The 68,868-nt window shown below is 46.5% G+C and overlaps 5 protein-coding genes across 18 annotated transcripts in view; 3 read left to right on the forward strand and 2 right to left on the reverse strand.

Moving 5' to 3' along the window:
- Positions 1-18,378: 18,378 nt before the first annotated feature.
- On the reverse strand, positions 18,379-41,496 carry PELP1 (proline, glutamate and leucine rich protein 1). Its single transcript, XM_081028961.1, has 17 exons — positions 41,228-41,496; positions 33,339-33,403; positions 32,866-32,971; positions 29,877-30,026; positions 29,576-29,647; positions 23,822-23,881; positions 23,359-23,509; positions 23,032-23,161; positions 22,798-22,885; positions 22,257-22,345; positions 22,060-22,176; positions 21,779-21,926; positions 21,469-21,628; positions 20,714-20,769; positions 20,374-20,580; positions 18,713-20,239; positions 18,379-18,528 (listed from the first exon to the last, which is right to left on the reverse strand). The coding sequence occupies exons 1-17, from the start codon at positions 41,474-41,476 to the stop codon at positions 18,436-18,438; spliced, it is 3,468 nt and encodes a 1,155-aa protein (XP_080885087.1). The 5' UTR covers positions 41,477-41,496; the 3' UTR covers positions 18,379-18,435.
- A 3,257-nt stretch (positions 41,497-44,753) lies between these two features.
- Positions 44,754-53,469, forward strand: ARRB2 (arrestin beta 2). 8 transcript variants are annotated; one of them, XM_081028791.1, is made up of 16 exons: positions 44,754-44,916; positions 47,796-47,826; positions 48,456-48,516; positions 48,628-48,672; positions 48,894-49,090; positions 49,376-49,435; positions 49,847-49,914; positions 50,034-50,169; positions 50,385-50,469; positions 50,735-50,807; positions 51,238-51,375; positions 52,240-52,323; positions 52,419-52,498; positions 52,612-52,666; positions 52,917-53,050; positions 53,228-53,465. In XM_081028791.1, the coding sequence occupies exons 1-15, from the start codon at positions 44,894-44,896 to the stop codon at positions 53,008-53,010; spliced, it is 1,230 nt and encodes a 409-aa protein (XP_080884917.1). In that variant the 5' UTR covers positions 44,754-44,893; the 3' UTR covers positions 53,011-53,050; positions 53,228-53,465. The 8 variants fall into 8 exon arrangements, with proteins under 8 accessions (XP_080884917.1, XP_080884921.1, XP_080884920.1 ...); XM_081028795.1 differs by lacking the exon at positions 48,894-49,090 and having other exon boundaries at positions 44,770-44,916; XM_081028793.1 differs by lacking the exon at positions 47,796-47,826 and having other exon boundaries at positions 44,811-44,916.
- A 7,736-nt stretch (positions 53,470-61,205) lies between these two features.
- On the forward strand, positions 61,206-65,855 carry MED11 (mediator complex subunit 11). Its single transcript, XM_081028970.1, has 4 exons — positions 61,206-61,330; positions 61,529-61,659; positions 62,283-62,425; positions 63,834-65,855. Exons 1-3 carry the CDS (start codon positions 61,243-61,245, stop codon positions 62,418-62,420), a joined length of 357 nt encoding a protein of 118 aa, XP_080885096.1. The 5' UTR covers positions 61,206-61,242; the 3' UTR covers positions 62,421-62,425; positions 63,834-65,855.
- CXCL16 (C-X-C motif chemokine ligand 16) lies at positions 62,756-67,931 on the reverse strand. 3 transcript variants are annotated; one of them, XM_081028969.1, is made up of 6 exons: positions 67,846-67,931; positions 67,051-67,218; positions 66,517-66,655; positions 66,139-66,221; positions 63,791-64,213; positions 62,756-63,368 (listed from the first exon to the last, which is right to left on the reverse strand). In XM_081028969.1, the coding sequence occupies exons 2-6, from the start codon at positions 67,118-67,120 to the stop codon at positions 63,301-63,303; spliced, it is 783 nt and encodes a 260-aa protein (XP_080885095.1). In that variant the 5' UTR covers positions 67,121-67,218; positions 67,846-67,931; the 3' UTR covers positions 62,756-63,300. The 3 variants fall into 3 exon arrangements, with proteins under 3 accessions (XP_080885095.1, XP_080885093.1, XP_080885094.1); XM_081028967.1 differs by lacking the exon at positions 67,846-67,931 and adding an exon at positions 67,588-67,764; XM_081028968.1 differs by lacking the exon at positions 67,846-67,931 and adding an exon at positions 67,568-67,672.
- Positions 67,932-68,245: 314 nt separating this feature from the next.
- The window catches only part of ZMYND15 (zinc finger MYND-type containing 15), a 5,333-nt gene continuing 4,710 nt past the window's right edge, over positions 68,246-68,868 (forward strand). For all 5 annotated transcript variants that reach the window (XM_081028962.1, XM_081028964.1, XM_081028965.1 and 2 more), the window contains exon 1: positions 68,246-68,868. This exon is cut by the window's right edge and continues 66 nt beyond it. In XM_081028962.1, coding sequence (XP_080885088.1) covers positions 68,367-68,868 — 502 coding nt within the window. In that variant the 5' untranslated portion in view covers positions 68,246-68,366.

The raw sequence follows: 68,868 nt of genomic DNA on the forward strand, positions 1-68,868 counted from the left end.
GAATGGCAGTAATGGAATCTCTTTTTGTTACCAGAGAACAGGGGTTCTTGGTCAACGTCTCAGGAAGGAATTCCAGGCCATATCAAATTAAACCACGCAAACAAAGCCAAGCAAACTGAGCAAACAGAGGATTTATTAAAAGAAAGAAAGGGAATATACTCCCAAAATGCAGGAGTGCACAAGCCCAGAAGGAGAGCAACTGCCCCGAAGAACAAACAAATTTAGGATTATATTTGAATAAGGGCACAAAATATCGAGGGGTGGTGTTTCAAGTGTTCCCAGGTGGGTCTTTGCTGATCACTCCTTTCTTTCAGTCCGGAGGAGGGATTCCCTTGTAGGAGAAGGGATTCCTTTGTAGGAACTGTCAGGGTGACACCTGGGGTGGAGATTTCTTCCTGCCTACAATGCTAATAGTATTACAATCTATTACAATTAGTTATAGCTGCACCTTTTCTTAAGAATGATCTCATCTCTTCCTTTGTTTCCTGCACTTCCTTCTTCCTTTCCTCTCCCTTCTCTTCTGCCTATGGTAACATTTCTAAGTCTTTCAAGTACTTAATCCATTTTATGAGTTGTCAAATACATTGTAGAATTGTTCATATTATTCCCTTTTTATCTTTTTTAATTTGAGTAGAATCTAGTGATGTCTCCATTTTCATTTCTGATATTGGTAAATTATCACTTGTCTCTTTTTTTCCTCGGTCATGACTAGAAGTTTATTGATTTTATTGATCTTTTCAAAGAACCAGCTCTTGGTTTCATTGATCTTCTCTCTCTCTCTTTTTTTTTCTGTTTATTTCACTGACTTCTGCTCATATCTTTACTATTTCCTTCCTTCTGCAAACTGTGGGTTTAGTCTGCTTTCATTTTTCATTTTCTAAAGGCAAAGCTTAGATTTTGATTTGAGAGCTTTTACCTTTTCTACTACATTTAGTGCTACAACTTTCCTTCAAGCAGTAATAACCCTGAGCCAGTTTGCAGCAACTTATGACTGTCAATTGTGACTCTTCCCAACCTGCTGTTCAATGATGTCATCTCAATACCTTGAAATCAGCTGGCGTGGGATTATTTATACCACAGAAATCAGAAAATACTATAAATTAGGACTATTCCCCCCATACACATCAGAAAGCCTGTTGTTAAACAATTACTAGCAACCAATGCCTCTAAGCACTGCTTTGGTTGTCTCCCACAAATTTTGATATGTTGTATTGTCATTCAGTGTAAAATATTTTCTTATTCCCATTGAGATATTTTTCTTTGACTTGCAAATTATTTAAAGGGTGTTGTTTACTTTCCAAATATTTGGGGGATTTTTCAGATATTTCTGTTGCTGATTTCTAGTTAAACTCCATTATGGTCAGAGATATACTTTGTATGATTTTCAATTATTTTAAATTTAAGTTTGTTTTATGGCTGAGAATGTAATCTGTCTTGGTGGATTTTCCACGTGTACTTGAAAAGTGCTATTCTAGTGCTGTTTTGGTGGAGTGTTCTATAGTGTCAGTTAGGTCAAGGTTGTTAATACTGTTGTTTAGGTCTACTACATTCTTGCTGATTTGTGACTGCATGTTCTGTTGATTCCTGAGAGAAGAGTTTCAAAGCATAATTGTGCATCTGTTTGTTTCTCCTTTTAGTTCTATATAAGAAAAAGCGGTGCTGAGATAAATCATAAATTCCTATCTGGGCAGGTCACTGTGGGTAGTCAGGCCCTACACCTATAACTTCTGTAACGAAAGGTTTTTAAACAAGCCCTGTCTATTGCTCTTGTGCATTTAGGTGAACACACCTTTGAAATGTCAGAAGTAATACCCCTAGAAGGTTTGACCACCCTCAAGAAAGCATATAATCTCAACTAACATATAATCCAATTCCCATCTTCACGTAATATTCCTTCATAAAATAACCTGCAAACTGTCATTCTCTGGAGCATTTGAGATCTTGCTTTCTGGAAATTGTTGTCAGTTTTGGCTCAAATAAATTCTTATAAAAATTCTTTACAGGTTTGGACATTTCTTATTTTGAAAGTTCTATCAGTTTTTTCATGTATTTTAAGTCTTTGTTCTTAGGTGCATATACATTTCACATTGTTATGAATTCTTGTTGGAATGATTTTTTTTTAATTCTGCATGTCTCTCTTTATTCCTGATAACATTGCTTGATGTGAAGTCTACTTTGTCTAATATTCATATAGCCACTCCATTTTTTCTACTGGTGTTTTTATTGTATATCTTTTTAAACTCTTTTTAACCTACTTGTATCATTATATTTAAAGTGGATTTTTATAAACAGAATACACATGGGCTTTTTAAAAATCCAATCTACTCATCTCTCTCTTTAATTGGTGCGTTCAACCCATTCACATTTGATATCATTATGGTTGGATTCAAGCCTACCATTTTATTATATGTCTTCTGTTGGTTCTCTCAGTTCTATATTCTTCTGTTCCCCCTTTTCCATCTTCTTTTTTGGGTCATTTGAATATTTTTTAGTATTGCATTTTAATTTACCTATTGGCCTTTAGGCTATGTCACAGGAAGTGATCTAGGGGTTATGACATACATAGTTGACTTTTCCCAGTCTATGTAGAGTTAATATTTTTACCACGTGAAGTAAAATGTAGAAGGCTTACAACCATATAAGTCCCTCCATCCCATTTTATGTTATACTTGTCTTACATACTGCATCTCTGTACATCTGCGGAACACCTCACCAGATAATGTACTAGGTTTTGCTTTAAACACTCAATGCATATTGTAAATAACTGAAGAGAAGAAAAACTGTTAAATATATACCCAGATATGTGCCATTTCTGTTGCTCTTCCTTTATTCCTGAAGTTACAAGTTTCCCTCTGGTATCATTTTCCTTCTGCTTAAAGAAACTTCCTTTCCTTATAAAGCAGATCTGATGGCAACAAATTCTCATAGTTTCCCTTCATGTAAGCATATCTTCATTTGCCATCATTCCTGAGGAATTTTTCCCCCCACTGGAAATAGAATTCTATGTTAACAGTTCTTTTCTTTAAAAACTTTAAAGATGGGCCGGCCCGGTGGCTCAGGTGGTTAGAGCTCCATGCTCCTAACTCCGAAGGCTGCCGGTTGGATTCCCACATGGGCCAGTGGGCTCTCAACCACAAGGTTGCCAGTTCGATTCCTCGAGTCCTGCAAGGGATGGTGGGCTGCGCCCCCTGCAACTAAAGATTGAACACGGCACCTTGAGCTGAGCTGCCTCCCGGATGGCTCAGTTGGTTGGAGCACAGGCTCTCAACCACAAGGCTGCCTGTTCGACTCCCGCAAGGGATGGAGGGCTGCGCCCCCTGCAACTAGCAACGGCAACTGGACCTGGAGCTGAGCTGCGCCCTCCACGACTAAGACTGAAAGGACAACAACTTGACTTGGAAAAAAAAAAAAGTCCTGGAAGTACACACTGGTTCCCCAATAAAGTCCTGTACCCCTTTCCCAATAAAAAAATCTTAAAAAAAAAGTTGTTAAAAAAAAAAAAAAAACTTTAAAGATGTCATTCAACTGGCTTCTGGCTTCTCTGCTTCTAATGAGAAATCTTCAGGCATTTGAACTGCGGCTCTCCTATATGAGTCCACATTTTCTGGCTACTTTGAAAAGGGTTTTCGGGATGGCCAGTAGCTCAGTTGGTTACAGCATGGTGCTGGTAACACCAAGGTTGCAGTTCGATCCCCGCATGGGCCACTGTGAGATGCACCATCCTTAAAAAAAAAAAAGGAGGGGGGTTTCTTTTCTTAATCTTTGATTGTCAATAATTTGATTGTCGTCTGCCCATGGTTTTATTGAGTTCATCTTGTTTGGACTTTGATGAGCTTTTTGAGTCTGTAAATTTATATCTTTCACTAAATTTGAAGAGTTTTCATCCATTATTCCTTCAAGTGGATTTTCTGCACCAATTTTATTTTCTCATTTTTCTGGGATTTCAATGACATGAATATTAGTCCTTTTGATATTGTCACACAGGTCACTGAGGCTCTGTTTTTTGGTTTTTAAATCTTTTTTTCATCAGATTGGAAAATGTCTGATTGTTCATTGATTCTTTCCTGTCACCTCTATTCCACTGTTGAACTAATCCAGTGAGATTTTATTTCAGATATTGTATTTTTAGTTCAAAGATTACCACTGAGTTCTTTTTTATAGTTTCTATTCTGTCAAGAATGTCTATTTCTCCACTCAGTTCCTTTATCAAGGAACATGGTTATATAGCTGCTTTAAAGTCATTGTCTGATAATTGCAGTATCTGTGTCATCTCTTAACTGTACCTGAACTTTATTTCTTTAGCATGCATTTTGCTTTAATCCAAGATAGCTTTGTTTAGCCTAATAGAACTGTTACTTGCATTCTTTCTACCAGATCTTTCTACCTGTACACATACTGTATGTCCACTCCCTTTAATCATTAAGCCCTTTAGTACATTAAGTTCTAGTCAGTGTCAAACTCACTTAAGAATAAAGCTTCAGGGCCGGCCTGGTGGCTCAGGCGGTTAGAGCTCCATGCTCCTAACTCCGAAGGCTGTCGGTTCGATTCCCACATGGGCCAGTGGACTCTCAACCACAACGTTGCCAGTTCAACTCCTCGAGTCCCGCAAGGGATGGTGGGCAACGCCCCCTGCAACTGATTGAAAACGGCACCTTGAGCTGAGCTCCCGCTGAGCTCCCAGATGGCTCAGTTGGTTGGAGCGTGTCCTCTCAACCACAAGGTTGCCAGCTTGACTCCCACAAGGGATAGTGGGCTGCGCCCCCTTCAACTAGCAACGGCAACTGGACCTGGAGCTGAGCTGTGCCCTCCACAACTAAGACTGAAAGGACAACAACTTGACTTGGAAAAAAGTCCCGGAAGTACACACTGTTCCCCTGTTCCCCTTCCCCAATAAAATCTTAAAAAAATAAAAAAATAATTGTAGTTTAAAAAAACAGGTTAATTGCAAAAAATCATTCTAAAAATAATAAAAAAATAATAATAAAGCTTCAGGTCTATCAATAATGACCAAGATATAATAACCAAACCTCAAGTTAGAATAAGGTTTTAGTCAAACAAAGATAGCAGCTTGGCCTTGGTTATGTTTCAGCTCCAGACTCATGAAAGCAGAATGGCCCCATGGACCACATTCCCTGTAAACCAGACCGAACAATGTCATGACTGATATCAAGATCTGATGCCATGATCAACTGCCCCCTTCCTTAGCCCCGACCAACTAGTAGAGGCCATGACCCCAACTCCCATAGCAACCATGATGAATGACTTTTCTCCTATATAACCTAGTGACTAGAATCTGATGGGGAGCCAGGTGTTTGACAGCACTAACTAGCTCACCTGCATCTCCAGGCTTGGCACCAATTCCTTAAATAAACTTTTACTTTCTTTGCTGCAATCTCCTGCTCGTGTCTTATTTGACTTGGATGTACACAGGCAAGCAGACCTTTTGAGTCTGTGGTAACAATTTCAGGGCTGGATTCAAGTTTTGGCTCCCCTCCCAATATGCATGCCATTATTAACTGGACAGACTCCTCGGGTAGTTAGTTACACTTTGTATTTTGTTTAGAGTTTTTAGTTGTAATCAATGGGAAAGATAGGCTGTATTGGGCTTCCCAGAAGTCATTGTTGAATTTTAATAATATATATGTCCAACAAATGAATGTTGAAAACATCATATTTAAGTGAAAGAAGCCAGACACAAAAAGCCACAGATTGTATAATTCCATTTATATGAAATGTCCAGAGTAGGTAAATCCATAGAAACAGAAAGATAGATTTATTGTTTCTAAGGTTTGAAGGGAAAGGAAGAATGAGGAGTAACTGGAAAGAAACCCATATACAGACATACTTCGTTTTATTGTGCTTTGCTTTATTGTGCTGCAAAGATGTGGGTTTTGTGGGTTTTTTTTTTTACAAATTGAAGGCAAGACACTTCACCAGCAAAAAATCACAACTCACTTTACTTCGATACTCACTTTATTGCCGTGATCCAGAAATGAACCCACAATATCGTCAAGATATGCCTGCATGGGGATTTTTTATGAGTGGCAAAATGTTCTGAAAATAATGGTAATGGTACCATACATCTGTGAATATGAGGTCTGACAATTAAGTTTGTGAATTTGCCTCCGTGCCCTTACATCGGCAGCACTGTACAAACAGCTCGGTAAGGTTTCATAACTTTGGTATATCAGTGTCTCACAGCTGTGTTTGTGTCTACGTGTGGCAGTGTCTTGTTGAGTGGCATGCATTATTGTTGTTGCAAGTTTTTGTGTGCTGTCGCAAGAATGTCTGAGCTTGCGTTAGAGCTGTGAACAAACATTAAATTTCCTGTTAAACTTGGCAAGTATGGAAGTGAAATCAGAGACATGTTAGTCCAATTTTCTGGGGATAATGCCATGAATAAAACAACAGTGTACAAATGTATTAAACATTTTTCCGAGAAGAGAGAATGCATCACTGATGAAGAAAGGTCAGGGCAGCCAGTAACGAGCAGAACTGATGAAAACATTGCAAAATTTGTCGAACTGTGTGTCAAAATCATTGACTGACAGTGAGAAGAATAGCAGGCCAAGTAAACATCAACAGAGAAACAGGAAAATCTTAACTGAAAATTGTGGCATGAGAAAGCTGTGTGCAAAAATGGTTCCAAAGGAGATCACCAATGAACAAATGCAAAGAAGAGTCGAAGTTTGCCAAGACCTTTTAGAGAGGCAAGACAATGTTTTCGGCCATGTTATCATTGGTGATGAAACATGGGTGTACCAATACGACCCTGAAACAAAGCGTCAAAGTACACAGTAGAAGTCAGCCAATTCTCCAGGAACAAAAATGTTCTGTCAGTCCAAATCAAGAGTCAAAATGATGTTGCTAATCTTTTTTTGATATCAGAGGGGTTATTATTATAAATTTGTACCAATTGGACAGTTAACCAAGTTTACTATTTGGAAGTGCTGAAAAGGCTGCGTGAAAAAGTTAGACAAAAATGACGTGACCTTTTCTCCAGCTATGCATGGCTCTTGCATCACGACAATACACAGTTCAAACGGCATTGTCTTTGAGGGAGTTTTCAGCCAGTAAACAAATAACTGTATTGGAACACCCTCCCTACTTACCTAAGCTGGTCCCCAATGACTTCTTTCTTTACCTGAAGATAAAGAAAATATTGAAAGGAAGATATTTTGATGACATTCAGGACGTAAAAGGTAATATGATGACAACTCTGATGGCCATTCCAGAAAGAGTTCCAAAATTGCTTTGAAGGGTGGACTAGGCGCTGGCATCGCTGCATAGCTTCCCAAGGGGAGTACTTCGAAGGTGACCGTAGTGATATTCAACAGTGAGGTATGTAGCACTTTTTCTAGGATGAGTTCAAAATCTTAATTGTCAGATCTTGTATACTAAAAAAAAAACAAAAAAAAAACAGAGTTAAAAGTGTGAATTTCATGATATGTGAATTTTATTTTAAGTTATTTTGAAAAAATATATATATACAACTGAGATTTTTATTACTTATTTTCAACAAATATGGTACAAGGTTGAAGGTCGAAAAATTAAGTTCACAAACACATCCTAGAAAAAGTGCTACACACCTCACTGCTGAATATCACTACGGTCACCTTCAAAGAACTCCCCTTGGGAAGCTATGGACTGACACAAGCACCTAGTCCACCCTTCAAAGCAATTTTGGAACTCCTTCTGGAATGGTCATCAGATCTGTAGTCATACTACAGTTGATGTCCTGAATGTCATCAAACTGTCTTCCTTTCAATATTTCCCTAATCTTCAGGTAAAGAAAGAAGTCATTGGGGACCAGATCAGGTGAGTAGAGAGGATGTTCCAATGCAGTTATTTGTTTACTGCCTAACCACTCCCTCAAACAAAGTGCCATGAGAGCTGGTGCATAGTCATGATGCAAGAGCCATGCATTGTTGGTAAAAAGTTCAGGTCATTTTTATCTAACTTTTTCACGCAGTCTTTCAGCACTTCCAAATAATAAACTTGGTTAACTGTCCAACTGGTACAAATTCATAAGGAATAATCCCTCTAATATGAAAACAAGCTTAGCAACATCATTGCAACAAGTTCGTGAAGTGAATTGTCTGACCTCGTCTGACTTTCTGAAAGTTGGTTTTGATAACTCCCAGTTGCACAGTTAGCCCCTGACATACCTAACTATACACGCGCATTTCAAGAGCAAGTCCACTGACAGTTCACAATAATTCTAACTCACTTTGGATACAGTTTGTGTCTCCAGCCCAAGTTAGATAGAGAGTACTCATTTTGAAGCTGTGCAAACATCTAAGACAATTTTTTAAAAATTTAATCTCGATCTCTAAAGTACACTTTCATTGTTAAAAATTCAAATGCAGGCCGGCCCGATGACGCAGGCGGTTAGAGCTCCATGCTCCTAACTCCGAGGGCTGCCGGTTGGATTCCCACATGGGCCAGTGGGCTTGCAAAGTTGCCGGTTCAATTCCTCGAGTCCCGCAAGGGATGGTGGGCAGCGCCCCTTGCAACTAACAAGGGCAACTGGACCTGGAGCTGAACTGTGCCCTCTACAACTAAGACTGTAAGGACAACAACTTGACTGGAGAAAAGTGCTGGAAGTACACACTGTTCCCCAATAAAAGTCCCGTTCCCTTTCTCCAATAAAAAAAAAAAATCTTTAAAAAAAATTTCAAACGCAAGAGGATCAGCTCAGATCCTGCTCTGTGCTTATGCAGATTTTCTTTTCCAAGTTATCTTTCTCTCCTGCTGTGAAGTTAACTGTAATTAATCAGACTCATTAAATATTTTGTCTTTAAATGGAATGGTTGAATATAGAGATTTCTGTCTTGCTAGAATGGATAAAATTCGTGTGTGTGTGTGTGTGTGTGCGCGCGTGCACGCATTATATATATAAAATCAGTTATATTCAGGGCATAATGCAAACTTGGAAGCAAGAATTATTTGTAATATTGGCTCAAACTATGTATGTTCTCAAAATGAAGTTACTGAAATTCTGGTCATCTGGAAGTAATAACAAGCTCAAACTTGGCTATAATGTATTATAAAAACAAAGTTCCCGAGAAACTTGGATTAGAGACTTACAAAGGGAAATACCTAGAATTCTTGTAAGTTTTGGAACCTGTGCAAACAGTTGTCAGCTAGAAAATTTTCTAGTGAAATTCCAAGTCATATGTTGTCACTTCAATAATGATACTTAATCACATCAACAATTTATAAGGAATTAGATATTTTTAGTTCAGTTCATTCACCTGGGACTTAATAGAGGGTGTGGATTTAAAAGCGAAGGATTAAGTAAGAAACTTGAATCACCCAAACCTATCTATCACATCATGAATGGGTGACTGGAATTTTGGAAACACCTCAGGTTTGATATAAGGTAAACTGAGCCATAAAACTCTGAGACAAGATAAAGAAAAGCTAATGTAAGCGTTGTAACTGAAGAGAGAGTGTGTTAACAGAAAGAGGAGGCTGAAGAACAACGGTACGTCAGGTCATACATTCATCAGAATATCTGACAAATGTCATTACCTGACACGCCTGTGAGGAGAGATGAGGCGAGGGCTTTTGTACCACAAGCATTTTAACACATTCACAACTTCAGGCATTTATATTGAGGGACTGGAAAGGAAAAGCACACCAGCTTAATTGACGGGACTGTCTCTGCCACTTATTTATGGTGGTGCCTTTGGGTTTACTGCACAGATTACAACCCATTCCTTAACGGCCTGGACTTCTACTGCAGAATAACTACATCCAAAGGGATCTGCCTAACAAGCCCACGCTAAGCAGTGCCCTGTCGCACAGCTTTCGCCTTACATCCTGACCTCAACCTTGTGTAAATCACACCACAACTGACAGGAAAATTTCTTCTTGCTGCTTCTAACAACCTCGTTTCCCGAGTGCCAGATGAGTCCCTCATCCGTTGTCACAAGACTAGACTGAGCTGAAGCACACCTCAGTGTGATCCCTCTAATCTATGGTCCATGAGCATGGAAGGGAGGGATCCCAAGAAGAATTAGAGCATTTTTGACCATTGCACCTCCCTCTCCATGGCGAAGAGCAGAGTATGGCTCAGGATAGGGCAAGGAATAGGGTTGTCTAAAGGTCCTACAGCCTGCCTCAAACACAGAGCACACAATGTATAAAATAAACACACAAAGGCTTAGCGTCAGCCATTTTTTATTCCCAAAATGATATATCCATTCACTCCATACTTTTCCTAAGAAAGCTGGCTGGCCTTTATAACCAGGGTGAGGGCACTACTTCTCAGTCCAAAGAGACATTGCAGATGCTTCTGATAAAAGAATGGATGGTCAACACACCTTTATCTCCACCCTCTCCTAACGCCTCACTATGATGACAGTAAATGAGTTCTTTTTTTTTTTAATTAATTTTATTGGGGTGACAATTGTTAGTAAATTTACATAGATTTCAGGTGTACAATTCTGTATTACATCGTCTATAAATCCCATTGTGTGTTCACCATCCAGAGTCAGTTCTCCTTCCATCACCATATATTTGATCCCCTTTACCCTCATCACCCACCCCCCACCCCCTTACCCTCTGGTAACCACTAAATTATTGTCTGTGTCTATGAGTTTTTGTTTCTCATTTGTTTGTCTTGTTCTTTTTGGTCTATATACCACATATCAGTGAAATCATAGGGTTCTCTGCTTTTTCTGTCTGACTTGTTTCACTTAGCATTATTCTCTCGAGATCCATCCATGTTGTCACAAATGTTCCTATATCATCTTTCCTTAACGCCGAATAGTATTCCATTGTGTATATGTACCACAACTTCTTTATCCATTCATCTATCGAAGGACATTTTGGTTGTTTCCATGTCTTGGCCACCGTAAACAAAGCTGCAATGAACATTGGAGTACACGTGTCTCTATAGAGAAATGCTTTTATATTTTTGGGGTAGATACCCAGGAGAGCGATTGCTGGGTCAGTAAATGAGTTCTTTTAAAACATAAAAACACACAAGAATAAAGACAGTAGGACAGATGACAACTGCAGATGAGAGATGTCAACAAATTTCGTCACCCGGAAGCAGTAAGGTGATAACAGCCTTGATACATTAGAAAAAGATGAAAAACTAGCTGCATGGAGCAGGGCAGAGCCGGGGTTATAAAACTCCAACAAGCAAGCCAGTTCCTGACACAGAATCCTGAAAAGCCTCAGAAACTGAAGGCACAAGTTACCTCTGAAAGGACTCGTGCACAGTAGGGTTGGACACTGGAGAATTTGCTGAAAATCCTTAAGGGCAGCAGATCTCTTCCGCCATTCTTCACAGTCAGGCAACTACTTCTGCCCGTCTGTGGAGGAGAAATGGAAGTTTCTTTTCAAGGAACATCAGACAAGGCTGAGAGCCAGGCTGAATTTTATGCTGAAAGCAACATACCGGAAAGGGGAATTCTCAGATCCAACCTATCCAAGCTTCAAATAACAAAATTTACTGACATGTCAACTCATCCCTTGCTGTCTTTATTCTCGTGGGTTTGTATATTTAACACCAGCAGTCAGGCTGAGATAAATAAGAGATAAAAGGACTGCTGTCTGGGGAAACTGAGCACGACCAAGTGAAATGACATACAGGCATGGCACTTGAGGTCCTTTCACCAAATAATCCGATCCCCACTTGAGCCCCCTCAGCGAAGCCCTCCAGTGGAAAAGCCCCACTGATGCACACAGAACTTCCAAAGAGCCTTACTTTAAATACGAAAGATATGAACATCACCAGATATTTGAGGAAAGCTTCTAATGTGAAATACAGAGACCAAACAGAAAGGGAACTTGTAGAAAAGAGAGATTGAGGAAGCTGAAGAAAACTTATTTTGAAATTATCATTAACGTTAAAAGGGAGATAAGAGAAGATATTGCAGCCATGAAACAAAAACAGGAAACTTTTTTTTTTTAAAGGCACAGAGAATAAGGAAGAGCCCTTCAGAATAAAAATATGATAGCAGACATTAAAATTTCAGAAGTGTTGGAAGACGAGTTAATTAAATCTCCCAGGAAAAAAAGACAAAGAATAATAAGATTTCTCAAATGAGAGAAGATGGGGGAAATGTGAGAAAAACATGAAATAAATAAGAAAATTTCCTAGAACTGAGGATATTAGCTCCAGATAGGTACAATCCACCAAGCGCCAGCAAAACAAATATAAACACAGACGAAGGCATTCCATTGTGAAATTTCGGAATGCTGGGGACCATGAAAATAAATCTTAGGGGCCGGCCCCAGTGGCTCAGATGGTTGGAGCATGTGCTCCAAGGGCTGCTGATTTGATTCCCACGTAGGCCAGTGGGCTCTCAACCAAAAGGTTGCCCGCTGGACTCACAACTCCCACAAGGGATGGTGGGCTCTGCTCCCTGCAGCTGGGATTGAGCACAGTACCTTGAGCTGGGCTGCCCCCGGGCTCCCAGATGGCTCAGTTGGTTGGGGCCCCAGCTCTCTTTTGGGACTCCCATTGTATTCTATAATAACATAATTTCACTGCATTGTATACATCTGCTTACCTTTCTCTTTCCCAGAAGACTGAGATATCCTTGGAGACAGTGACTGTAGTTTTCATTTTTGTTACCTCCAGCACCTAGCATAATGTGTGGACTACAGGAAGTACCATACATATTGCAGAAACAATGAGTGAAGGAATGGCTCATTGGATGGACAGACAGATGGTAGGTGGAGTACAACAGATGAAAGTAACCTCCAGGCCGGTTCACAGGGGCTGAAATGATCAAAGTGTAAATGGGTTTAGATTCTTGGTGTCTGAGACCCAAAAATGTGGCTTAAGCACTATGCTATCCCGTGGCAGCAGAAGAAACAAAGGATATGGTACACTGGAAGGAGTCAGAGAGGTGAAGACATCTGGGGCAAAACTGAATTAAGTAGTGGGAAACAGAACAGCCTGTGATCAGCGAGTCCAAGCACAATCACGAAGGATGGAAAACGGGCAGCTTCCTCTTCACTCTGGATGTGTGCAGGAACATTTCATTGACTTTCTGTTTACTAATAACTCCTCTAGGCCAAGCATTTTCTATGAACCACAAGGAGAAAAGAAGGCCTAACACAATCCCTGTCCAGAGGGTGCTACAGATGAGTAACTATTCAGGGAAACCTACTTGACAGGTTGTAGGGAGGTCATTCGTCCAACCTTTAGCATCTACCTGGACCCAGACAGGTTGAGACTAAATTGGAGAGTGAACCAAGCATACAGGCCGGAGATCAATGTGACCCTGGGGAGACAAAGGCCAAGGAAGTGGCACCCTGGGGATTTCACGGGACCTGTGCCGAGAGCTGCCCCTCAAAGTCTCCTTGGCTTGCAAAGGGCAGGGACAGCGCAGTCCAGTTCCAGGGGCAGCCTACAGCCCCAGCCCATTCTTTTGGTGTTGCATTCAGCCTTTTAAGAGGGAGAGGCCTGGACCAGACACTGTATGAGATGAACGCTGGCTAACCCCTTCAGATGGTTATGGGGAAAACAGCTTGGTGACCTCAGCCTGAGAGGCTAACCTGCTGAACTCCAACAGTGGTAGAGGGAGCCTCCCATCTTCATAAGCTTTTGCAGAGCTTATGAAGTTGTGGGGAAGGCTCGCTTCTCGTCCACTTTTGGCACCTCAAAGGACTGAGATGCGACAACAGTTATCCAGTTTGACTCATCCCAGGGCCCAGCAGGGATTCCTCCTCAGTGCTTCATTCTGCCATTCATTTGTTCCTTCACTCAATAGTTACTGAGCCCCTACTCAGTATTCCTACTACAAACCAGGAATTTGGGACTGGAGATTCAGCAGTGCACAAACCAAACACAGAATCTCTGCTCTCATGGTGCTTACAGTCCATTGGGAGGAGACAAACTCTAACAGATTCATATTAAATAATATTAAATAATATGTATCAGGTAGTGATTAAGTGGTACAAGGACCGGGGGCAAGGGCTTAATAAAGGGAGACAGGGTCAGGAGGGCTGATTTCTGACAGGGTGACCAACTATAAAGCCTCCCTGAAAATATCAACTCTCTGCCTCTGTGAGGGGTGGCCAGGGCTCATAGTCTGACAACTATCTGGGGAGTGCTGCCTCTCCCTGGAGATCGTGACGAAACCGTATTCCAGGCTGAGGGACAGTCTGTTCCCGGCAGACAGAAACCAGAGAACATGCCAGGAACTGAGCAGGAAGGATGCCAGTGGCTGCAGAGGTAGTGGGGTCGCAGTCCTGGGTGGAGACGGGGATGGTGCCCTCACCATCTATGGGATTTGTGTCCCATAGGAACTGAATGAGCAGCTCTACATCCAAGTTACTTACAGTGACAGAGAGCAAGGTCTGGAACACACCCCAACACATCTTCAGAATAACCCTGCTCTATTAACCTTTGGGTATGGTATTAACTGCTTGAATAATTTATTAACTAGCCTCATATTCAGCCAACATTCTCACGTTGTGCGACTGCTGGAGAGCTTGTGAAGGCAAATGCTCTATTATTTCCACAATCAATCCAGAAACGCAAAGGGCTAGTTTGACAGGCCTGTTCTGAACTGTGAACCTATACTGACTCCTACTAATTCTTTTTTTCCCCAGGCAAAGCCGAAACCCACCTTAATAACCTACTCTTCCCGCCAGATACTACATCATAAAGCCACAATAAATAAGTATACACAGATCAATGGAATAGAAAACAAGGTAAAAAGGAGAGACCCAAATAGATACAGCAATTTAGAATATAACAAAGGTGGCACTTCAAATCAGAAAGATGGATTGTTTAGTAAATGACATTCAGACAAAACAGTAAAATTGATCTGTACATCATACCTTACACTAGGATAAGTTCCAAATGGATGAAAGACGTAAATGTAAAAACTGAAACAATAAAAGCACAGCATCATAAAACTACTAGAAAAAACATATTACCATCTTCTAATGATCTTAGAACGGTAAAGGCAAAAATCTTAATGAAAACCCAGTTTTAAAAGACTGGTAAATTCAATTAATAAAAATTTTCAGCATGGCAAAAACCACTATAAGCAGGCAAAAGACAAAAGTAAGTTGTCAAAAAGATTACAACTCTTACATGTAGACAAAGGTTAAATTTTCTTCATCTATACCAAGCTATAAAACAAGAAAATAAACCAACAACTGAATAAGCAAAGCATATGGACATTTTATAGAAAAGGAAATTTAAAGAAATCTTAAACATATGAAAAGAGCTCAAACTCTCTCATGAGAGAAATATAAATTAAGACACACTGTTGTGCCATTCCCCATCTAACACGTTGGCAGAGCACAACATTTAACAACATACACTGGCAAATGTTTGGAGAAACACTCATATTCCTGGTGGGGCAAAAATTGGTACAACATCCAAGAAAGGACTCACCACTTCTACTTCTAGGAATTTATCCTACGGATACTTATGTACAAAATGACATGTGCACATTATTTGTATGCATGAATATGTTCACTTGTGTTGTGACAGCATGAGAGAATTGACATAAAAAGTCATTGGTCAGGGACTGTTTAATTACAGTATAATAAAATTCCAGGCAGCTGTAAGAAAAACGGAGGAAGCTCTGTATGAACTGAAATGGAATGATCTTCAAATGCTCTCAAGTTCACCTTCAAAACTTATCTGGAATTCCCAGCTATCATCTCTCCTAGCTGATTAGCCTCCTAACTGGTGTGTCTGCTACCATCCTTACTCCCTTCCGTCCAGCTCCCAAGAGCAGTCAGGTCCTGGGAAGGCATAAACCCATTATGCCAAGTCTGTCAAAACCTCCCAGTGATTTCCTACCTCACTCAGAGTACAAGCTGTAAGTCCTGCATCACTGTCTCCCCATTCCTGCTTCCACCCTATCATCTCTCTGACCTCTTCTCTTTTTCAAGCCCACTGACTTCCCTGCTTTCCTTCAACACCCCAAGAGTGTTCCTGCTTCAGGACCTTTTCTCTGCTATGCCCTCTGCCTGGAAAGCCCTTCCGCCGGAAGTTCACACTGCTTTCTCCCTCAACTCCTTTGGGTCTCCATTCACTGTCACGGCGACCAGACCTTGACCATCCTACTTAAAATTGCACAGATACGCACACACACTCAAATGTAGTAACATGGTGGATATATGGGTGTTCTCTGTATAATTCTTTCAACTTAATGTCTTAAATTTTTCATAAGAAAATGTTGAACAAACCTACACAAGCCTATTCCCCTCTCCTTGCTTTCCCACTGCACTTGTCACCATCTAACATCCATTGTATTTACTGCCTACCCCACCCACACACAACACACAGAATTTAAACACCATTAATGGAAGAACAGAGATTTCTGTTTTGGTCACTGCTCTATCTCTAGTTTATAAAACAGCGCCTACTGCTGCACCATCCAATTCCTGGTTTTGATATTGTATTGTAAACATAGATGTAAACGTTGCAGGAAACAAGGCCAAGGGGGTCTTGCCACGCACTCCCTATCTGTACTCTTTGCGAACTCCTGTGGGCTCCTCGTACTTTAAAAAATGATATTTATCTTAGTGAGAAAACTGTGCCATGTACGTAACTGGTACTCTATATTTATTGAATAAATCCCACGACTACCTGAAATTAAGTGATTCATATTAAGTTATAACATACTGCCATTTGTGTGAAAAATAAAGGGAAAATTTTTGATACAAAATTGTATATATATGCATATATTATCTCTGGAAGAATAAATTAAAAATGATCATTTTGGCTGCTCTGGGTAGAAAACCTGGGTGGCTGGAGGACAGACTAAGAAGGCTTCAATAAACCTGTACGTCTTGAGTATGGAGTCACGTGAATGTTATCTACTCACAATATAGTTGACATTTTTAAAGTTTCTTTTCTAGCCCCTTCCTCAGCGTCAATGTCAACTTTATCTATCTGCAGTTTCCAGGTTCTTTCCATTGTTGAAAAATCAATATTGCAGGAATTTTCACACCTCTCCATCTGTGCCTGCAGTGATCCTTAAGTCTTAAAAGGCCCACTCCACCTTTTAAAAAAAAAGCCCTTGAACTTAAATCAGAGGAAAACAAACAGCTATCAAAGACAGTTTAGGAATAGAAACTTGAATATCACAATACATTATATACAATATTATTGTATTATTGTGACTTTTTTTAGGTTTGATAGTGTGGGATTGTGATTATGTAGAAAAATGTCCTTAATCTTAGAAGATAATATTGCAGAATTTAGAGGTGAAGGGCCATGATGTTTGCAACTTACTTTTTACATAGTCCCACAAGAAATGTGTATACATATAGATGTGTATTGATTAGATAGATATATGTGCATATATAAATACGTGTCTATATGTAGACATTATACAGAGATAAAAGCTAATGTGGGAAAGTGTTAATCCATCTACATAAAGGTTATACACTGTAGACTATTTCAACTTATCTGCAGGTTTGAAATTTTTGAAAATAACAAGTAGGAGGAAATTTTTTAAAAACCCCAACTAAGTTTCCCAAAATAAGCTTAATGTCGCTCCTCAGAGGTCATTCAGGAAACACACAGTGGGGAAGCCACTCCCTTTTCTGCATTTCCAAGGCGCTTTACTTATGTTCATCCTTCAACAGACTGAGTGAGTGAAAAAAGTACGGGGCATCTCCCTCCAGCCCACAAATTCCGATACCCTAAGGCACACACCTCTAGATTCATACACACGCATGCCAACTCGACCTAGAACAAATGCGAGTGCTTAAAGGGATCAGACAGTGGCTCGGAAATGCCCAAATCTTAAAAAGTGCGTACGAAGGTCTGGGGGGAGCTTGTCAAATTCCTGCCAAGGATGTACTGGGCTGGGGGTGGGGCGTGGGGGGAACTGGGCTGGTCACTGGAAGGACCTCAGAACGAAGCCCAACCCCCATACCCATTATGGATGCCCCTTTAATTTGGGACACCCTAGGTTCAAATCTCACAGAATTCAGTAACTGTCTACCTTTTCCTAATTTTCTAAACTTCCATCAGTTACTCAACCTGCTCTTTCAGACCAAGAGGCTGTGTGTGTGTTCCCAGGTTCACTCTCAAGAACACTCAATCCCATACATTTCCCACACGTGTATTCCCACACTTGGATGACAAACCTACATCTTCTTGCTCCTTATAGTCTTAACCACACAGGCCAGCCAGCACATACTTAGCATTAGCAAGAGCAAAGGGCAAAAGTTCTCAAAGACTGGCACTCATTTGCTGAGCAGCAGGACAGTGTGTTATCCCTATAAGTTACTGGTTCCTCCTCGGGACATTGGAGACAAAAGGACAGATATGGAGGCACTAGGGGAATGCTACGGATACCTTGAAAAGCCCCAGACAGTGAGGCTTCTGGCTGGGGACACAGTCATGGCAAAAGGCAGAAGCAGCAGTCGACATCCAAGGACATAACTTTATTGAAAACAAGGAGCGTGGGGTATAGGAGAGGGCTAGGAATCAGGCTCTGTGGCCGGTGGTGGCTTCTCGTCATCAGGGGGACAATCAATGAAGTCAGCCAGCATAGCAGCTGTGTCATCTTGCTCCTTTTAAGGACAAAGACATAAGATTCAAGTCACACGCAATGACCAATCATCCCAATAATTTAAAAAAATGCCCCCCCCACACACACACACACACACGAGTGGGGAAGGCTGGGGACAAACCCCTTTCCTCTCCTGGCCCTCCCCAGCACAGCCCCTAGCTGCCCTTCCTGCCTGGCCTACTCACCTTTTCCTGGAGAGCTGTGCCTTCTTCCTCCGTCTCCATTTCTTCTGTTGCAGATGTCTCTGGTGGGGGTAGTAACTTGTCACCCCCAACTTCAGTCTCCTCTTCCAGAAGGGTTGGGGGAGCACAGGGGTCCTCTTCCATAAGCTCCTGAGGGGGTGGCCCTGCTGAGGGGCTCCCGGCTTCCTTCTCCAGCTCCCCCTGGGAGGGGAGCACCTCAGGGGCCAGTGTGGGGGCCGTCTCGGCCCCAGGCTCCTCCTCCTCGGCCCCAGGCTCCTCCACTTCCAATAGCAGCCCGGGCTCCGGCTCTGGCTCCGGCTCCGGCTCCGGTTCTGGCTCTGGCTCCGGCTCTGGCTGCACCTTGGGGGACTCAGCGGGGGGCAGGGCTGGAGGCAGGCTGGGGGGTGCAGGGCCTCCTCCTTCTACCTCCCCCACTGCTGAGCCAAACTCCAGCTCTTCCACCTCTTCCAACTCTTCCTCCTCCTCCTCGTCCTCCTCCTCCTCTTCTTCCTCTAACTCCCCTTCCTCTTCCTCAAATTCCTCCTCAAACTCTTCTTCCTCTTCTTCTTCCTCTTCAAAATATTCTTCTTCATCCTCTTCTTCCTCAAAATCCTCCTCCTCCTCCTCCTCCTCTTCTTCCTCTTCTTCCTCCTCTTCCTCCTCTTCATCACTGCTATTGATATTAATAACTGTCAAATCTTCTTCCAGGGCTGGGGGTCCTCCCCCACCAGGAGTCCCTTCAGGGACCAACTGGGGCGGTGGGAGTGTCACAGGGCCCGGGACAGGAGGGGGTGGGGGTGGAGGGAGAGGCCCCGGGGTGGCAGGAAGCTCTTCAGGCTCTTCCTTGGCTGGCAGAGGAGGGGAGGCTATTGGCGGCCCAGCTGGGGCTACAGGGGGTGGGGTAGTGCCTGAGGGGGGTGGGGGCGGCAGAGGTGGCAGCCCCTCAGGCACGATCACCACACTGTCATCAGAGTCGCTTTCCAAGGAGATCTCCACATCGGACGCCTCCTCCTTATCATAGTGAACGAAGGCTGGCCTGGGCACTCTCCCCCCAAAAGTTTCATCTGGAGGTATAGTAGGTGGAGAAGTGCCACTAGGGGCAAGGATGGGGTCCTCATTTGAGCCTGCCTGGTGGTTCTCAGGGCCAGGAAGGAGCCGGGGTGGTACAGACACCAGGCCTGGGACAGAGAGGCCTAAGTGGTTGGTTGTGGCTGGAGGTCCAGGGCGTGCTGGGGGCATAGGGCCTGCGGAGGGCATCGAGCCCGCTGAAGGCATGGGGCCCGCTGAGGGCATGGGGCCCACTGAGGGCAAGGGGCCCACTGAGGGCACGGGGCTGGCTGAGGGCATGGTGCCTGCTGAGGACATGGGGCCTGGGGGATGGAACGGAGGGGCCCTGAATGGAGATGGGGCCTCAGGAGGCGGAACTGGAGCAGGGGTGGGGCAGGTGGGGCCCATGGACTGCAGAGGAGGAACCCGGGGATGGATCAAAGCAGCACAGGTCACCAGGGCCTCTGAGCAGAAAGAAGAGACCTGGGGAAGGAAGAAAAAGCAAGTGTGAGCATCAGCAATGCAGGGTTTCATGGTACCAGAGAGAAGAGCCTGCCAGCATCAGAAACGAGAATCCTGAAACCCAAGAGGTGGACTTGGCCCCGGTCGGCAGTTACCTCAATGCTGTCTTCTCGCTGGCCAAGGGAGAAGGCTTGCAGGGCACAGGTAAGAGGAGGTGGGCAGCGAGGAGAAGGTGCCAGCAACAGAGCCAGCAGCAGGCGGTAGAGTTCACGGCGGCAGCGGGAGCTGGTGTATGGGGAGCTGCCTAGGACCTCGCCCTGCTGGACACCCATGACCAGGGGTAAGACCAGATCGTGCAGCCTCTGAAAAGGACACAGGGCACACCTAGAGACACCACTGAGACTACCAGCCCTCGTCCAGGGCCTCCTCCCAGGGAGGAATGGACGCCCTCTGGGGGCCCCGCCCCAATCTCCATGGGCGCCAGGTCCCACTGACCCTGTGAGTCTCCTCCTTGATGAGAGGTCCGCACATGAGGATGGTCTGGCTGAGGCCTGGGGAAGGAGAAAGGTTTGTAAGAGGCAGGCTACTGGCAAGACACAGCGAGGGCTTCTCAGCACACAACCCGAGGTGAGCACCCAGCTCTGCCTCTGCCTGACTAAAGGAAGTCACTTAGCGGCTCTAAGCTTGTTTTGTCCACTATGAAAAGGGGATCATTCAAGTACCTCTACTGCACAGGGCTGATGATAACGCAAGTGCAACATTAGAAGTGTGCATTTACATACTTGGGGAGCATTGGCTCGCCTCTTCACACAGGGTGGGGTGGTAGGCAGTGAAAGACAGGGGACCCAAAGGAGTCACCCATCAACTGCACCACCGATTCTACATTTGCTTCCAGATTAGTGAGCCTGTTGGAAGCAGGAAACCCCACTGAGCAGCCTGCCAGGGGAATGTGTGAACTCCACAGGCAGGATTTTCCCCGTGCTATAACAGTACCTGGCATGGAGAGAGGATGTGCCAACAAGATAAATGAGGATCTGAGGAGGGGGCAGTGAAAACGACCAGAGCCACGGCATCTAACAGCAGGATTCAAGATTCCAGCCGCAGTCTTGGTAGCTACATGGCTGCTTCTGCTCCTTTTGGCCTTTCTGCAGGCTTTTACCTGGTTCCGCATTTTATCTAAACCCTCCACTTCAACAACTGGTTTTGGGCTATGGCCCCAGGCCATCCCAGCGCCCCGAGGCCTCACCTACCTCTCAGCGCAGCTGCACACACGTCGCTGTTGGCATTGCTATCCCCTTTCCGATGGCTGGGTGGGGCCACAGCTTCCCCCACGTCCAGTTTTAGCTTCTTGGGGGCGCTGGGCTTCCCTATCTGCAAACTCCCATCAGGGCTCCCCCGGGGACTGCGCAGCTGATGATAAAGGGAAACAAAAATCACATTCTCAGGCAAACATGAAGGCAGAACAGTCAGGACACGGTGTTTGGTGAGGAGGCTCACTTGGATAAGGGGTGCAGGATGAGAGTCCTGCCACAGGAGAGGATGAGCAGAGGCCGCACTCACCTTAAGGGCATCAGCTGACGGGGAAATGTCACTGAGCAGGTGGGTGAGCAGGGCCTCTCCTGAGGCTCCTCCCTGCAGCACACCTGCCGAGGTGCCACACACCTGCACCCACAGCTCTAGTATAGCATACACCTTGGTCCGCATGGCGCTGTGGAGTGAGCAGAGGGCAGCTGGGGAGGGGAGCCAACATGCCTGATCCTGCCTCTCCTCCCTTGGTACTCCCAGCCCACCTGCATCCCCTCACCCACGCTCTCCTCTTTATTCCCGTCTTTGATGGTCACCTGTAAGGCTTCTCCTGGCCTGGAGACAAAGTATCCCTACCAATGTTCCACGCATTGAGGACCTGGGGAAGCAGGCGGCTGATCAGGGCACCAAAGCGCAAAAGCCGGCCTCTACACCTGAGGGCGAAGACACAACGGTGAGCCCCATTCCCAGCATGTCCCAGTCCCTTCACCCTACTCTGCCCAGTCCTACTCACGCGAGGATGAGCGCAGAGAGCAGGTCCAAGGCTTCAAGGTGGATAGAGGGCAGCAGCAGCAACCGCAGGGGGCCATCTCCAAGTAAGCTCTGCAAAAACGTTGGCAAAAGAAAAGTGGGGGAAGAAAGTAAGACAGAGAGTGAGAAATGGAGAGAGTAGATGTGTGTGACTAAGTACATATGTACACACAGGTAAGGAACCCCTACCCCAGCTCTCCCAACAAAATCAAATCCCTATCCTGGAAAAAAGACCCTGGAAAAAGGATGAGGGGAGGGATGGCTGAACCTTCCAGCAATGACTCAGCTGACCCTCTAGTTCATTGTCCCCTAGGGAAGCACGTGCACTATATGAGCGAATCCACTCTGACCTGCATGTGTGTGGGGAGAAGCACAGAGAATAATGGCATTTGGATAAAAGGATGGAACTATTCAGGACAAGCTCAGGGATGACAATCGTTTTGAGAGCTTCAGATCCCACACTACTTTCCTGGTGGCCCTGGGTCCTGAAGAAGGACTGTGAACAGAGGACAAACTCTACTTACAATATTCTTGGCACTGATGCTCAGGGTCCGGCAGACGATATCCAGGATTTCCTGCACAGGGACGGACACGGGAGCCCCAAATTCAGAGCTAAAGAGAATCAGAGCAGGGGAACCCTCAGCGCAGGTTCCCCCGTGTGACTCCACACCCACCCTCCTTCCTCATGATGAAGATGATACCCCATCTCAACCCCTCCCACTCCAGGCGCATGGTCCCTCCAACACTCACACACACACCTGAGCATGAGCCCCAGGCAGCGGGCCAGACCAGAAAACCTCTGCCAGAGCCGGAGAAGGACATGGGCGTCACCATCTTCTGAGGGGGAAAGCAGCACCTCCACTCCAGGGCCTTCATACTGCATAGGAGCTGGACAGAAACACAACCACCTTTACACTCTAGGGCTTTCTTCCATCCCCTCCTTTTTCATTTGTGGTGGATGACTCACCTATATTCTAATCCATTCTGCCTAGAAATCAACTGTCCCACCTCTCTGGGCCACCCCCCTATCCCTCCTGCCATGTTCCCCAACCACTCTGCCACTGATTACCAGCCATGGCCCCTACCCGGTTCTGCGCCCTCGTACAGGGCCCCAAGCAGGCTGTGCAGTGAAGCCAGCAGGCTGTGTAGCTCCTGCTCCCAGCTCTCGGTGTGCTTCAGGCCCTGGGAAAAGCCAGCCCCTAGAGAGGGTACCCGGGAATAACACTCACAGGCCAACTGCAGAAGAAAGGTCAGAAACCTGGTCAGATGAGAATCCAGCCCAGCCACAGAATCCTCCAGCCCCACCAATACCAAGAAAGATGGCCATCACAGAGAGTTCTTAGGGAACACAGAAAGGGACAGTGGAGCAGAAGGACACAGATGGAAACACGGAGACGGAAGTCATGCCTTATGCACCTTATGTATGCTAACAGGGAAGGAAGTGAGAACATGGTCCAAAAGCATTAACAAGAGAAACGCTAAGAATGAGACATAAGTGAAGCTCCAACTCAGATCCCCAGGCTCTCCATCCCCCTCCTTTCCCTTTACCTGCTGGAGCTGAGGGCTCAAGGCATCCACCCGAGACAGGAAAAATGAGGCCAGCTTGCCCTGGGTTAGGGGGAAAGAGAGGAAAAGCTGGTGGGTCAGCTCCAAGGGCCACAGATATACACCCTGTCCATTCCCAGCAGCGGAACCTAAGCCCTGGCCTGTTTCTTGACTATAGACACGGGAAGCAAAGCCCTCTACGGGGCAGCACGCCTGGGAGCCGACATGTTCTCCTGGTAGAAAGACACCCTGAATGTCAGCTCTCATCCTTAGCTTCCCTGTTTGGTGGGGAAAGGGTCTGGCCTGTGCCCGACACTGGGCTCCCTGCTGCCAATTTTTGCAAAATGATGGTCATCTCCCTCAAGCCAAAAGGACACATAGTACTGAAAAGCAGCAATCCCCACAACCAACTCCCTACCAGCTTAGACAAGAAACGAGGGTTCAAGCTGGGAGTTGAGGCACTAAACCAGAGGTGTGAGGGCAGGCCAAGGTCAGACCATAGGGCAAAACTATGGCAGCACACCACAGAGCCGTGACCTGTCAGCCAGCAGACATTTACTCTGCTTGCTGTGTGAAGGTACAAGCCCAGGAATGTTTCAACTGGGCCACAATTTACTTGGGGGTAGAATCAAAGGGGCCTGCGAAATGGATGGCGGGGGAAGGGGGGGGGGAATGATGTCATTTCCACTAACCTGTAAGTGAAATATAGTGTTTCTTTCCATTATAAATGTCAACAAAAAGCCACAGTAGTATCAGCAGTACCTCTACTGTCACCTATAAAAACCACTCACTTTTATTTCACATTATAACAGGTCCCTGAAATATCATTCACATGTATCACTAATCTGAAATTCAGTAGTTTATAGACCTACTGCTAGATCTTGTCATTTTTGTTTAATTTATTGGGGTGACGATTGTTAGTGAAATTACATAATTTCAGGTGTACAATTCTGTATTACATCATCTATAAATCCCATTGTGTGTTCATCACCCAGAGTCAGTTCTCCTTCCATCACCATATATTTGATCCCCCTTACCCTCATCACCCACCCCCCACCCCCTTACCCTCTGGTAACCACTAAACTATTGTCTGTGTCTACGAGTTTTTGTTTCTCATTTGTTTGTCTTGTTTTTGGTTTATATACCACATATCAGTGAAGTCATAGGGTTCTCTGCTTTTTCTGTCTTATTTCGCTTAGCATTATATTCTCAAGATCCATCCTTGTTGTCACAAATGTTCCTATATCATCTTTTCTTACCTCCAAATAGTATTCCATTGTGTATATATACCACACTTCTTTATCCATTCATCTATCGAAGGACATTTTGGTTGTTTCCATGTCTTGGCCACCATAAACAAAGCTGCAATGAACATTGGAGCCCACGTGTCTTTATGGATAAATGTTTTCAGATTTTTTGGGTAGGTACCCAGGAAAGGGATTGCTGGGTCATATGGTAATTCTATTTGTAATTTTTTGAGGAACCTCCACACCGCCTTCCACAACGGCTCCACCAGTCTGCATTCCCACCAACAGTGTATGAGGGCTCCTTTTTCTCCACAGCCTCTCCAGCACTTGTTTTGTTGATGATAGCCATTCTGACTGGGGTGAGGTGATATCTCATTGTGGTTTTTATTTGCATTTCTCTGATCATTAGTGATGTTGAGCATTTTTTCATATGTCTATTTGCCATTTGTATGTCCTCTTTGGAGAAATGTCTCTTCAGGTCCTCTGCCCATTTTTCAATTGGGTTGTTTTTTTGTTGTTGAGTTACATGAGTTCCTTGTATATTTTGGATATTAGCCCCTTATCAGAGGCACTGTTTGCAAAAACCTTCTCCCATTTAGTTGGTTGCCTCTTTATTTTGTCGATAGTTTCTTTTGCTGTGCAGAAGCTTTTAAGTTTCATATAGTCCCAGTCCTTTATTTTAGCTTTTACTTCCCTTGCCTCTGGAGTCAAATTCATAAAATGCTCTTTGAACCCAAGGTCCATTAGTTTAGTACCTATGTTTTCTTCTATGCAGTTTATTGCATCAGGTCTTATGCTTAAGTCTTTGATCCATTTTGAATTAATTTTGGTATATGGTGACAGATAGCAGTCCAGTTTCATTCTTTTACACATGGCAATCCAATTCTCCCAGCACCATTTATTGAATAGAGATTGTCTTTCCTCCATTGTATGTTTTTTTGCTTCTTCGTCAAAAATTATCTGTTTCCATATTTATGTGGTTTTATTTCTGGGTTCTCAATTCTATTCCATTGGTCTATGTGTCTGTTGTTCTGCCAATACCGTGCTGTTTTGATTATTGTAGCCCTGTAGTACAAGCTAAAGTCAGGGAGTGTGATACCTCCAGCATTGTTCTTTTTTCTTAAGATTCCTTTGGCTATACGGGGTCTTTTGTGGTTCCAAACAAATCTGATGATTTTTTGTTCTATTTCTTTAAAAAATGCCATTGGGATTTTGATGGGGATTGCATTAAATCTGTATATCTTGTTATTTAACACATTAATGAAGAAACACATACTACTCTATCATAACTTTAAAAAATACATTATTTTGACAAAATCGGTTTCCCTTAGAATTTCACGTATTTTATTTTATGAATTTAAAAACATTCTGAGAAGGGGTTCATGGCATAAAAAAGGGTAAGAACACTGAAGCAGACCTATATAAAGTAATGAGACGGAATTCACCTTCAGTGCACTGTGAGTTAGGCAGGAAGACAGGTGTATGGGAAATACAGCCTTCAACCAACAGTGGCACTGTACCCTGAGGGGACAGAGGGAGGATCAAGAGGGACTGCTGCTGGCACGCAGGACTAGGGAGGGCAGGGCTGAGCTGGGCTAAGAAGCATGGAGAGAATCCCCATGAAACCAGAGAGAGGGAAACACTGCGGAAAGCTACAGCCCCAGAAGATGCCATGGAGAAACAGGCTGAGACCTAAATCCCAGCCTAGCAAGGATGGACTCTATCCAGGAGACAAGGGCATTGCATGCACAAAGGAAACTTCCAGAAGACAAATCAGCAGTGGCACCAGACACATGGCAGGGGTCTTACGGGAGCAAAGTAGGAACAGAAGCCTGTCAGTGTGTGGTTCAGAAAAACCTTCCAAGGACTCCCTCCCACCTACCCAGTGGCAGGAACCATTTAGTTGCCCACGTGACACTTCAGGATTCTTACTGACCATGAGATGAGCACTGTTATCTAGTGGATGCCAGGCTAGGAGAAGACCAGGATCCATTTCCCTTGGGACTTGGACAGCACTTTCATGTCCGATGTGGCAGAACTCAGAACACTTCAACTCGAATACAGTAACCACCCACAGGTCTCCTGATTCACAAGCTTCTCCAAGGGTGAGATTTCTTAAAGAGCTGCCAAGCCCCAACTACAGTGGCACTCAGCCCTTTTAGCCAACTAACTGTTCAAACTTTTCCTGAGACTCTGGCTCCACACGCTGGGCTGAGGCCAACTGAAGTCTGTTTATGCGACTGCAGTACAGTAGAGCATAGGGACATGGCTCTGACAACAGGTCCGCCCAGGTGACCCACAGGCCCACTTGGAACATTATACTTCAAATGCATGCATGTGTACGTGCACACGCGCGTGCACACACACACACACACACACACACACACACGGCATGTCCTGGGTATTTCTCAAGAATGGGATTAGTCTTTCCACTCATTCCAAGGAACTCCTAATCAATTTGGCAAGGAGGAGGAGGTAAAGCCTATATTGGAGAGACTTCATAGGCTCAGAATGCTAGAGATACATCATTTGGGAGGAGGAATTCTGAGCTTTGAGACAGCAATTGTCCTGGGAGCTTCTGGGGGATGGTACAGAGAACAGACAAACACTCCAAAATGGCAATTATCAGTTTCCTAAGCACTGGTCTGCAAGTACAAATTGCTCCTGGTAGCTTTGCACAAAACAGATTCTTAACTGACATGTTGGCAACAGAAAAAGCCAAAATCCTTAACAGCTGGACATTCTCCAGATGATACTTCATTCTTAAGAGAAATTAAGGCATATACCCTGTTAACAACGTATGAAAGCTCTGTTGTTTGGTTTGAAAAAGATACTCAAAACACAGGGCCCTAACTTCAAAAGCTACACGTCTGACAAAAGGTTGTGAATTATGGATGAATTCTCCTGGTCACTCACAATGAACATTTTAGGAGAAAGGCAATTTTTACTAAACTTAGTAAAACTTTAGTTATAAAAGAAACTTTTCGAAACTTTCGTAAAATCCATGAGTTACTCCAAATGTCTTCTTAACAAAAGTCTTGCCCTGCCTACCCAAAGTTTCTATGATCTGTCATTAGTGGCATTCATATGAAAACAAAGAATCAACAAGGGCACGACCCCACATTTACTGAGAAATGTCATCTGCGAGGGGACTTTTCAGATATTGCAAGGAACCAGTTCCTCGCCCCACTGCAGACAGCACCCTCAGATGACAGCACGTGTGCTCAGAGCTCTGCATCTGGCTCACAATCCTGAAGCCACTAACGATTGATCAGAGCAGGTGTTAGTGAAGCCTATCTGCCAGTCCTGTCTATGTTCTTAAAAGCTTGTAGGGAGTTTGGTTAAGTGGAAAAAACACAGGCTTTCAGGGCAAACAGGTCTGGCCCACACTCTGGTTTCACAACTACCACATATACAACCTTGGGTTACGTGAGTTAAACCTCTCTGGGCCTGTTTTCTCTGTTTAGTTCAGTGACACCAACTCCACACAATTATTGTAAGGACAAAATGAGACAACATGTCTCAGTCAGAAGGGTGCCTGTCACACTGTGGATACCTACTAAATGCCAGTTCCCTTTTCCTTTCTTGATTTGGTCATAGAACCAATGCAATCTCACTTTTAAGACAATGTGGATCGCCAACTCCTCTTAATTGAGAATACTGATGGCCCATACAGTTAACCACATCAGTTATACAAAATATTATTAATTGGTCACTAATTCCAGTTCTCTATGTAAATTTGCTTCCATCTGAGCACAATGGTTTGTCCAGCAATGGGTATAACAAGAGAGAATGTAATCTACGGGAGAATGCCTATTTGTTCTTAGGTACCAGTTCTATTACAAACAACGGATGTGCCAATTACAAGGGGCCCTATTTACCTGTTACTACCTTGGCAGAATCTAACCATTCGTATCTGTTATCATATCTCCTTGAAAACAACTAATTCTTTCACTGACCTCCTCCCGCACCTGACCCACGTACACCCTACCTGTTCGACCTAATAAGGCTCTCCTGTACAGCCACCTTGTATGGGTCATGATAGCTTGGGGGAAAGGGTGGGGGGAAGTGACAGAGGGAGCTTAGTCAGGAATATAAGGAATTATATTATAGGGAGTAATAAATCAGGAAGGCCCCCTGTAGGAAACTACCAGAGCTTTAGGAATCAAGTAAGATAGGGTGGTAGACAAACAGGCAGGGCACTCTCGAGGTACAGAGAAGGCAGGGCAGAAAGAGGAAAGAGCCCATGGTTAAGAGCCTGGGCTTTGGCATCAGGTTTGGTTTCCGTCTCAATGGATCTTAGGCAAGTTATTTAATTTCAATTTCTTCACCTGTGAGGATTAAATGAGCTAATGCACGGAAAGTGCTACAAGTTGGTATAATTACAGCTGTGGATACTGGTGACAGACCACTCAGAAGACAGGTGCTTGGAAGTCTCAGCAATGGAATCTGAAGCAAGACAGCTAAAAGGCTTATGTTGGTGGGAAGAAGAATTTCCATGGATACTTACTTTGAGAGACCCACAAGCCCGAGGAAAATAGGTCATACACGCCTTCATTCCCTCCAGTGCTGAGAGCTCACACTGTGGGAAAAACAGAAAGGAAGAGGTAGGAGCCCACTGCCCCCCGAGAGTCCATATACCCTATCACCCCTCGAGGCCCCTCCTTCATACATTTTCTCTTGGCCCTCCCCTCTTCTCACTTCTTGGATCCTATTCCCCAATCACCTCCCATCACATTCTTTAATCTCAGTGTCTGAGGGAGGCAGGCACTGCGAGGGGCCCAGGGGTGGAGGCTGGGGAGGTGACTCACCTCCGGTCGGAGGCCCAGCAGAGAGGTGAGAAGGCCAGGGAGGTGGTTCATAGAGATGTCCCGGAAGAGTGTAGGGAGTTGGGCTGCATATCGAAGCAGGTCCCTCAGAACAGCCACAGCCAGCTCCATTGTGGGGGGTGGGTCCTGGGACTAAAAAGCAACAACACCTCAGGCTTCCAATCTCACTCTCATGGTCACCAAGAGGAGGAGGAATGAGACGTATGACAACATGGGGTTTCTAAGAAACACTTCAGTTAATGTCAATATTACCCTCAGATCCACTAGGAATAGAGTGCATTAAAGATATGGAGTATCCAAAAGTAACGTATCTGCCTACAGAAAGGACATGTGTTTACATTTTAGTATTAGAGGTATCGGGGGTCCTAGGAATTTGATTGGGGGGGGGAGAAAGTAACAAAGCCACACCTTAAAGATCTAACTGGAAGAGCTCAAGAGCTTGATTCTCCCATACTCAATTTCCCCAGAATGGAATGGAGAAGTGTACTCTCAGACTGAAAAAAAGTCTCAGCCACAACTAAACTACTCCATCTCTCCAAGCTGGCTCAAACCTACCCTTGAACTCACGGAGAAAAAAAAGGTTCAGATTTAGAAAAACTTCTGAAAATTACCATGTATCTAAGAAAAAAGCATTCAGCACTTATCCCCTGCTACAGAGGCGGCCATGTGTCAAAGAGACAAATAAGAATGCTTATTAAGAAAGTAAGAATAGGTGGGCCTACCAACTACAAATGGGCCCTCAACACTGTCCAGTAATCCTACTGCACTCCTCTCTGGTTAACTCTCTATGCTACTCAAACCGTCTTCCATCACTGTCATCTCTGCATAACCCAACCTGCAACTTCAGAGAAAACTGAAGCCCAAAGATGGGCACTCCCTCAGCTTCCCACTACCAAACCTGAAAACTATCTTCATCCTCACCCACCTTCTTCCCTCCTCCTGTCACACTAGAGGAGGTAGGTCCCCTTCTATCCAAAACAATCCCTCCACTGTGCTTTAGAGACAATCCCCTCCCTTCTTCTCAGAACCCTACACCATTAACTAGGCCCCTCTCCTGTATTTCTGACCAGTCCCTCTTAAATGGATTCTTCCCACTGACATTTATGACATTTATGCTCAAGTCTCTCCCATCTTAAAATCCTTCTTGCAAGCCCATGCTCCACTCTCCCTATCTCAGTTATTTCTCTTCCTTACCAGTAGAGCCAAACATTTGGAAAGGATTGCCTATCTTCCCTATTTCCATTCCTTCTCCCACTCACTTCTCATTCCAGGCAATCTGGCCTCGGTGTAGACTGCTCCACCAAAAACACTTTGACCAGTCCTATAACCCTTTGAGTTGCTGAATCTGATAAACAGTTTTCAGTCCTCGTCTTGTTCTACCTCAGGGGGGCAATAAACAGAAAGGACTCCTCCCTCTTTCCGTGGATTCCATCCAACCCACAAGCCTCGTTGTCGCTTTCCTGCTGCTCTGCCTCGTTTTCCTCTGCTAAGCTCACTGTCCTGTCTGATCATTAAATGTGGAGTGCCTCAAAATCCAGTCTGTGTAAAGACTCATCTTGATAATCCTATCCTCATCCTCACCTCCAACTGTCATCTGAATGCTGAAGACTCTTCCCCTTTATAAACGTACTGACCAAAGTCCCCCCACCCACTGAACCCTCAAGGTTAATACTCTGAGACACCTGGCCACTTCCGCTCACACCGGATCAGGGGTACGCTTACGAAGAGGGCTTCTACTGAATTCCCAAGGCGATGCTTGTGGTATTTTTCCCCTCACCTCTGACCCCTGGCTGTCTCCCAATGTTCTGAATCCATAAGTCCTCCTGGACACATCCTCTCGCTGCCCGCACTCCAGCATCAGGACCTGTCCACTTTGCCTCTAAATCTCCCTCACACTCATCTACTTCTCATTTCTGCTACCACCACCCTAATACAAGCTACTGTGCCTGTCCCTAGGTTCCTTCGGCAGCCTTCTGTGTGGTCTTTCTGCCTCCATTCTGGCTCCTCTTTAGTCCTTTCTCCACAGAGCAGCCAGAGTGCTATTTTCAAATGAAAATTTCATCATGTCCCCACCACCGCCTCTTCCTCACCCCTACTTAAAACCTTCCATGAATTCTCCCAGTTTCAAGAATATAAACCAAACTTCTTAACGTGCCTACCACACCACAGATGGTCCCCATCTATCTACTTCCCAGGTCACCTGCCATCAGCCCCAGCCGCAACAGCATGCTTACCATTCTCCAAATGGGCCAAACTCCTCTTCTCTCGGGGCTTTTGCACACTTAGAACACTTTCTTAGCCCACTTTGTTCCTACTCATCAGTTCAGAAAAGCCCTCTCTGAAACACGGACCCTGCTCACCACCTCCCACACCACTCCAATCTGGGTCAGATTCTCCCGTTACATGTTCTCAGAGGACAATATTCTTTACCTCCATAGCACCTACCTCAGTTTATCATTTCACACTCATCTGTATAATAATTCAATTAAAGTCTCTTCCACTAGAACAGGATCAGCAAACTGTAGTCTGTGGGTGCCTGTTTTTGCATGGCCTACAAGCTACGTGTTTAAAGGGCTGGAAAACTAACGAAGAAAATAATATGCAATAGAAACTATATGTGGTTGGCAAAACCTAAAACATTTACTGTCTGTAAACATTTACCTCATAGAAAGTTTCCCATCCCATGCACTAGACTCTAAGCACCACGAAAGCAGGGTCCAAGTCCATCTTACCACTGACTCCCCAGAACCTAGCACATGTCCTCAGAATGTTCTTGTTGAAGAACTAAATGGAGAGGTCATCAAAGAATGTAAGAGTAAAAAAAAAAAAAAAAAAGTTAAAATGTTTAAAAAAAAAAAGAAGTAGGCAAAAATATACAAATCAAACAAAAATATACAAATCAAACAGCTGGAAAAAGGAGATGTCACTCATTAGAAAAGCTAATGAGAAGGGGTAGCAGCTAAATCCTTACCTGCAAGACCTGCTGAATGCTCCGGAGCCACGAGACACAGTGCTGCTGGAACATCTCCGTGGAGCTCTCCCCCACCAGCAGGGACAGCAGACAGAGGCCATCAAACCTCATAAGAAAGAAGTGAGTGACAAGTGGGTAGAGGCTCGACTTCAGAGAAAGCTACCGACGACTTTTACTCTCACTGGACTATACCTAGCCTTCCCCTCCAGGTCACTGCGGTTTCTAACTCCTGAAATAGTTGCCAGCAGCAAGGAAAGAAGGGAACAGGGGTCATCCCAGGTGGAGCATAGGAGACTTGAGAGCTGGAATAGGAGGGATTCAACTCAAGCAAGCTCATGAAAAGAATGACTCTCCAGCCTCTTGAGAATGGAGAAATCTCTTGAATCTATAGGGTGATGAAAATGGATGGACAGATGTATAGCTCAATTCCTAAGGGAACGTCCTCCTGGAGAAATAAATGGTTCAAAACTTACCGAGTTTTGATAGAACCGAGACGTGCATTACTGAGACCCACTAACGCCCCAACAGCTGAAAGGTTCTGGAGGAAAGAAAACGGAAACAAAGTCAGGAACAGGATGCTAAAGATGCAGAATTACTCCAAACCCTTCCCTGTCCCGGGACGATGAAGCCTTTGCTGACGTCACACCTCCTTTGAGGCCAAAAGACCATTCCTCTTGAGGCCTTCAGCCTTTGCCCTATTTTCAGGAGGTGGCAGACACAGCGGCCTGTTCCACAGGCTTTCCTCATGTTACGTCTCTCCTGACCTCTTCTCCCACTTCCCACCCAACAAATTAGTGCTATACAGAGGACAGCCCAACTCATCCCAGCCAGCAGACCTCAAAGCCAGGTCTGTTTCACCTGTACATCGCTGAGCAGCACCTAGCAAGAGGAGACTTCCATGTTTGCTTGCCAAATGGACACGGAATGGACTCACCTGTTACCCTTCCTCCTTCACCCCCACACAAACCCCCCTCCTCCTGTCCCTGGCTGCCAGAGAGCTGTGAAGAATGCCAGAGCCTCCTTCCAACCCTCTCTTCTCACACTCTGAGAGCCCCAAAAGTGGTTTCCTCCTCAGCCCTCCCACAAGTAAGCTCCCCATCCACTGAATGGTCTGACTCCTCCCAGGGACTCTATATCACCCCAACTGCACTGACTCATTCTTCCAACAAATAAATATTATGCACTGAGTCAAGTGAAGGAATACAGAGCTAAATAAAATAAATAACGTCCCTACGCTCATGAAGGGAAATGTTCATTTACTCAAAAAATATTTATTTAACATCTACTTTGTGTGAGACATTGTTTCAGATGCTGGGGAGCTTATATTCTAGTTAGAGGAGACAAAAAATAAAGAAATGGCCAAATATAAATAGCATGTTGGATGGTGCTAAGTGCCATGGGAAAGAATAAAGGAGGCTAAGGAAAGGAAGGAATGGCTGGAATAAGGGAGACAGACAGTATTTTATGCACAGTGGGCACAAAAGCCCTCTCTAAAAAGGCCACTTGAGCAGAGACCTAAAGGAAAGTGAGAGCAAGAAACACTGATACCCTCCTATACTGCTAATAAGAACGTAAAATGAAGTAGCCTATTTAGAAAATAGTCAGTCTAAGATTGCCAGTTCAATTCCTCGAGCCCCGTAAGGGATGGTGGGCAGCGCCCCCTGCAACTAAGATTGAACACGGCACCTTGAGCTGCCTCCCAATGGCTCAGTTCGTTGGAGTGCGTCCTCTCAACCACAAGGTTGCCGGTTTGACTCCCGCAAAGGATGGTGGGCTGCGCCCCCTGCAGCTAGCAACGGCAACTGGACCTGGAGCTGAGCTGTGCCCTCCACAACTAAGACTGAAAGGACAACTTGAAGAAGAACAGCACCCTCCACAACAAAGATTGAAAGGACAACTTGACTTGGGAAAAAGGCCTGGAAGTACACACTGTTCCCCAATAAAGTCCTGTTCCCCTTCCCCAATAAAATCTTTAAAAAAAAAAGAAAAGAAAAGAAAATAGTCAGTCTAGCAGTCCTCAAAAGGTTATAGTTACCCATATGACCCAGCAATTCCACCCTAGGAATATGCCCAAGAGAAATGAAAACACATTCTCACAAAAACTGGTATACAAACGCTCCAGAGCAGCATTATTCATAATCACCAAAAAGGGGAAACAATCCAAATGTCCATCAATTGATGACTGGATAAACAGAATTTAGTACATTCATACAATGAAATATTCAGACATAAAAAGGAATGACATTCTGAGACATGGATGAACCTTAGAACATTATGCTAAGTGAAAGAAGCCAGACCCAAAAGGCCTCATATTATATGATTCATTTATATGAAATGGTCAAACCTATAGAGACAAAAAGTATATCAATGGTTGCTTAAGTCTGAAGGGCAGAGAGGGGGTGAGGGGAACTGGGGAGTGACTACCAATGAGTGGTTTCCTTTTGGAATGATGAAAATGTTCCAAAACTGATCATGGTGATGGTTGCACAGCTCCACAAATATACCAAAAATCACTGAACTGTACACTTTAAATGGGTGAATTGTATGGTAGTGAATTACATCTTAATAAAACTTTTATTTTTTAAAGGCATACTGAAAAAAAGATTGTTCTAGGTAGAGAGAAAAAGAGCAAAGGCTGTGAGATGACAGCACACTTGGCATATCTGAAGACTGACAAGGAGGTGAATTGTCACTGGAGAAAAGTAAGCTAGGGAGAGGGGAGTAACAAAAATGAAGGTTCCAGTAGCAGGGCCAGACCTTATGGAGCTGTATAGGCAACTGTTGACTTTTACTCTGAATAAAAGTCATGGGGGGAGAGGGGAATGGGGCAAAGGTACTGTTTAACTTATGATTGATTTATTGATTGATTGATTTTTAAACTTTTATTTATTTGTGTTTTTCCAGGACCCATCAGCTCTAAGTCAAGTAGTTGTTTCAATCTAGTTGTGGAGGGTGCAGCTCACAGTGGCCCACACAGAGATTGAACGGGCAACCCTGGTGTTACGAGCATTGCACTCTAACCAACTGAGCTAACCGGCGGCCCCCACAATTTATTTTTTAAAACATGTCAACAACACTTGACTTGCCTTGTTTAGAAGGCAGAAGCAGACAGAATTGTAAGAGGCTGTTGTAATAATCCAGGAGAGAGATGATGCAGCTAAAAGAGCATGGTAATAGTGGGGATACGAAGCATCAAATTCTGTGCATATATTGTAAAGGTAGAGCCCAAAACCTGGATATGGGGGGAGATAGAGGCAAGGATAACAAGGTTTCTCACTTCAGCAATTAGCATTTACTAAGAAGAGGAATATTGCAGGAAGAGCTAGTTTTGGGGGTGAGAATCAGGAGTTCATTTTCAGTTATGTTAAATCTGGGATGTCTATTTAACATTAAAATGTAGATGCCAAATAAATGTTGGGTAAATGAGTCTGGCGATAAGAGAAATCCTGGTCAGAGTATGAATTTGGGAGTTGTCAGTCACAAAGTTCAATCAGCTCACCGAGAGAGTGAAAAAAAGCACTACAAGAACTGGATTTTTAGGCACTCAAACATTTAGCAGTCAGAGAAGTGAGGAGGAACCAGTAAAGACCAAAAGGCCAAGGGAGAATGGTAAGAGAAGAATCGAGCGAGTGGTATCACACAAAGCAAGTGAAGAAAATTTTGCAAGGAAGGAGCGTATAATGCTACAGATAGGTCAAGTAATATGAGGACCCAAATTTGACCTTTGAATTTAATATCTGGATGCTCACTGGTGACCTTCAAGAATTACCACATGACCCAACAAAGGGCTGTTCTGGTGAAATGGTTAAGCTGAAAGCCTAACTGGAATGAGTTCTACAGGATAACCATTATAGTATAATTCATTCAGGGAAGAAAGAATCTTTAATGGATGCTAAAAGAAGTCGGTGAAAAGTTGACAAGACACAAGACATTTTATGTACATCACCACAGGGCATTTATTAATTAAAATGGAAAAATTGTAACTTTACAATGAAGAAACGTGCCAGATACCAACTTATGCCAGTGATCAAAGTTAGCATCACCACTAATGGGACAAAGAGACATCATGTGCCTCCTGATATGATATACCAAGAATGTCATTTCTCTAGTGCTACTGCCAAAAATGCACAACCTGAATCAGCAGGAAACAGCAAACAAACCAAACTGAGGGAAATCCTATAAAATAACTATCCTGTACTCTTGAAAAATGTCAAGATAATAAGACAAACACTGAGGAATTACTTCAGGTTAAAGAAGACTAAACAGACATGACAAATAATTGCAATGTGTGATTTTTACATTGAATCCTGGACTAGAAATTTTTCTTTTGCTATGAAAGACACTTTTAGGACAATTTACAAAACTTAAATAAGATCTACAGATTAAATCATATATTGTATCAATGTTAATTTTCTGATTTTAAATGTCCTGTTTTTAAGGAAATACACACTGAAGTATTTAGAGGTAAAAGGCATTATGTCTGCAACTTACTGCTACATGGATCCAGAAAAAGTATATACAGAAAATGATAAAATAAATAATGCACTTAAAATGTTAACATTTGAGGAAAGTTGAGTGAACGGTATACAGGAATTCTTTAAACTATTCTTTCAAATATTCTATAAATTTTAAACTATTTCAAAGTAATGTTATTTAAAAACATATGGGAGAAGAATCAAAGACAGCAAGAACAAACAAAAATCAAAGACAGCAAGTTTCTCCATAAAGAAATGGGGCAGGAGCAGAGTGGGATTTTTTTAAAGCAGCTTTGAGCTGTATGCTGATAAAAATGACCCAAAAGAGAGGGAAAATCTGATGATGGAAAAGTGGCAGAGAAGCAATGAACTTGTGTAAATAGACAGGGGACAGACCTGGGGCACAAGCAGAAGGATGACCTTAGATAGTAGCATGGACCCCCTAGTAATGGGAGAACACAGAGCATATGGACACGGATGCAGTAAAGCTGGCAGATAAGGTGGTAGAAGCCTGTGGGAATTTCCATCTTACTGTTTCTACTTTCTCAGTGAAATGGGAAGCGAGGTCATCAGCTAAGAGCAAGGATGGAGAGAAGTAATCAGAGGTTTCTGGGAAAATGGAAATGTAACAGGATTGCTAGGCAACATTAAGGGTCCACCAGAGGGGATGATGGCCATGAATTTAAAGTGAGACCAGTCAGCAAGGATACATGTTTTTCTCAAGCTACACTGAGCTGTGCAGGTGCAAGCAAGAATAAACAGAATCGGATTTAACACAGACAGGGCATTGCCAGGCAAGTTCAATGAAGGGAGAGGGATAAGGAAGTGATTGTAATGGAATTTAAACTGAATAAGAAAGGGAAGACAGAACATGACAGATAACAAATGAGTTAATTTCTTTCAAATAGTGATAAATGCTAGGAAAGAAACAAAACAGGGTAATGTGAAAGAGAATGAACTGGAATAGGAAATACTGTTTTATTTTAAGAAGGCGTGGTCAGAAAAGAATCCTCTGAAATGGTGACATGTAAGTTGAAATGTAAAGGAGCTCACCTTCCCATGAGTTTCCCAGCAAAAAGTAAAGGAACTAATGAGCAGTGGCCTCGGCACACTCAAGAGATTAGCTTGGGTGGCTGGAGTACAGTTAAGACAGGCAGGGAGTCATATGAGAGGAGGTCAAGAGGTGAATACAGGCCACATTATGTAGGCCCTTGTGCAGTGCTAAGTTACTGTATGGTTTTAAGCAGGAAAATGCTGCAATCTTATTGATATTTTTTAAAAGATCACTGGCTACTGGCTGGAGAATGGGACAGTACAAAGTCCTAGAGATACAAGGGAGAACAAGACACTCCATCCCTCAAAGCACATGCAGTTATAGGGGAAATGAGATCTGGATTTGCTTTAAAATGCTACAGGGGAAAAATAAACGCAGAGGTAGGATGAAACAAGACTGGTAAAATATTCCTTGTTAAATGTGGGTGATAGTGGCTGGGGTGGTTCAAAATACTATTTTCTCTACTTTTGTATCAGCTGAAATTTTCCGTTTTTCTTCTAGTTACACACAAATCAAATCAAAGCCAAGTTGTGTGGCTGTGGAGGAGGGAGGCTGTATGTACATAAAATGAATAAATAGACACTTTCAATATGGTGCAGTAAAGAGCAGCTAATCATAGCTGATTTGGAAAGGTTTCCCGAAGGCAGTGACAAATAAGCAGAGAATTGAAGATTTTTGGAGGCAGGCAGCACAGGAAGCAATTCCAAGCAGAATAGTAAATATAACGGCCCAGAGGCAAGAAAGCCCAAGTACTGAGGATTTTAAAATTAAAAGACGGCAAACATGATCAGAATTTTCCTTCAGGAACCTCACTCTAGCTGCTGTGTGGGAAATAGATTAAAAAGAGCAAAGAGTGAAGGCGAGGAAACCAGTTAGGCGGTTGTTCCTATAAACCAAGCCAGAAACTGTGAACTGTGCTGAGGTAGCTGCGTTTTGGAACTTGAGTGTGTAGTACCTGTGGGAAAGCAAAGTTGGTGATTAAGTCTAGATGGGTGGACCAATCAATCAATGGATCTCTTTTTCTCTCAAGCTCCAAGACTATTTACTTACCTTCATCACTCATCTAAACTAGACTAGAAATTCTGAGGGAAAAGACTATGTCTTATTTATCTACCTAGAGATGAGGAATAGTAGATAACACATAACAGATACTCAATAAATTTTTATTGAATGCAAATCTATGGGGAAGCAAAACCTATACAGTTCCATGTATTGAGGACCAAATACACGAGACGCAGGTAGAAAAAAATTCAAGGCGGGATATACCCCAAAATGTGGTAGAGGTAACATTAAAGGGGAGTCTAGTTTCGCACATCATCCTTAGCTTCTTTACTCAAAATTCTACTAGACTTTTAGACCCTTGGAGAAAATAAGCAAGACATTAAGTTCATGTAGTTCACCTTGAGGAAGAGAAGACTCCAAAGAGATGATGAAAAAAAACACATTTACAGGCAGAATAGATAATATTTAAGAAATATTTAGGAACCACATGAATCAGAAGAGGAAGATTTAGAAGGAAGAGAAAATATATAATTAGCTCTTGCTTCTGAAATTGGGCTGAGACTACAGAGGCACAGTTTTCTCACCCTCAACAATGAGGTGTAATGATAATAACGAGGTCATCCCTCATAAATTTGGGGCTAACTGAACCACCCAGTGGTTGTGACAACCCTCTTCCCAGAAGGAAACATGGAGCTCGGAAGGTCTCAGTAACAAAGCCTGGACAAGAAGGACCCCATGTACATACTCGTACATCTTAAAGGATGGGTAGAATCTGGGGGAGTGTTCAGAGGACGGAGGGCAAGCGACATGAAAGGAGCACTTACTTAGACATGTTATATCTTCTTAGAATTAGTACCTTCACTTGGGCAAGATGGGGGTTCAAGCTAGGATGGGGGCAATGATAAAGATACAGCAATGAGTGGACAGATCTAAAACTACTCAGAGGATAAAATCAACAAGACTTGATAAGACTGCATATGGAAGTGTGTGAGCAAGAAGAAAGTGTTTAGGACGGATTATACCTGAGTTTCTAGCTTGCAAAACTGAATGGGTGTAAGACTCTACTTAGTATAATCGAAAGAACCCTGCTAAGCCAATCTATTAAGCTCTGCACGATCTGTCCCCTACCTACCCACCTCACCAGCCTCGTGGCACCCACTCTCTTCCCTTCCACCTCTAAGCACAGTGCCCTTCTTTTCAGTTCCTTCCTACCAAAGGGTCTTCCCAAGACCTTTCCACTGACTGAACCGTCCCTGTCCTTTTCTTTCCCTACCCAAACCCTACTCATCTTTGGTGCGGGTGGGGGGAGCCTCATCTTAAACTCCAGTACCTCAGGAAAATCTCTGCAACCCTCCAAATTAGGTTAGTGGTCCCTACTATACAACGCTCATAGTGTTTTCTAACATTTTGTTCAACACCATTGCATCTGCAAGTAACAAGCATCCAGCACTTGGCTCTCAGTAAGAGCTCAGTAAATATTTGTTGAATACGTGCGTTCACTCAGTATCCAACAAGAGAGAGCTCCGGAGGGAAAAGAAGCTAAAGATCATAGATCTAGTGAGTGACCGGACCTGGAATCGAACCCATTCATGTGTGACTACCGACAGCCCAGCAATAGAGAAATGAGGCCCATCCCTTCCTCTGAGTTCCTACTCGTGGCTGATAAAGAAGAAACGCGTGAATCTCGAGCAGACTGACACCCGGGTACTCCGTGCCCCCATCGCTCCTTCCCTCCACCTCCCTACTGCAGCTACAGTTCACCGTGAACCTGGCGCACAGGTGTTGTGCCAACCTCCCAACAGGGCCGCAGGCACGCAGGCCACAGACTCACCTGGGCCCCGCCCACCGTCCCATGCAGCCGCAACAGACACATGAGCCCGGGCAAATGTGAGGCCGAGCGGACATGGTGATGCACAGGCGCAATGGCAGACCCCGCTCGCGGCTGCAGCAACCCGGACACGCTCTCTAGCAGCAGCAGACGGAGACGCGGGACCGAGCCCACCGCCGACAGACCCCCGGTCCCGCCAGGAACCCCAGCCGCGGAGCCCGCAGAGGGCCCACTGAGAACGGCTGCCGCCATCTTCCCCGGGGCTCTAATGGTGGCGTGGCGCGATGACGCAGACACACCGCGACTGACGCCTCGTTGGGAGGGGGCGTGGGGAGGGGGCTGTAGCCCTGCGCGTTGGGCGAACGAACGTTGGACTCCAGGATCTGGCTAGGAGGGAGCATGCGCGGGGTGCGAGGCTGGTGCGGGGGGCGCCGCGTTTAGTTCCGGGGGTGGGAGCGGCTGGCGGGTGGGCCGTCCCGGCCGGCGGGGGGCCAGTGGCGCTTGAAGAACACGTGGTCAGGACAAAAGGCGCCGAAGTCCGAAAACTGTCGGTTAAAGTCAGGGAGCCTCCGGACTTTCGCTCTGGGCAGCACTGATATCTAAGGAACTGGCCCCCTTGTCGCAAACCATAGACATTTTTAACTACGTTTACAAGTACAGAAATGATACAACACACGTGCCCTGTAAGTTTAAAAAGATAAATAAACCTAGTATCGGGATGATGTATAAAGTATAGAGTACTATTCTACACGGTTGGCAGGGAAGTAAGTGGACACAACCTTTCTAGACAGCATTTTGCCAGTTCCCGTCAAAATTAAGACATCGCTTTCATCCGTCAGACATTCATTTATTCACTCAACAAATATTTATTGAACACCTTTTATGTGCCAGGCACTGTTCTAAGTGATAAGAACAAGACAGTGAAGAAGACAAGAACCTCCTTAAGTGATTTGTGCTTTAGACAGAAGAGATAGTCAAATAAAATAAATGAATTTTGAATAGCAGTATGAGTTATTTTTTAAAAATTAAGCAGGGTAATATGATAAAGGGTGATATGGGTTGGAGTGGGGACTTCTTAAAAAGAAGCCCAATCTGAGGATGACAGGATGGTGTCAGTCATACGGAAGCAAAGGAAGGTTTCTCCAGACAGAAGCAGCAGCAAGAACAAAGGCTCTGAGGTGGGAATGTGCTTGCTGGAGGGTAGAAAGAGGCCTGATTTGGCTCAAGGATAGAGAAGGAGTTGAAGAGTGATAACATGTGGTATGTGTTGAGGTTAGAGAGGTGGGTACAGATCAGATCATGTGGATTGTAGTAAAAAATGTGAAAAAATGAGATTTTATTCTCATCATATTTGGAAGCTGCTGAAGGGCTTTAAGCAGGGAGTGACAAGAACTGATTTACATTTGAAAAGACCACTCTGGTTCCTGTGTGGAGAAGGGGCTAGAAGGCCAGGAGGGAAGCAAGGAGAGCAATGAAGAAGAGGTCCTGGTAGGAGACTATCACAACAGGCCAGGTGAGAGAGAATGGTGATTGGGACCAGAGTGTCACTGAAGATGGAGAAATAGAGAAAAAAAATAACCCAATGGGTTAATGTATTTTGGAGGCAGAATGCCAGGACTTGGAAAAAGATTAGATAGAGGGCAGTACAAGAGGATACAAGATAACCCTTGGATTTGACTTTTATTATATTCAAATTATTAGTTTATCTTTGTGTGCAAAAAATTCTTTGTCATTTTGATATGGAGTTAAATTTATAGACAATTTTCAGAGAAATTGATGATGGTTTTTCTCTCCTAGAATATGGTGTATCTCACTCTTTCTGGCCTTCTTTAATACTTTTCTAAACTTGTCTTTCTATTAATATACTTTAATACAGTAGTTTTAACTCCATGCAGACCACTTACCTTTCAGTTCCAAAAGCACTTTAGATAGGTAACGATACAGATCTCATTACCTTCTGGTCATGACCCTTTGACAAAAGTGATTCATGAGTCTAATAGAAATGGTTAAATCTTGAAATGGGTGAAGAGTGAGCTTAGAAGGTAGTGATAGAACTGAGGGGTGGGGAGGTGGCAGCTGGTGAGGTCGGCCTGTATTTCTAGGGCAAAATTAAGGATGATATCAGAAAATGTCTTATGTGCTTATTACTTTTTGTTGCATAAGAAAGTGGAAGGGGGAGTGTGAAGTTAGTTAGTTCATCTGGGGAAAGCAGGAGGAGTGTGGGAAAAAAATGGAAGAAGAAATACTTTAGCTTCTTACATCTGAAATGTCAGTCATCCATCAGCCTTCCCAAGTCCAGTCAATTTTGCCCCAGAAATGGCTCTTCAGCCTGGCCCTTCTCCCTTCCACTCTGGTTCATCATCTCCCCTTGACTAGTTTCAGTCTACAACAGCCTTGCCCCTCTCCCTCCACTCATCACATTGCTCAGAATTATCTTCCTAAAAGGAGATCTCATCATGCCACTCCTTTGCTTAAAAAACTACTACTGGATCCATGTCCTCCAGGAAAGGGCAGCAGTCTCATACCTTCACCTGCTATACAAAATCCTTCACATTCTGTTCCAGTCTTCCTCTTCAGCTTTATCTCTGGTGCTGTCTAATCCCACAAACACTTCAGAACAGAATGTGCCTCCCCCTTTTCTCTCTTGGGGATATCTTTTCTCATCCTCTGCTCACCATTCAGAAAGATTGTCCTCAAATGTCCCCCTCTCTAGACAGCCTGCACTCCCTCCACCCCCATCCCAGCCAAATGCTGGTAGTTGCTTTGTCTTCTGAGTCGTACCTCCATTGTAACACTCCTGGGATCATACCTATTTATGCGTCTCCTCAACTAAACTAGGAAGGCAGGGTCTATGTTAATTCATGTCTGTGTCCCCATCGTCCAGCGTAGTGACTAACACAAAATAAGCATGGAAGGATGGATGGACGGACGGACGGATGGATGTTAGCCGCAATGAGTGGATGGAGGCGATGGGTAATCAGAGAAATTACGAAAGGTAACCCTGCAGAGATCTAAGACAGACACCAGGGGGAGCTGACACACCACAATAAAGAAGCGGGGACCGACCAGAGGCCGCTGCAAGCACTTGGAAGACCGGCGCGCACTAAAGCAAGCATCACGCAACTAGAACCGCTCACCCACGTGTGCATCCCCTCACCCTCCTTCCCAGACTTCGCTTGAGCTCATTCCACCGCCCCTACTACCCCCATCGCCTCCGCTGCCACAGAGAAAGCAAACAAAGAGGAGGGGACCCCCCCTTCATGCAAGGAGCCAATCAGAGGACTCTAATTCTGGAAGGCGGGCGTCTTCGTTTAAGGAAGCCCAATCAGTTCTTAAGTGGGGTGAGGATGGGTGGAGAGATGGGCGGGAATTGCAGCGAGTTGGGATCCCCGGGGAGGGGAGGGGCTGGAGTACAGAGGACGGGGGCGGAGCCAATCACGGCGCGTGTCTGTGAGAAGAGGGCGGGCAGCGCGGGGCGCGCGCGATCCGGGCTGACGCATCTGGCCCGGGCTCCCGAGGATTCGAGGGGGGGGTGGGCGGGGGTGGGGGGAAGAGGAGAAAGAGCGGAGGGCGCGCGTGCGCAGTGGTGCGGGGAGGAGCAGGGACCTGGCTGCGGGCTAGGAGGCTGCGAGCGTGCCGCGAACCGGGCGGGCGGCGGGCGCGCGCACCATGGGGGAGAAACCCGGGACCAGGTAAGGGAGGTGGGGCCACGCGGCGGGACGTGGGCGGCGGCTCGGGGCGGGTATCGGGATCGTCTCCAGACAAGGACACCGCAGAGAGAATCGGGAGCCGGACGCCTGGGTCCCTAGGGGGCAGCCATCTGGTGCCGCACGTCTAGGTCCTCCAGGATAATGAGGGGGACGCATGCCAGGGCCCCTGCAGAAAGCGAGTGCTAAAGGGGATTGGGACACCGGCGTCTGGCTTCTCGCAGGGATGTGGGGGCCGGACGACTGGATTCTCCCTTGCAGGCTGCGATGCAGGGGCGGAGGAACGAGGAGCAGGTGGCCGGCCCTTAGGGGTTGGGTATGGGCAAGCTGGATACCCGGAGAGGGATTCCCCCCTTTGACTCGTGCCCAGCCACCGGAAAGCCTCCTGTCCAATATCCCACAGGCAGTGGGGCTGCCCCCACCTGTCCTGAAGGCCGGGTAGCACCGCTTCCAAACTTCTGTCTTCCTTGAGGTTGCTAGGAGCAACAGCCTCATCTTGGGGGAGTAGAGTGCGTGGCGACCCTCTCTGAATCTGAATCTTATCCTTCCTTCTTACCGAGGGTGAGAGGAGGCAATATCTGCTTTAGGCACGCCATCCACTCCCCGGATGTTTTCTGTGTAATTGAGTCTCCTTCCTTCCACTGACACCCGAGTTCTCTTTTTTGGTCTCTAGCAAAATCCACTTCCTGTTGTGACCCAACACCCCCAAGGAGGCAATAGGTGAATGCCTAAGTCTCTGGGGAGCTGGAGCAAAAGAGGAAAAAATGAGGCTGTGTATCTCTATCCACAGGGAATCAGGAATGGGGGCCTGGTCCTGAGCTGTCACTTGTTCTGCAAAACATGATCATATCAGCCCCACCACTCCCCACCCCAGTAGAATAGGAGAACCCAGGTTTCTGAGCACCAAGTCAACCAGTATTAGAGAGATGATCAGAGGAAAGATTGGTGTCCTGGATTAGGGGTTAAACACCCCAGAGAAACGGGAAGTCACTTGAGGGAGGCCCCCGATTTCCGTTATGTGGTTCAGGGAGGAGGAAGGATGGACCAAAGGGGGACTGCTGACTTGGCACAATTCCCCCAACCCCCATCAAATTCTGGGCCACAGGAAATGGAGAGAATAGCAGGAAGTGTGAGGGGGCATCTGCCTCTGTGTCCACCCCCCCCTCCCGCTAGGCACCGCCCTGTCACCCCTACACTCCTCCTCCTTGGCCAGCCTCAGTATATTCAGGCTACTCCTCCCTAGTATGTCAGGAGGTTGGCTGGGTTAGGATCCAGAGGGCAGGTGCCCTGCAGTTGCTCCAGGGAAATTACCCCAAAGCCACGTTCCAGTTGGCCAACTGATTATGGCAGTCATAGCCCTCTGCCAGGGTTCCTAATAGAAAGAAACACTGGGACAAAGAGGAAAACCAAAACAAAGAGGACGGAGAGCTGTATGATGCCATAGCAATGAGCCCCCAAGCTAGTGTAAGAGGTGGGGTGCTTATTCTAGCTGCCACCATATCAATGTTTACTCTCCTTTATTGGATGGGGATATATTGGGACCGTCATACCCTTTGCTTGATGGCTTTTGGATAGCTTGGCCTTCTGGGAAGAAGGGGCAGGTAAAGTTGTTAACAGCAGAAACCGGTGGTAGGGTTGGAGGAGGCATGGGCAAGTTGGCAGGATTTCGGTTTCTATCTGGCGACCCTTCCCAGGGATTACTGCTGAGGCAGAATGGATTGGGAGGTGGTACAGCAAAACACAAGCCCACAAGTGGCCAGAGCATTGGAGTTGCCAGACACTTCCCTACCCTTTCAGCAGTAGGCAGAGTCTAGCCTTAGTTGTTTCAGCATCCCCCTCAATTTAACAAACTTGATGCCAATTGCAGAGACAGGGTCGTATAATAGTTTGGTGACTAGGAGCATGGATTTGGAGTCAGACTGCCTGTTTGTCCACTATTTACACTGTAACCTTAAGCAAAATACGTGATCTCTCCCGTGTCTCAGTTTCCTCACCTATAAAATAGAAATATTAGGACGTCCATCACTGGGTTATGAAGAGTAGTAAAACACACAGGAAACACTTTAAACCGTGCTGGGCGTGGAATATTCACCCAATAGATGTTAGTTAGCATCGTCCTCGTTGTATGGCTGGCATTGTGCTGGGGATGCCTAAGTGAATAAGGCCTCTGATGCTCGTTATCTATCTAGTGCGGTAGACAGTACACAGCTAACTGCCTTTGCTTGGTATCACACAAGTAAAACGTAAACGAGGCATGACAAGAACCCCCAAAAAAGGAGCGACTTTCTAAAGGAGGTGATATCTGAGCTGAGCCTTGAAAGACAGGCTTTTAAGCTAGAGATCAGAGATGGGGACAGTAGGAAGTTAATGGAGTAGGGTCCCAACTTAGTGCCTATAGTAGAAACCATATTAGAGGCAAAGGCCGGGGCCATCACTCTTCCAAGTACTCCAGCTGTCTTTGGAGCTGCAGACCAGAGAAGATGGGAAGAGTGTTAGGTCTTACAGAAAATACTGCAACCTGCCCATTCAGGTCCCCCTCAGGGAGGTCCCTGGGAAGAGAGCCAGGGTCGTTCCTGTGGCAACCAGTGGCCATTGCCATGGGAGGAGTGGAACTAGTGATGGGAGGGGGATTTGACATGACAACCAGCTTCAGGGGATGCCATGTTGGGAACATTTAGGACCTGTGGTTACCTTTCCTTCTGGGAAACAGTGGGAGGGGGGTAGTGCTGGGCAAAGCCCCAAAGCCTCCAGGCAAGAATCCTGGGTGAGCTCTGTTTCTCAGGCTGGGGAGGGACCAGGTCCTGGCGCTGGGGTCCCTGCTGAATCTGAGGGAGGCAGTGGGGTTTCCCTTTCTGTTTTGTTAGGGTCTTCAAGAAGTCGAGCCCTAACTGCAAGGTGAGTGTCCCAACAGTGCTTCTCTTCCTGACCCTCCCTGGGCCCTTACAAAGCCCAGCTTACCCCAAGACGATCCCCAACCCCTAGTTCCCCACTTCCTGTGACAGCTAAGAGCCGACTTCCTTCCCTCCTGAAGCCCCTTGCCGCAAAGGCTGCTCTGCCTGAGCCAGCCACGCCTGGGTGGGGACAGGCCTGGGTCCCTAAGCAAGACCAAAGGGGAGGAGCCAAAAGCCCATGCCTATAGCCCTCTTAGGAACCGACCCAGGGTGCCTGGGGCTGGGAACAATTAACAGCCCCCCAGGCTATGGCCTATTTACCTTAGCTCCCCTAGAGGGCTGCCCCCACTCCACCCACAGCCCCTCCCTAACTGGCAGTTGACCCACAAACCCACACACACACCCAACTGGTAGGCAGAGGTGTGAAAAGATTAGGGAACAGCTAAAAAGTCTCATGGTTGGGTAGTCTGGGAAGCCCCATCACCCTCCCTTTCTAGCCCTACTGTGAGGAAACCAGGAGAAACTCCTGGACACCCCAGCCTGGGAAGACCAGGGGTAGGGCAGCCCCCTGTGAGGCTCTGATGCCCTACCACCCTCCTGCCCAATCTTCCCTGTGACCCTCTCCATCCTCAGCTCACTGTGTACTTGGGCAAGCGGGACTTTGTAGATCACCTGGACAAAGTGGATCCTGTAGGTAAGTGTACCCAGAAAGGGGCATCTCATCCCCCAGGAGGGAAGAAGTTCCTGGGCCCAGCCACAGAGGAGAGGCCCTGACAGGAAATGAGCTCATGTGTCCCTTTCCTAGATGGTGTGGTGCTTGTGGACCCTGACTACTTGAAGGACCGCAAAGGTACTGGCCCCAACTCCACGTGTCCAAGGGGATGTGGGGAGGTGGGGAAGTGAAATGGGCTGGCATTGAGAGGGGCCCCAGAGACATGGAGGGCTGAGGCAGAAGCCAGGAGTAGGATCCAGGCAAGTCTTTGCTGCCGAGGAAAAGCAGCTGCTGCTAGGTACTGGAGGGACTGGGAAAGGGGGGGCTCCTGACCACCCCACCTTGCCCTCCCTTGCCAGTGTTTGTGACCCTCACCTGCGCCTTCCGCTATGGCCGTGAAGACCTGGATGTGCTGGGCTTGTCCTTCCGCAAAGACCTGTTCATCGCCACCTACCAGGCCTTCCCCCCAATGCCCAACCCACCCCGGCCCCCTACCCGCCTGCAGGACCGGCTGCTGAGGAAGCTGGGCCAGCATGCCCACCCCTTTTTTTTCACAGTGAGGATGCCCCCCACCCTCTGCAGAGCAAGGGGTTTGGGACTGTGTTTGGGGGGTGAAGCACCTGTTACAGGCAGATCTGGTAAAAACAGTAAGGAGGGTCCTCTAGACCCACCTCCCTTCAGGGTCACCCTGCATTCAGGAAGCCCTTGCCTCTCTGCCTCCTCCCTGGGGCCCCTTCATGTCTCATCCCCAGAACTTCTTCTCCAGCCTTTTAAGTTGAGGTTGGGAGGAAGATTTGGGGACTTGCGGAGGAACTGAAGCCTCTCCTTTCCTCTGCTACAGATCCCGCAGAATTTGCCCTGCTCCGTCACCCTGCAGCCAGGCCCAGAGGACACAGGGAAGGTATGGGAGGAACAGTTCTGAGGGCTTATGGGGCAAAGCAGGGTCCAGCAGCAGTTGGAAGCACCTGAGATGGGAGTGGGCTGTCGAGGAGAAGCCAGGGTGGGACAAAAGGTAGGTAATGTACCCAGTAGATGTGGGGTGTGTATGGGATGGTCACTGCTCACATGTGACACTGCTTCCTGCTCTTAACCTGCATGTACCTAGGTACAAAGGCTCCCCTTGTGCAGCTAGGACCAAGCTTCTGCCAGATGCCAAGCCTCAGGGAGGTAGAGGAGGAAGGGCCAGGCCCTGTGCTCCTCAAACCAGAATGGGGCAAGAGTCCCTGCCCAAGACCAAGGAAGAGGGAAGGAAGGGAGTGGTGGTGGTGGCAGGGGCCTTGTATAAGACGTGACCTTTTCTCCCCCTCCCGAGGCCTGTGGGGTAGACTTTGAGATTCGAGCCTTCTGTGCCAAATCACTAGAAGAGAAAAGCCACAAAAGGTGAGGGAAGCCATCTCCCCTGTGGTTTGCCCATTCCCTCCACACTGCAGGAGCCCCAGCCCCTGTGGGAGGTGGAAGTGGGTGTTTGGTGTCTAAGGACTGACCCCTCCCACTCCCAGGAACTCTGTGCGTCTCGTGATCCGAAAAGTGCAGTTTGCCCCAGAGAAACCCGGCCCCCAGCCTTCAGCTGAAACCACACGCCACTTCCTCATGTCTGACCGGTCCCTGCACCTTGAGGCCTCTCTGGACAAGGAGGTGGGGTGTGAGAGGGTGATATGGGCGCTACAGTGCAAGCCAGACCCTGGGGGAGGTCAGGATGCTATCTTCAACGGAAGTTGTTTTAGCTGGCCGTGGAGAGTTGCTATGGGCTTGCATTTAGAGGGAGGCGGCCAAGCAGTGTGTGTCAGGGACACACTGATAATAGGACCTATGAAAACAATCAATTAACTTGATCCTCTTCCCCTCAAAAGCTGTACTACCACGGGGAGCCCCTTAATATCAATGTCCACGTCACCAACAACTCCACCAAGACCGTCAAGAAGATCAGAGTCTCTGGTAGGAGGCGGGGGTTGGAAGGAGGTCTTAGGGGAGGGAATTGCTACCTCTGTGGCTTGGGCATGATCTTAGCCCAAGGACATACCCCAGTGCGTGAGACCCACCAGGGCTCAAAGAATTTAGGCTGGCCCACAGTGAGCTACGGGCCAGGTGATTATGGCTACGGGGAGGGCCGCAGGTCAGGGAGTGGCAGGAGTGCGGGCCTGGGGCCCTTGCCACGTGGTCTGGAGTGGGGCGAGATTCTTGATCCCACCCCATTCCACAGTGAGACAGTATGCCGACATCTGCCTCTTCAGCACCGCCCAGTACAAGTGTCCTGTGGCTCAGATCGAACAAGAGTGAGTATCAGTCAGCACAGCCCTGGGTCCCGATCTCAGGGAAGAAGATTGTAACATTCAAATATACCCTCTACCCCGTTTCCTTCTGTTTTTGGGGGGGAAGGATGGTGAAAGCATCAATTCAATGATAACCATGTGAGCTACCTATCATACTGCCCCCTTCCTGCAAATAACTGCAGTTCCACTGCCGAGAAGAGTAGGCCCGGGAGACTGTGAGGTGAGGGTGGAATTCTTCCCAAACTGTCTCCACTTTCAAGGGCATTCCCTCCACAGTTGGTTGTGTCTGAGCTATTAATGTCCTTGAACGGGTTGAGCCAAAACCTTGTGATTTGTGCCCAAAGAGAGAAGGGGCAAGTGACGGGGGTAGGAGCTGCCCCCTTGCCCAGCCTGGCCCCTCCAAGAGCCTTGTTCTCTTGTCCACACCACCCAGTGACCAGGTATCTCCCAGTTCCACGTTCTGCAAGGTGTACACCGTAACTCCACTGCTCAGCGACAACCGGGAGAAGCGTGGTCTTGCCCTGGATGGGAAGCTCAAGCACGAGGACACCAACCTGGCTTCCAGCACCATGTGAGGGTGGGGCTGGATGTGGAGCAGGGGATCTCCTGCAGCCCAGGAGACATTCATTCAGTGCCAGCTGTGTGCCAGGCTCTGTCCTAGGTGCCAGGGCGCTATCATTGAACAGAAGAGACGAAGAGTATCTTACATTTTAGGGGAGGGAGGACAGACAAGTCGGATAAATGGTAAAATAGCGTGTTTCGTGACCAGTGTTAAAGAGGAAAAGTGAGGCAAAGAAGGGAGATAGAAAGTAGAGAGAGGGTCAGGGCAAGGCATAATGCAGAGGTGAGTTTTGAGTAAGGACCCAAAGGAAGTAGGCATGTGGACATGCAGAGAGACTGTTCGAGGCAGAGAGAGTTGCGAACACAGACCCGGATGTGGACTGGGCCAGTGTGTCTGAGGCAGTGCGAGGAGGCCCGCAGAGCCGCTGCTGGCCGCTTTGGTGCCATTGTGTCTTTGGGCAGGAGCAGCCCCGGCGTAAGGGCTTCACAAAGTAAGGGCTGGATTTCTCCCCTCCTGGTGCCTTCGTCCAGGGTACACACTGCATGACCACACACAGCAGGCCTGGACGCCAGCGTGGTGAGAATAAACTACAAGAAGAGTAGGAGGTGGGGTCGGAGGGCTAATGAAGAGCAAGACAGTACAGGGCTATTAGGTAACCAAGAGTTCAGCTTTGACTGAGCAAGATGAGAAGCCACGGAAAGCTTCCATGCAGGGATGGTGTGGGGCGCTTTACTATGACGACAGAACAGTCTGTGCCGCTGGAGCCTTGGGGGCTGGTGCCCCCTGGTGCCGCTCAGGGTCCTGATGGGATCTCCAAGGGTGGGTGTGGGTGCAGGCAATGGGCCCTGGTCCAGCTTCTCCCCCCAATTGTAGCGTGAAAGAGGGTGCCAACAAGGAGGTGCTGGGGATCCTGGTGTCGTACAGGGTCAAGGTGAAGCTGGTGGTGTCTCGCGGCGGGTAAGTATGGTGGGGCAACCTGGGGTAGGATTCGCAGTGGTTTCCTTCGGCTCTGAAATGTTGGCATCTCTTCATGCTGCCTCTTCCCTCCCCAGGGATGTCTCTGTGGAGCTGCCTTTTGTTCTTATGCACCCCAAGCCCCATGACCACATCATCACCCCCAGACCCCAGTCAGGTGAGCATGCCACCCACCCCAAACCCCCAAAGGGAGGGCCTGAAACCAGGCCAGTGGAGAAAAGCTGGTGCTTCCTGCCACCACCCACCCACCCACTTTCCTCCTCCCTTCAGCTGCTCCTGAAACAGATGCCCCTGTGGACACCAACCTCATTGAATTTGATACCAAGTAAGAGCCTCATGCCCTCCCTACCTTTGACTCTGGACAAAGATTCCTGTAACGTTCTCTACCCTATTTCTTTCTTTTGGGGGAGGGGTGGTTGAAGCATCAAATCAGTGATAACCTTGTGAGCTGCTTATTACTGCCCCGTCCTGCAAATACCTGCAGTCCCATTGCCACTCTAATACCTGTCTCTGGAGGGGGCTGGAAGGTCCACAGAGGGTCTGAAGCCCTCACCTCCTTCCTTTCTACCACGAAGCTATGCCACAGATGATGACATCGTGTTTGAGGACTTTGCCCGCCTTCGGCTGAAGGGGATGAAGGATGAGGATTACGACGACCAGTTCTGCTAGGAGGGGGGCTGGAGGAAGGGAGTGGATGGTGCTGGGAGAGGTAGGGGCAGGACCAAGATCGCCACTGTCATTGGGGGTGGGTCCCAGCCTCTTCCCTTCCCCTCCATCCAGCAGCTTCCTCAATGAACCCCTTCCCTTTCTCCTTCTGCCATCCCCATCAGATACGCACTGGATCCATCTCTTGTTGAACGTGGGCATTAATTTTTTTTTATTACAGCTGTGCTTCCCCAACCCCCCAATGGGTGGCAAGCTGTGTTCATACCTACATTTCTTGGAGGGGGACACTGAAAAATGGATAGTAGGAAAATCGGGGAGAAAAAACTCCCACATTCAATCTCACACCAACACCCTCTCCTGTCATTGTCTCTGCCTCCCATTCCTTCAAGATGACACCCTTTTGGGGGGAAGGCCACTTCTTTGTTTCTGAGCATAAAGAATAAACCTCCTAATAGGCATGAGTGTGTGTGTTTTCTATGTGTCATTTAAGGAGTATACATTGTGCTCATTCCCGAGTGTGTTAGCTTGTGGGTGAGGACCTCGTCTCCTCTGCACCCACGTGGCACCTGACGCACAGGCTGTCAATAAATGTTTATTGAATGACTGGGCTGTACCTGTTCCAAGGTAAACATCGAAACTTGATTTGGTCTGTCCAAACTCAAGGGTACAGTTTAGTAAAGCAACACATTCATTCATTCATTTATGGGGGGAAAAATAACCCACTTCCCTGAAGATTAGAAGCTCTTGGGAGCTGGGCAGGGCAGGCTCTTCCCTATTGTGGCTGACACACATGACCACGTGGTGACCTGTTGTGACAGTGTGTTCCTTTCCACTGCACCTTATAGTTGCTCAAGCAGTCCATTCCTGGGGCTCAGTGAGACCTCAGCTACAGGCCTCCCCAGACACAAGCCACACATCATCTCCGTGGAAGCTGGTACTTAGATTCCGACACAAAGCCAAGGCTTTAGGCAGCCAAAGAGTCATGCTACCGTGGGCATGTCCAAGAAACTCCACCCAACTGCCGCCCCTCTGCCCTTCCTCAGACGCTCCCTGGCCCAAGCCCCAGGCCGAGCTGACATTCCTCACCACTACGCAGTCCCGCTCCTGTAGCCCATCCTTTCTCTCCTTTGCCGCTTAAGGCTCATTCTTTCATTCCATGAACAATCTTGACTTTAAGTCCCTATTATGTGCCAGGCATAGTATACAGACATAGTAGTGACTAAAACAAACATTAAATCATTCCCCAATTATTTAATTACAATAGCTGTGCTTCAAAGGAGAAGTACAGGAGCTACCAGAACACGTGACAGGGAATTCTGACCTAGGCTGGGGTTTGGGGATGATTTCCCTGGAGGAAGTGACCTTTGAGCACAGAACTGGAAGACAGAGAGGCGTTCCAGCATTCCAGGTGATAGCAACACTACCAGATGACCCGTGAAGGCAGGAAGGAACAGCAGTATTTCAGGGGCCAGAAGGACTGCAACAAAGACAGCCAGGGGTAAAGTAGTTCCAGATGAGGCTGGTAAGGCAGACGGGACAGTCCATATAAGACTTTAGTCTACGTTATGGCTCATGACATCTAATTAAATCCTTGGTTACCCACAAGCTTTAAGTACTGTCACCATGCCAATGACCTTGCTTACCCCTCCACAGTAGCAGCCCACGCTGCACCCCAGTCCTTATCTCCTGGAGCACCCCTCTAACTCCTATCAACCTGCTCCTTGACCACTGAGCTTTTGGCCGATGGACCTCAAACTTTTTCAGGTGAATCAGAATCCTCTGGGAGGCAAGACACAGAGACCCTGGCTCTATTTGTCCAGATTCTGACTCAATAGTATCAGGAAGAATCCACGAAATATGGATTTTGAATTAGCACACACTAAGAAACAATGCCTTTTTTATGTTTTTAATAAAGTACAACGTGCACATGGTTTAAAAAAGAAAATTCAAATGGTAAACAGTGAAAAGAAGGCTCTCTCCTGTCTCTGATCCCCAGCCTCCCATTTCTCAGGCCCACAGGCAACCTCTATCACCAATTCCTTGATTATTCTTCCAAAGATATTCTTCAGACTCGGTCATATTCATGACTATATTTCCCCGTTTAAATACAGATCGTAGCACACTATGAATATTCTCCTACACTCTGCTTTTTTCCCTTAATAATATAGCTCGGAGAGCATTCCTCTAACAACACACATAGATCTACCTCATCCTTTTAAAGAACTGTATAGCTTTCCATCGCCTAAATGTCATTTATTTTTACCAGTTTCCTACCAATGGACATGAAGGATGTCCACTCTTTGGCTAATTCAAACAGTATTACAATAATTATCCTTGAAGTTATGTCCTTTTGCCCAAGTACATCTGCAGGGCAAATTCTCAAAAGTAGAATTGGTGGGTCAAAGAGGGTGAGCTTCTTTTCGATCATGGCTGGTCAAGCAGGTGACATGTTTTACTATCCTAGTTTTAATTTGCATTTCTTTGTTTAGGAGTTCAGATGAACCGAATTTATTGGGCTGATGTTATCTTGTTAATGTACTCTAAGAGCTCTTCATGCAGTAAAGAAATCAGCCCTCTGTCATATAGTTTGCAAATATTTTTCCCAGTTTGTTGTCTTTTGAATTTGTTTCTAGTTTTGTTTCGTTTTTTAACTGAGGTCAAATTTATGACATAAAGTTAACCAGTTTTTAAAGTGTACAATTGGCCAGCCCAGTGGCTCAGGTGGTTGGAGCACCTGCTCCTAACGCCAAGGTCACCAGTTCGATTCCCACATGGGCCAGTGAGCTGCGCCCTCTACAGTTAAGATTGTGAATAACGGCTCTCCCTGGAGCTGGGCTGTGGTGAGCAGCCGGAGGTTGGCGTGAGCTGCAGTGGGCTGTGGGCTGCTGCGGCTGCGTGCTGCCATGAGCAGGTGCTGTGAGCTGGCGACCAACTGCCTCAGCCGGGGGAAGCGCAAGGCTCATAATACCAGCATGGGCCAGGGAGCTGTTTCCTACACAACTAGACACAAACAATGGCTTGAATCGAAGGGAGGGAGGCAAAAGGGAGGGGGGAGGCGGAAGAAAGGGAGAAAAAAATAAAAATAAAATAAAATGAAGTGTACAATTCAGTGGCATTTAGTACATTCACATTGTGTAACCATCACTTCTAGTTTCAAAGTGTTGTACTTCTGGTATTTTTAATAATTCATAAGTTTTATTTTAATGTAGTCTAATACAATCATGTTTTGTATGGCTTCTTGATTTTTTTGTCACAAAGCTCTTGGCCTGTTTCCTCACAATTTCACACTTCCTTTTAATTCCAAACTAAACTTTAAGATCGTCATATCAATCACTATCTCATCAGCACCATCAACTTCTCCTTTCACAAGACCTGCTCTCAAACCCCACCCTTCTCCACTTCAACCCTGGGCTGCTGAGCACTGCCAGAGAAAACTCACACAACCATATTTATTCGTTCATTCTTCAAATATTTTTGAACACATCCTATGTGCCAACACTGTGCTGGGTACGGATTTGAGGCCACTACAAACTTACGGTCCCTAACCTCAGCTGGGCCCTCAATACCTGATAACCCTGTCTGCCCCTCTCTATGTCCCCGGTCACCTCCCTCTCCTGCTCCCATCCTAGTCACTAATTTTGCAAACCTTCCTCACACTCATAGTGACCGCCTTCTGTTTTTCACAGAGATTAAGCTGAGGGATGAGTGATTCCAATTTCCCACCCCCTACTGACAAACACTGATATCTATACCAAGTCTCCTAGATAACCAAGGTAAAATGCCTTCTCCAGTTCAAGCTAATCCCTCCACCTGTCCTCAGATTACTCCCCTCCCACCTCCTCTGAGACCTTGATTCATCAAACCATTCCCATCTCTTCAACCTCTGCCTCTCTCTACTGGTTCTTCCTCCATTGCAAATAACCCACGCAAGTCTCTTCCACTAAAGGAAGGAAGAGAGAAAGGGAGGGAGCATTGAGCGAAGAAGGAAAGGAGGGAAGGAGGGCAGGAGAAAGCAAACCAAAGAAAAAGCACTCTTCCAATGCTTAAGTCTCTTTCACAGTAAAGTATATCTTTATTTCCCCTCTCACTTTTCATTTTTATTGTATTTATTTTCAAAGCTATATATGCACATAGTTTAAGGAGTCAGATAGTAGGACTACAAGGCTTATTACAATAAAGAATACATCCTCTCCCTCTCCAGTTTCCTTCTCAGAGGCAACAACTTTCACCTCATTTAGGTTTCCTTTGGTTATTTCCTTCTATATCTCTAAACAACATGCTCATTCTGTTACTTCTTTGTTTTTGTTTTAAGCTTCCCTTCATGTAAGGTGAAAACTGAGCTCCCTTTCTTCCCTCTGCCCCACCATGAATCATTCTATCCCACCCCTGCATCCCATACTGCCAAGAGAATTATATCAATTGGGGTTAGGTCAACATTCACTATTTACATTACTATGCTTATGCAAATGTTATTCATAGCTAAGTCATGTGATATCGATCATCTTTCTCTTCTTGCACAACTTTGTTTTCCCTAAATAACTGTTACTTAAAAATTTGCAGGCGACCAGATGGCTAAGTTGGTTAGCTCTTAACAACAAGGTTACCAGTTTGATTCCCACATGGGCCAGTGAACTGCGTCCTACACTAGATTGAAAACAACGGCTTGAGCTTGGAGCTGAGCCACTGGTGGGCAACCGGTTGGCTCAGTGGTGAGAGCATGGTGCTCATACCAAGGTCGCCGGTTCAATCCCCACATGGGCCTGTGAGAGACAACAGCTTGAGCTCAGAGCTGAGACATACTGGGTGGCCAGTTGGCTCCATGGTTGGACCACAGTGCTCATAACACCAAGGTCACCAGTTCAAGTCCCACATGGGTCAGTGAGCTGCACCTTCCACAGCGAGATTGAAAACAATGACTTGACATCCTGGAAAATCACACTGTTCCCCAATATTCCCCAATAATAAAAAAAAAAATTTAATTTGCTTATTTGAATTTATCACTAATTCTGCCCTATACTCTCTTCCAAAAGTTATCGTCTCAATTCATTCAAAAACAAAACAGGTTCATCTCTTTCATCTCCTTGAAGAAATCTCTCCAAGAGCCTTCTAATCTGGGTCTAACTCTACTAACCTGAGAAAAGGTACTTAGGAGAAAATTTTAAGACCCTGTACATATCAAAATGTCTTTATCCTATCTTCTTTATTGATAGTTTGGCTGTTGTGAGAGTCTAGATACCCACTAAAATCTACTCTTCCGTAGTGCTAGAACAATAGCTGGCCACCTAGGTAAGAACTGGATTGCCCAGAACCCCAGAGTTGGTTGAGACCATATGACTAAGCTTTCTTCAATGGAATGTGAGCAGAATTTATATGGGCCACTTCCTAGCCAGACCTCTGAGACAGATGTGCCTTCTCTACATTTTTTTCTTCCCTCTCCCTGCCAGCTGAGACCCAGGGATGCCAGCAACCCCGTTTTGACATTGTAGACAGCAATGCCCTAGAACAGTGTTTCTCAGATTTTACTGTGCATACAGATCACCTGGGGATCTTCAAACAAATATTGATTTAGCAGGTCTGTGGTGGGGCTTGAAATTCTGCATTTCTAACAAGCTTCTAGGTAATACTAATGCAGCTGGCTTGCAGACCACACTTTTGAGCATAAGACCCTGAAGAATGGCAGAGCTGCAGTGCTATCTTTGGTCTCCGTATGACTGTGGAGCACACTAAATTACCCACACTGAACTGTCTTTTGAGAAAAAAAATTTAAGTTCTATTTTGTTGCGTTTTTAGCCTTCATCCTAGCATAGCTGGAGTACAGAATTCCAGATTGGAAATCACTTTCCCCCAATGCACTGAAGGCATCCATCCACTGTCTTCTAGTTTGGAGATTACTGTTATGTAAGAGGCCCAACACCGATCTGATTGCTGATCCTTAAACTTAGTATGCGGTCTGTTTTCTCTGTGGAAACTTTTGTAAGACCTTTTCCTTTGCATCTAGTGTTCTGATTATTTCATGATGTGCCTTGATACTGGGCACTCGATGGGCCCTTTTCATCCAGAAGCACAAGTCCTTTTTTCCTCTTCATTTTCTCTGATCTCTTCTTATAGAATTTAAGCTTCTTGGACTGATTCTCTTATTTTCTGTCTCTCCCCCGCCCCGCCCCACATATGCCATCTCTTTTCTTTTGTTCAGTTGCTGGGAATGTTCCTCAATTTCTCTTTTAACCCTTTGCTAGATTTTTCATGGTTTTATTTTTCAAGTGTGTTTTCTTGGATTCAATCCTTTATTACAGTATCTCTTATCTAAGGGTCAATACGTGTTTTTTTCCTTAAGTTTTACTTTACCCTGTCTAAAATGTTGTTTTGTTTTTTTCCTGTTTATTTTGGTCTATGCCTTTCATGTTAGAAAGTTTCTTCAAATATCTAGAAATCCTTTGCCTTATGTCTGCTCAGATGTAAGGATGAGGTGCTAAGAAGTTGACTAGATCTATGGACACAGTTGGGATTTACCAACTGCGCGTTGTCACTATGGGGTGATCTGGCTAACTGCTTTATTGGAGGACCTCTAATGTTAATACCCATAGGTCTTTTTTCTGACTTGTCAAATTCCCCAGATAAGAGCCTTCTCGTCTCTAATTGGAAGGTATAAACCTGGCTGGAAGAGTTGTAGAAACCACCACTCAGCAAATAAGTTTTCACTTCTGTTTTCAATACAAAACAATGCCCAGGTGCCCTGCATTCTAAAGACCTTCTGTTGTTTTCCATCTCCAACAAAGAAAGTTCCAGTATTATGACGGGTTGGGGGTGAGTAGGTGCCGAGATATATGGAATAAAGGAGAAGATGGAGGGGTGTCAAAGAATCTTCCTTATTTTAGTATCACCTACACCCCAGTTGTACATGCTGCCACTAATTTAAGGGTATATCAAGTTTCTAAGCTTCTAAGCTTTCTTCACTGCTGGCTTAGTTACCACTTCACTGCTAAATCAGTTCCGCTTATCCTTCTATTTTCCAGTCTCTATCTAAAGTTTTGCTATTAACTCCTCTTTTTTTCTTGTTGATCCCTTTATAAAATCCCCTATTGTTGTTTTATTAGGATTTAGGAAAGGAATGAAGTTAAATGCCAGATCCCTCAAGTTTAACTGAAAGTCTCCATTCATTGGCCACCCCTGTGCAAACTGGCTTTATTCTCAATCGTCCTTGAGCTGTTAACATTGGTCTTTCCAAAAGGGTCAATCTGGTCATAACACTTCTTGAAAATCATTCAAAGGCTCCGAAATGCCTTCTCAACAAAGTCCAATTTACTTTGGAAAAGTTTGCAAGCCTTTTCCGAACCTGTCTCCCCATTCCTCTCACTACTCAAACCTAACCACCACTACGCTACATTCACTCCAAACTGAATCCCTTAGCGCCCTTCAAATGTGCTGGACCCCTTCACAGCACTATGCGCTTGCCTACGCTAGTTCCCTTTACCTCCCCAACCAAGCAGACAGATACCTGTTAACCCTGAAGACTCAATTCAAGCAGCACTTCCTCCCAGAATCCTTTCTCTGTGCTCCTGGCGCTACACCACCCCGGGCATATCTCTAACAAAACGCCTATCCCACCATCGCGTTAAGAGTCCATCTCACTCATCTTTGTATCCCCCAGGGCCTATCACATAACAGACAACCAGAAAGGGGGAAAGGCTCAAATACGCCGCTTCCGAGAACATATAGTAGTCTATGTTTCAGTTGGGCTCCTGTTCAGGGAAAACGCTAGGGCGAATAATTTATCACTCACCAAGTCAGCTTTTCCCCTGGCCCCGATAGATGGCGGAGCGGGGTTGGCAGAGAGATTCCATGTCTGTGTAGTCTGAAGGAATACCCCAGAACTCCCATCATCATCACCTAGCACCAGCACACGCTCAATAAATTCTCGTAGAACAAATTAACTATAGACCACAAGATAAGTGTCATGAAGATGGACAGGTCAGAATAGCCTCTTGCTAGGGAATGTTCCGATACTGCCTCTTACACAGGTAGTCCCGTGGCGGTGGGGCAAACCTGGGCATGCGCAAGACTCCCTGGGAGTTACAGTTCACCTGGTGAACCGAGAAAGGAGAGACTGCGCTGAGCATCCTGGGAATTGTAGTGTCAACTAGAGGGTGCTCTCTGCGCAGGTGCAAACCGACAGTCCCTTCCGGGCTTAAGCGTCGCGTTTCGCAAAAGGAGAATATCCGGTGGATTCCCAGAGTGATGATGGCTACCTACAGCCTGGCCAACGAGAGACTACGCGCCCTGGAAGACATCGAACGGGAAATAGGCGCCATTCTTCAAAATGCAGGTTCAGGATAAGACGACTGGAGACAAGGGAGAGAACGAAGTGGAGCCCCCTGCAATGCGCCAGCCCGACTGGGAGCGGGATTGGGGAGGGATCCTAAAAGCCCCCGCGGCGCGTGGGGGGGGGGTGGGAGGGGCTGGCCCTTGGGCGGGGCTGTACTGGTGGTCTCCGAGTAACCCTGCCCTTTCTCCGCCCCCGCAGGTACCGTGATCCTGGAACTCTCCAAGGAAAAAACCAATGAGCGGCTGCTAGACCGACAGGCGGCGGCCTTCACCGCGTCGGTGCAACACGTGGAGGCGGAGCTGTCGGCTCAGATCCGCTACCTCACTCAGGTGTGTGGCTGGTGAGAGGTGCGGTACGCCCCATTCAGCTCCTTGCCCTAACCTTAGCCTTCAGAGGCCCCGGGCGGAGCCTTGGGACCAGGCCGCTCGAGCTGGCACCAGACGCACGACTCTGGCGGGACCCCTCCCTTCCAGGATCGATTTCTTCCTCAAAGAATTAAAGGTGGCCCCGCCCACTGTACTGGGCTGCATCATATGAGCCACTAGATGGGGAACTCCTTGGAAAGGGCTTCTAAACAATCCCAAAGCCACAGACTTTGCCCCGACAAGAAATTTGACCTGACCTCAGGGGCATGAAGCTCCAGATGGCTACATCCTGAGAAAAGGGACAGGATTGAGAGGATTCTGAAGTTATAACAACAGCAACCACCATTTACCAACATTTTTTACAATGTGCCAGACACTCTGCATGATCTTATCAATTTGTACCTACAACAACCCCCATTTTCCAGATAAGGTTAACAGAGGTTACATGATTTGCCCCAGGTCATCCAGCTACCATTTGGCATAATGGATTCAAACTCAGGGAAGAAATGAGACAAGAGACCTGATGCCTGGTTGGGGAGATGGGTGAGGGAGGGCATGCTTCATTGACCAATTGAAATGTCCTGTAGGTGGCCACAGGGCAGCCCCATGAGGGCTCCAGCTACTCTTCAAGGAAGGACTGTCAGATGGCCCTGAAGCGAGTGGACTACGCTCGCCTCAAGCTCAGTGATGTGGCCCGAATCTGTGAGCAGATGCTGGAGAACTAGACCAAGTAGGTAGAGAGCTTGGAGGGAGACCACCCCCTGCACCCTGGGACAGACCTGCAGACCTGTAGGATGGGGAGCACAGGCTGCCGCATACATGCTGGTCAGAATATATGAGGACAAAGTGGCAAAAGGAGTGAACCGAGAAACTTAAAGACCAAGCCTGCCTACAACTATGCACTGGCTCCTCCAGCAGGGTCTCCTGCTCGGCACTTCACAAAAGTGCTGACAAGCTCACACAGCAGATGGAGATTCAGACACCTAACCCACTTCCTCATATACTTCATGTCCCTGTCCCAGACTTCCACAAACTTGGGCCAATGAAAATACATTCTTCTGAATTGGAAGAAACGAAACAAGAACTAAGGGTTTTAATAATAAAGAACAATAATAATAAAAACAAGGAGCTCAGACTTTTACTGAAGCATATGTGGGGGATGGAAAGGATGAAAGAAGTAAAACTAGCCTGTATGGCGGCTGCTGAGGGAGGGAAGGAAAGTCCAGGCCTTCACTGTGGCATTAGGAAGAAGCAGAAGAGGGCTGAAGGTGGGGAGGAACAGCTGGTGTAGTGTGAAGAGAGACTTGGAGTGGGGGTGGGCAGACGGGATCGTCAGCAGAGGAGCTGAAACCAGGAATCATGGTAAGGGGACAAGGGCATGAGGTCAATATATACAGAAAGAAGAGTCATAATTATAAAAATAGTTTTTAGTAAAAAAACACAATTTGTCTAAGATTTCATCCTCTGTAACAGAAATATTTTATGCAGTGAAAAAGGTGGGTGTTGTAGCATAGAGAAAACAAATACGTATGAATGCCTACCACGTACCAGAGATTATGTGAGTGTGTTAAATGTATACAGGTGAATAAGTCACAACTTCTACGCTCACAAGCTTCCATTCTTAGCGTAAACCTTGGAGTCTGTTGCCACTGGTGCATAATGAAGTTGCACATCTGAAAAAGAGAAAGAAATGGAGACATGACCTCTGAGATCAAAGAAAGTTTGGGGTGGGTGGGGCAGTAATAGCTTGAACTGGGAAATCAGACTCCAAAACATCAACCATACAACCTGGTATACAGTAGGTGCTCAGTAAAGATTTTTTTATTCAATGGATGGCTCCCACCTCCCACTAGCTTGCCCCAGCTGCCCTCTTCTTGATGTTGCTCCAAGCACTGCCTGGCTTTGAAGGCCAAGCACTGGTCCCTGACCCAATGGTGGCTTCCCTCCCCATTCTGTAGTCTGGCTAACTCTTATGACCTATGGTGCAGACAGTCTTCATATGTGTCTGCCTGGGGCAGTTTTCCAGCCACATGGGAGCAACTAGGGTCAGGATTCCTGCTGGTCCCTGGGGGAGGGCTTCAGAGGACCAGTTTACCTGGAGAGCGCTGCAGTGACTGCTCCCTTCTCCTCTTGCACAGCACAAACAGGAGCGCTCCAGTGAGAAGGAAGACAATACTCAAGAGGGACAGCACTGGTACCATAGCTGATGTCTCAGCTGTAGGACCCACATTTTCTTCCAGCCGCTTCTGGTTCGCTCCAGCCTCAGGACCAGCCTCCAGATTGTGGCCCACAGAGGAAATAGTGGTTTCATTGGCGTGGGTGAGGTTTTTGTTCAAGGACCGTACTCCTGCTGGAAGGGTGGGCTGCTGGGTATACTGCAGCAGGATGGGTGGCAAGTATGGCTGGGCAGGGGTGCCCATGTCTGAAGGTGTCCTCTCAGCGGGCTTAGGAGCGTGGGTGCTGGGGGAAGGTAAATGCCCTTGGTGAACCATTCCGTTGGAGTTAGCACGTCCACATTCTGGAGAGGCAAGAAATGAGGAACAGGGCTATAAGGGAACAAGGTGGAGAAATAGACAGAGGGAAGGGTGGTGGGTCAAGGAGAACATCAAGAGAACAGCTGAAGGCCAGGAGAGGAAGGCAGGGTGTTGGGGAAAGGTAGGGGAAGAAGGAAATAAGCCAACCACACATGAAACCACTGAGACAAGCGTGTATTCTCACCTGGGAAGTAAAGAGACCTAGGTTGGCACCCTGGCTCTGCTGCAAAATAGCTGTGTGACCTTGGTCCTTGTCTCTTAACCTCTCTGGAACTCATTTCTTTCAGTTATGAAGTGTGGATAATTTTAGTACCAAGGCCCAGGGTAGCTGGGAGGATTAAATGAAATTATGTACGTTTGTGAAGCCCAAAGGGCAGTAAACATACCACGAATGCTACACCAGACAACTTTAGGTGGAACATGGAAAATATTTTGTATTTTAAGGGTTGTATATTTATTTTAGGAGAAAAACACAACCAGTGCATCAAATTTGTGACTTCACAGGTATTATTGCTTAGAATCAGTGCTATTTGAGTTTTCCCAAAGTGGTTTGTGTATATGTAAGATTTATTCATTTTATTGTGTGTAAATTTTACCTCAAAAGAAAAAAGTAACAATAAAATATTGAGCTCTACTTAATAATATGCTTGTTGAAATGTATGCGGATGAAATATAGTCATGCCTGAACTTGAAAATGCATCCAAAAATAAGGTGGATTGATGATGGATAGAGGGACGGATAGTCAGATGGATGTGCAATAAAGCAAATATAGTTAAAATGCCATAAACTCGACATTGTAAAATATAAATATATTTGCTTTATGTACACATACAAAATATGTAAGATATAAACATAAAAATCAAATATAGAATCTAGGTGGTGGGTATATGCATGTTCACTACAATTCTTTCTACTTTTGTATACTGTATGTCTTTAAATTTCCATAATAAAATATTGGAAAACAAACATAGTGCCTTGATGTCAAGAAAAATATTAAGCAAATTGTTGTCACGCAGCAGCCTAGCCAACTGTCCCCTCGTGCCTTTCCCTAAGGAAAGAAGAGTCTGTGAGACTGTGCTTTTCTGGGACTTTGTTTCTTCCTTGTGCTTACACCTCAGGTCTCTCTGCTTGGCCCCCAAAAGATGGTTTGTCAGCCAAAGATGCGTAAGATATCTCACGGGAGAGACAACCTAAGGCAGGCGGAACGGAGTGGGGACCCCCATGAGCTACCATGAAAAATATGGAAAGGGGCATTGTCTCTTTCCCCTGTTCAAAGAGAGCCACTGCTGACACTGGCTTTCCCTCTCACCTGATTGTGAGAGAAGTTAGGAGAGCGATAACATCAGCTCTCCCTGTTTAGCTCAGCAACAAAGTTTTATCGCGAGAGACTTGTCCCCATGAGGGTACATACCTTCATTAAGCCATCATGGGACTTTCTACGTCAGCTGCTTGCCTGCTGGGATAATTGGTTTGAGTCACCTTTGTGACATGATGTATGAGTTTCACAGACTGTGGAAAAAGTAATTTTTACTTCCTTGTATAATCAATAAAAGCCACCAGTGGGCCCGATTCTGCGCTCCAGTCTTTCAGGACTGCGGGACCCTTGGCCCTCTGTGATTTAACTGCATTAAGTGTCTGTTTCTTTCTTTCTTAAAACTTAACCTAACGCCGCCCCTTCTCATTCCATCACTGCCTGTGTTGCGCTGGACGCGACAGCAAATAATAGCACAGGTGATAGGATGAATTGGCAAAAATCACGAAAGTAGTGGTGAATGATGTTTGGTAAACAGCGACAAGTGAAAGTACTTCGGCCAGACTCAGAATAGGAATGTGAACTGTCACAAGAAAATTGAAAGGTGGGGGCCTCTGAGCCCTGGAGACAGCTGGGGAGGAGGGGCAAAGCTCTCACCTTTGTGATCAAAGCAGCTCACCAATTTAATCACCCACGGGTCTTTGCTACCCCCACATACAGTCCGGGAAGGCAGGTGGAACCTGTGGAGGAAGGACCTGGTCTCAGCTTCTCTTTCACTTCGCACCCAGGTCTCCCCCAGCTCTTTCCTCATTCCAAAGACGTGAGGTCACCACCCAGAGTGATGCATATCAGAAGGGCCTGGGAAATTCCAAGGTAGGTGGAAAAGGGAAATGGCCTGGGGAATTGAGGCAAACATCACCTATAGAGAGGGTAGGTCCTCCCAGAGGGAGTTAAAGTTGCATCAGAAGGGGTCCTGGAGTCACCTGGCAGGGAGAGGTTGGGCAGGCGCTGCCCTGCAGAGGTGGGTGAGATTACCTGACGAAGAAAGGACAGCGATCATAACCTTTCAGTTGTTTTCGTAGATGTTCCATAATCTCAGCCCTTGGAGGGGATCCGGAAGAATATTTTATAATACAGGAACAACTTCCAGCGCTGCTGCCCTCGTTGCCATCCCCTGAGTGGGACAGAGGCGGTCAGCAGTCAGCACAGGTTCCCAGGCCAAGGGGCTCCCCTAGCGATTATTTAGCCTCCAACCCACCGCCCTATTACAGCCTCTCCTCGAGCCCCCGAGACCCCGTGGTCTGACCCCCAGTCTCAACGCATACATCACACACACACACACCCCCCCAAAGACGTTCATAATTGTACCTGGACCCAGATGTTCCCCCAGCCTGATCCCAACTCCAGGCAGCTAACCCTCCCTCCCCCTGCCCCGGCTGCCTTGGGGACGCTGCGGCGGGCTGGTCTACAATTAACTCAACTCAATCCCGCAGCCCTAACGGCTCCCGCATACACACACTCTCTTTGCCAGATTGGAGTATCTGGGCCCCGGCCCAACCCCTGACGAACCTTGCAGAGGGAGATACGCAAACAGAAGAAGTGGGAGCGCGAGACACTGGGGTCCCCATCCCCGCCTCATCTCGGGCCGCCTGGCCCGTCAGACTCCTGGACAGGCTCCGGAGGGTGACGTCCGCCTGGTTTATCTAAGGCTTCTTTCCCCGGCTCCACCTGAGACTCCTGGGGAGACAGCCGCCGTGGGAGTCCAATCCCACCGAGAAGGAGGCGCGAGGTGGCAGCGCCCTCCCTCCCTCCCCGCGCTCGCAGCCGGTCGAACTGACGGCGTGATCAGTACGGTCCTCCCCGCGCGGCCGCCAGTCTCCGGCGACGAGGAAACCCCCAGAGGCGGAGCTCCTTCGCCCACTCCCCCGGGATGGGCCCGGGGCCTTCGTCGAGGAGTTAGCCAGAAATGTTTGAAGAAAGCGAAAGAAAACTCGGGTGGCGAGGCGAGGCAAGAGGGCAGCTACCCGACCGACCGATTCGGTGAGGTTCAGGGATGCCAGCCAGGCCCACCCACCATCTCACCCACCCCAGGTCAGCCCGCGGGACCTGCGACATGGGTGGGCAGCTACACCCGCGTCCTCCTCCAAGATGCTTTCACTTTCCCAGCCGGTGTCGTGGCTCAGCTGGGTTCAGTCACATGGCCGGGGTGATGCCCTCAGGATAGTCCGCGCGCCCAGACGCACGGACGCTGGCCAGAGCCACCTGGGCACACGCTACCGACTCGCGGGGACGTGGCCACCCGAGGGGCTGGCGGTGGGCTCGGAAGTCCTGACGTCACGACCGCCCCCTCCCCCAGGTATTTACCTTCGAAAAGTGGTGGCGGCTGCAGGTACCGGAGTAGTGTAGCGGAGCGGCCAGGAGGGGCTAGGTCCACTGGGGCTCACCGATCCAAGAAGAAGGGTTGCTCTGGTTCCTAGGCCCTCCTCCCACACCCCACAGATGGATCAAAAATTCTTCACTCCTTGCCAAATCCTTCCCGATAGGATTAGCCCTCCCTCCCCTCTATCCCAACTCAAACCCTGCTTTTGAAAGTCTGAGCCTCAAATTTTGAGCCTCAAATACCATCTCACTCCTGAGTACATCTTTAACCCTAATAGCCCACTTTCAAGTCTAGCCCCCATTCTCATCCCTGGACTCCCATCCTCAGGCCTGAAAACCCTTTTCTCAGCTCCTGACACTCATCCATAGATCCCACTCTAGGTGACCCTCAAACCCACTCTCCCCTATTTTGTGACCCAGCCCCAGTTTTCACCACCACCCTCTCTCCCTGACCATATATCCCTTTCTCTGCTTAGTCTGGGCCCGGGCCCCTTACCCCTGAAGACATGGAGTTTGTGTCTGGATACCGGGATGAGTTCCTTGATTTCGCTGCCCTCCTCTTTGGCTGGTTCCACAAGTTCGTGGCCGAGCGAGGGGCTGTGGGCGCCAGTGTTGAGGGCCGCTGGCGACAGCTGGAGGCCCAGATCAGAAGGCTGCCCCAGGACCCTGCCCTTTGGGTGCTCCATGTCCTGCCCAACCGAAGTGTGGGCATCAGCCTGGGGCAAGGGACAGAGTCAGGCCCTGGACCAGGCCTGGGGGCTGCCAGGCTCCTGGGAGACGAACCTCTACTCCACCTGCGAGACCTAAGTCCCTATGTCAGCTTTGTCAGCCTGGAGGAAGGGGAGGAGGAGGAAGAGGAAGAGAATGGAGAGGAGGAGGGTGCAGGTACGGAGAAGGTAGAACCTGAAGAGGATGGGGAGCCAGCCCATAACAGCAGGGAGTCCCCCCAGGAAGCAAATCCTCCAGGGGAGCCAGAGGAGGCTGAGCAGGAGGCAGGAGGTTGCGTGA

Source organism: Rhinolophus hipposideros, assembly GCF_964194185.1.
Source record: "Rhinolophus hipposideros genome assembly, chromosome: 20".
Classification (NCBI taxonomy): Eukaryota; Metazoa; Chordata; class Mammalia; order Chiroptera; family Rhinolophidae; genus Rhinolophus; species Rhinolophus hipposideros.

What these genes read in the sequence shown, in the direction of transcription:
- CXCL16 (XM_081028969.1), bottom strand. Translation starts at nt 67,120, where the DNA reads ATGAGGCGGGGATGGGGACCCCAGTGTCTCGCGCTCCCACTTCTTCTG. An exon ending in TGCGTATCTCCCTCTGCAAG is followed by an intron (nt 66,656 to 67,050) that starts GTTCGTCAGGGG and finishes TGTCCCACTCAG; the next exon opens with GGGATGGCAACGAGGGCAGC. An exon ending in GTCACTGCAGCGCTCTCCAG is followed by an intron (nt 63,369 to 63,790) that starts GTAAACTGGTCC and finishes TCTCTTTTTCAG; the next exon opens with ATGTGCAACTTCATTATGCA.
- ARRB2 (XM_081028798.1), top strand. Translation starts at nt 45,089, where the DNA reads ATGCCAGGGCCCCTGCAGAAAGCGAGTGCTAAAGGGGATTGGGACACC. An exon ending in GGACAAAGTGGATCCTGTAG is followed by an intron (nt 48,517 to 48,627) that starts GTAAGTGTACCC and finishes TCCCTTTCCTAG; the next exon opens with ATGGTGTGGTGCTTGTGGAC. An exon ending in CTACTTGAAGGACCGCAAAG is followed by an intron (nt 48,673 to 48,893) that starts GTACTGGCCCCA and finishes CTCCCTTGCCAG; the next exon opens with TGTTTGTGACCCTCACCTGC.
- PELP1 (XM_081028961.1), bottom strand. Translation starts at nt 41,476, where the DNA reads ATGGCGGCAGCCGTTCTCAGTGGGCCCTCTGCGGGCTCCGCGGCTGGG. An exon ending in GGACGGTGGGCGGGGCCCAG is followed by an intron (nt 33,404 to 41,227) that starts GTGAGTCTGTGG and finishes TCTTTCCTCCAG; the next exon opens with AACCTTTCAGCTGTTGGGGC. An exon ending in GTGTGCAGCTGCGCTGAGAG is followed by an intron (nt 20,770 to 21,468) that starts GTAGGTGAGGCC and finishes CTCCTTCCCCAG; the next exon opens with GCCTCAGCCAGACCATCCTC.
- MED11 (XM_081028970.1), top strand. Translation starts at nt 61,243, where the DNA reads ATGATGGCTACCTACAGCCTGGCCAACGAGAGACTACGCGCCCTGGAA. An exon ending in CGCCATTCTTCAAAATGCAG is followed by an intron (nt 61,331 to 61,528) that starts GTTCAGGATAAG and finishes CCGCCCCCGCAG; the next exon opens with GTACCGTGATCCTGGAACTC. An exon ending in AGATCCGCTACCTCACTCAG is followed by an intron (nt 61,660 to 62,282) that starts GTGTGTGGCTGG and finishes AATGTCCTGTAG; the next exon opens with GTGGCCACAGGGCAGCCCCA.